Source organism: Dipodomys merriami, unplaced genomic scaffold (assembly GCF_024711535.1).
Source record: "Dipodomys merriami isolate MVZ:Mamm:240054 unplaced genomic scaffold, mDipMer1.0.p SCAF_242, whole genome shotgun sequence".
NCBI classification, from domain to species: Eukaryota; Metazoa; Chordata; class Mammalia; order Rodentia; family Heteromyidae; genus Dipodomys; species Dipodomys merriami.
In genome coordinates this window covers 1078804-1150892 of record NW_027203849.1, presented here as the reverse complement: position 1 = coordinate 1150892, position 72089 = coordinate 1078804, and the positions used below count along the sequence as shown (strand labels likewise).

The following is a 72089-nucleotide window of genomic DNA, read 5'->3' as shown; positions in this document are numbered from 1 at the left end:
TGCTGTTGATAATACAGTCTCACAGCCTTTCCTGCTTGAGCTGGCTTTGAACTATGATCCTCATATTTCATTCTTTTTAGAAGCTAGAATTGCAAGCATGAGCTACCAGCACCCAGCAAGCATATTTTAACTTCCTATTTGTTTTTTCTTGTCAGCCACGAGGTTGAACTCTGGATCTGGGTGTCATCCTAGAACTTTTTTGCTCAAAGCTAGTGCTCTATCATTTGAGCCACAGCTCCACTTCAGCTTTTTTGATAAGTTAGTTGGAGATAAGAATCTCACAACCTTTCCTATACTTTCTGGCTTTGAATGTAGGTCCTCAGATCTCAGCCTCCTGAGAAACTAGGATTACAAGGTATAGTCTACTGGAACCTAGCCTGATTTTTTTTTTCTGGTCCTGGGGCTTGACCTCAGGGCCTGTGTACTATCCTGAAGCTGTCCCTGCCCTGGCTGGCTTTGACCCATGATTTTCAGATCTCAGCTTCCTGAGTAGCTAGGAAGGATGAAAACCAGACACTGGTAGCTCAAGCCTATTACAGGCTTGAGCTACCAGTGTCTGGTTTCCATCCTTCATTGCTTGCTTCCTTCCCTCCTTCAGTCCTTTCCTCCCTCCCTCCTTTCTTCTACCCTCTGTCTCACTCTATCTCTGTCTGTCTCTTTCTCTCTTTTTTTAAGTCAGTCATGAGGCTTGGACTCAAGGCCTGGACAGTCTCCTTGAACTTTTTCACAAGGCTAGAGCTCTGCCACTTTGAGCCACAGTACCACTTCCAGTTTTCTGTTGGTTAATTGGAGATAAGAGTCTCTTGGGGAAATGGCTCAAGTGGTAGAGCACTAGCCTTGAGCTGAAGAACTGAGGGACAGCGGCCCAGGCCCAGAGTTCAAGCCCCACAACTGGGGGAAAAAAGAGAGAGAGCGCTTAGGCACAGTGCCCAGGCCCTGAGTTCAAGGCCCAGTACCAACCAAAAAGAAAAAAAATAGTAAAATAAGCCATTTAGCCAGGCGCCAGTGGCTCACGCCTGTAATCCTAGCTACTCAGGAGGCTGAGATCTGAGGATCACAGTTCAAAGCTAGACAGGGCAGGAAAGTCCACGTGAGACTCTTATCTCATAAACCACTAGAAAACCGGAAGTGGTGCTGTGGCCCAAGAGGTAGAGCACTGGCCTTGAGCTGAAGAGCTGAGGGACAGTGTCTAGGCCCAGAGTTCAAGCCCCATAACCAACCAAAAAGAAGTCTCTTGGACTTTTCTGCTCCAGCTGGCTTTGAACCATGATCCTCAGATCTCAGCCTTCTCAGTAGCTATGATTATCAGCATGAGCCACTAGTGCCCAATTCTGTCTTTTTCTTTTGAGATGGTATCTAGGCACCATTGGTCCATGCCTATAATCCTACCCACTCAGGAGGCTAAATTCTGAGGATTGCAGTTCAAAGACAGACTTGGCAGGAATTATCTCCAGTTAACTACCAAAAAAGCCAGAAGTGGACCTGTGACTCTAGCCTTGCACACAAAAGCCCAGCCTTCACAGTAAACTCTTAAGTAAAAATGGTAGAATTTCACACTTCAAAAACTGGGGCTGGGAAGGTGGCTCAGTGGTAGAGCACTTGCCTTGCATGCATGAGGCCCTGGGTTCGATTCCTCAGCACCACATAAGCAAAAAGAAAAAAGCCGGAAGTGGTGCTGTGGCTCAAGTGGTAGAGCATTAACCTTGAGCTGAAGAGCTGAGGGACAGCGCCCAGCCCCAGAGTTCAGGCCCCACGACCGGACCCAAAAAAAAAAAAATTGTAAAATAGGGCTGGGAAGGTGGCTCAGTGGTAGAGTGCTTGCCTTGCATGCATGAGGCCCTGGGTTCGATTCCTTGGCACCACATAAGCAAAAAGAAAAAGCCGGAAGTGGCGCTGTGGCTCAAGCGGTAGAGCGCTAGCCTTGAGCTGAAGAGCTGAGGGACATTGCCCAGGTCCAGATTCAGACCCCAAGACCGGATCCCCCCCCCCCAAAAAAAATTGTAAAATAGTGGCTGGGAAGGTGACTCAATGGTAGAGCTCTTACCTTGCATGCATGAGGCCCTGGGTTCGATTCCTCAGCACCACATAAAAAGAAAAAAGCCGGAAGTGGCCCTGTGGCTCAAGTGGTAGAGCGCTAGCCTTGAGCTGAAGAGCTAAGGGACAGCGCCCAGGCCCAGAGTTCAGGCCCCATGACTGACCCCCCCCCCCCAAAAAAAAAAAAAACAACTTGTAAAATAGCCAGGCCCCGGTGGCTCATGCCTGTAATCCTAGCTACTCGGGAGGCTGAGATCTGAGGATCACGGTTCAAAGCCACCCCAGGCAGGAAAGTTCATGATACTCTTATCTCCAATAAACCAGCTAGAAAACTGGAAGTGGTACTTTGGTTCAAGCGGTAGAGCGCTCGCCTTGAGCTGAAGAGCACAGGGACAGCGCCCAAGCTCCATGACCAACAAAGAAAAGAAAAAAAAAAAGAGTTACCAAAGTTCAATGCTAGTCTAGTCAGAATAGTCCGTGAACCTTTATCTCCAAAATAGCAAGAAGCAGAGTTGGAAAATCTGACAACCATGGCTCAAACCTGTAGTCCTAGCTATTCAGGAGGCTGGTAGCTGCTAGTTCAGGTTAAGAGCCAGACCAAACAGAAAATCCAAGAGACTTTAACTTTTTTTTAAACTTTTTTTGCCAGTTAACTGGCAAAAAAAAAAAAAAAAAAAAGGCTAGATCTGGATATGTAGTCCAAGTATTGAAGGGGTAACAGTGAGCAAAAAAGTCAACCTAGCGCATAAAGCCCTGAGTTTAAGTACATACATCCACTTACAAAAAGACCCTATTTCAAAATTAACCAATACAAACTAGGACTTGTGGCATGACTCACTGATAAAGTCCTTATACACAATTCAAACCCCAGTACGACACACACACACACACGACTTGTCACCAGGAATGCTGAGGTAGACCTTCAGTTCCAACACTCAAGAAACCAAGGCAGCAGAGCTTATGAGTTTTCCCTTCCTCCTTCCCTCCTCTCTCGCCTCTCAAAAATAAAAGTGGTTCACACCTGTTTTCCTAGTTACTTGAGATGTGATTTTCTGAACTGACATCAGATTCTCACCTTATTAACTAGAAAAGAACTGGAAATAGAGGTGTGGCTCAAGTGGTATAGCACCAGCTCAGTAGAGAATACACAATACCATGCGTTTAAACTCCAGCATGTAAAAAAAAGCAGGGGAGGAGGGGCAGCTAGGAAGGTGACACAGTGGTGGAGCACTTGCCTTGCATCCATGAGACCCTGGGTTCCATTCCTCAGCACCACCTAAGCAGAAAAAGCCAGAAGTGGCACTGTGGCTCAGGTGGTAAAGCACTAGCCTTAAGCTGAAGAGCTGAGGGACAGCGCCCAGGCCCAGAGTTCAGGCCCCACAACTCACCAAAAACAAAAAGCAAAGAAAAGGAAAAAGAACAACAACAATGGCTTAAACTCAACGGTTTAAACTCAAACACACACACAAAAAAAACCAACAACAACAACAAAAAACCCACCTCAGTAGCTTAAAAACTCATGCTAATCATGTGGACCACAGGCTTAGTTAAGCAGGATATAAGGCACTGGAGACTAATTAGATACCTGGTTCCTGTTATCCTAGCAACTCAGGAGGCTGAGAACTGAGGATTGCTGTACAAAGCCAGCCCAGGCAAAGAAGTCTGAGACTATTTCCAGTTAAATGACAAAATGCCAGACTAAGTTGTAGAGCATCGGCCCATGAGCTAAAAGGCTGAGCAAGAGCTCAAGGCCCTTGCTGAGCTCAAGCCCCTGTAGGAACACACATATACACAAAAAGTGGTAGGCTGCTTAAGACTAGTGGTGTATGGTGGCTCCATATAGGTACCTCCAATATGAGGAAAGAGGATAATTGCCTGACATGGTTTGTGTTTCCCACTCCCCTCCATAGCAAGATTCTGAGACAAGGATACAAGAAGAAAGTAGTTTGTCTTGATGTCATCCCAAGAAAGACTGCTAGGATAATAGAGAAGTTAGTCAGAAAATATGGAACATGAGAAATACAAGTGTTCATTATCCAGCCCTTTACCCTTGAGTATAACTGCAGCCTGGGAAACTGCATACTAATATGAAACAAAATTTGCTTCAAGTTTGAAGAATACACTTGACAGTGGAGGCAAGGCTGGAAATGTGGCTTAGTGGTAGAGTGCCTAGCATGAAGGAAGCCCTGCATAACCAGAAAACACTGGAAGTGGTACTATGTCTCAAGTGGAAGAATGATAGCAAATGAAGCTCAGAGACAAAGCCTAGGTCCTCAGTTCAAGCCCCAAAACTAACAAAAAAAAAAAAAAAGGATTTTAGGTTTGGGGGAGCCTAGATATCTAGGGACAAGACCCTATTTTTTATTCTTTGCAAGAGCAAATACATAATTAGCAAACCCTAAACATTTATGGAATTGAATTCACATTTACCCAACCAACATTTTCCTGAACCTGCCCATCTTCGGAATTCCAGGGATTCATGCTACTCTAGTGGTCAGTCTATAACTACCAACTCAGTTTTGAATTTCATGGAATATTAGCAGCCTGCAGTCCATTAGAAAAGTTTGGAAGACAGCTAAGCAGTGGTAGCTCACAGCTGTAATCCCTAGCTACTCAGGAGGTTGAGATCTGAGGATCAAGATTCAAAGCCAGCCTGGACAGAAAAGTCCATGAGACTTATCTCCAATTAACCACAAGAAAACCAGAAGTGGTGCTGTGGCTCAATGTGGTAGAGCTCTAACCCTGAGTGAAAAAACTCAGAGACAGCACCCAGTTCCTGAGTTCAAGCCCCATGTCCAGTAGAAAACAAAAGTTTGGAAGATACCATGACATTAGGGGTTCACTTTTTATAATGAAGTTTGAACTCTACCACTTCAGCAACATACCAAATGGTTTCACCTTCTGTATATTTTTTGTTTTCAAACAGGGTTTCGCTATGTAGCCCAGGTAGAGAACTTGCTATGTAACCCAACCTGGCCTCAAACTCCCAGTCTTCCTTCCTCAGGCTCTCAAGTGTTGGGATTATCACATGCCTAGCTGAATAAATTCACTATTTTTACTTAGTGTGTGTGTATGTGTGCACACGTGTGCACGCTGATACTAAGGCTTGACCTCAGCACCTGGGAACTCCCCTTAGCTAGCTTTATTGCTGAAGGCTGGCATTCTACCACTTGAGTTCTGCTTCTGGCTTTTTGCTGGTTATTTAGAGGAAAGAGTCTCAGACTTTCCTGCTAAGGCTGGCTTCAAACTATGATCCTTAGCTGTCGGTCTTCCTAAGCACCTAGAATTATAGCCATGCACTGGCATCTCGCTTAAAATCTCTTTCTTTTGTTCTTTCATTTTTTCTTTCTTTGTACCAGCACTGGGGCTTTAACTTTTCTGCCCAGGCTGGCTTCGAATGGCGATTCTCAGATCTCTACTTGCTGCCTAATTAGGAAGAGCCACTAGAACCTGGCCTAAATTCACTTTTGCTATTTATATTCTTTTTTTCTGGACCTCAGTAACGGATGAGGATAAATTGAGTTTTCACTCACTTTGTTCAAATTTTTCATGAGTATACACTAAAATGTTCAACTGATTAGAAAGATCCTAGCAAACACACCAAAGATAAAAATGTAGAATATGAAAAAAATAAAATGTCTTTGTAGCAGCCATTCATGAAACACTAAATAAATGTTGTCCTCTATCAAACTCCAGTTTCTGTACTTTGTGCCTTCGAAATTTTCTCCAATGTTAAGTCAACAAAATGCTTTTTAAAATGAGAAATGAGCTGTTCAGTGGTAAAGTTGTGGTCTAGGACATAAAGACTCTAGATTCAATCTCTAGCAATGAAAAAAATACAATCAGATTAAAGGAAGATACTCTTTGAGGAGGAACCCAAAGGCATAACTCCTCTGAACATCTAAAATACTATTTATCATTTTTAGGAGTTTACAGTGGTGTAATATACTTTGTAACCAAAATAATCACTGATTTTTATTTCATTTGTGCTATTGTATCTTGTTCTTTTATTCCTTTTTTTCCCCCAAAAGAGTGTCCTTCATCCGTCCATTTTGTTATTGGAACCTTTAATGACAATAAAATTACCCAAAATGATAAAACTTTAAAATATATGTACCAACTCTCTATCAGAAAAATTTTTTCCCCCAGGGCTGAGGACTGAACCCAGGCCTTGCGCATGCCGGGCGGGCACCCTTCTGCTGGGCTAAACCCCCAGCCCCTCTATCAGAAATTTTAATTTTTGTTCTTCAACTCTTACCTGTATTCCACTGTTCCAACAAAATTATATCCAAAGCCAGGCACCAGTGGCTCATGTCTGTAATCCTAGCTGCACAGAAGGACAAGATCTGAGGATCAAAGTTTGAAACCAGGCCAGGCAGGAAAGCCTGTAAGACTCTTACCTCCACTAAACTACCATATAAAACTAGAAGTGGCATGTGTGCCCTTGTGCGTGCATGAACACTCTCTCTCTCTATATATATATAGTTAGGTACAGATAGATATCTATGTGTATCTATATAGATAGATATCTATCTACGTACATAGATATAATATGCACTGGTGATGCTAAAACATTTTATTGATCACTTACCATACCTCTTTGGAATAAAATAGAAAAAACTGAAATACTATTTATTTTGTATAAATAGTTTTGTTTTTGGTTGTTTTTTTTTTTTTTTTTTTTTGCCAGTCCTGGGGGTTTGAACTCAAGGGTCTGACACTGTCCCTGAGCTTCTTTGGCTCAAGACTAGTACTCTACCACTTGAGCCACATTGCCACTTCCACATTTTCTGTTTATGTGGTACTACAGAAACAAACCAAGGGGGCTGGGAAGGTGGCTCAGTGGTAGAGCGCTTGCCTTGCATGCCTGAGGCCCTGGGTTCAATTCCCCAGCACCACGTAAGCAAGAAAAAGAGAAAAAAGCCGGAAGTGGTGCTGTGGCTCAAGTGGTAGAGTGCTAGCCTTGAGCTGAAGAGCTGAAGGACAGCGCCCAGGCCCAGAGTTCAGGCCCCACAACCGGACCCAAAAAAAAAAAAAAGAAAAGAAACAAACCAAGGGCTTCATGCATTCTACCACTAAGCCACATTCCCAGCCCCATATTTCTATCAATTCCAGGAAATGGAAACTTTTTTGGTCGTTAGTGATGGTAGTGTTTGTTCTTGCTTTTGGGGTTGTTTCTGTCTTTTGAGGGGGTCTGCAAAAATTGAAAAAAGGTGAACAAATGTAGATACAGCACTTAGTAGACAATATATAGAAAATGAACTATGCAACTTATAGGCAGAGAAAGGGGAGAAGTGAAAGGGTGTCACTGAACAATAAGAAATGTATTCACGCTGAGCACCAGTGGCTCATACCTGTAATCCTAGTTACTCAGGAGGTGGAGATCTGAGGATCGAGGTTCAAAGCCAGCCCGGGCAGGAAAGTCCGTGAGACTCTTATCTCCAATAAACCACTAGAAAACCGGAAGTGGTGCTGTGGCTTAAGTGGTAGAGTGCTCACCTTGAGCTGAAGAGCACAGGGACAGCGCCCAAGCCCAGAGTTTCAGCCCCATGACAAAGAAAAAGAAAAAGAACGAGAAAAAAAATTGTACTCACTACCTGACTTATGAAATGGTACTCCATCTGTATAACACATTAATTAAAATTACACTGAAAAAAATTCCAGGAAATCGAAACATGTTTTGTTGTTACTGATGGTGGTCGTTTTTTGTTGTTTTGTCTTCTTTTTTGAAGTGGAGGGGGCAAAGGGGAACAGAAATGGGGTAGTGTGGTATTCAGTATACACTATGTAAAAAAATGAACTCTTCAACTTGTGGGCAGGGATGTGAGGGCAAAACTGTAGGAAAATGAAGGAAGGAGTGACATTGTCCAAGAATTGTACTCACACCTGGGAGCAAGTGGCTCACACATGTGGAGATACCAAATGAGGACTGAGGTTCGAAGCCAACCCAGGCAGAAAAATCCCCATGAGACTTGTATCTCCAGCTAACAACTCCAAAAGTGGAGTGGTGGCTCACTGACAAAGTGCTATCCTTGAGCAAAAGGGCTCAAGGACAGCACTTAGGCCCTGAGTTCAAACCCCACAACCAACCAAAAAGAAAAAAAATGTATTTTTTATGTGACTTATGGAATTGTAACCCCTCTGTACAATCTTTTTTTTTTTTTTTGTGAAAATACTGTACAGAGGAGTCACAATTACATGGGCAAGATAATGAGTACATTTCTTATCAAGCATTGTAGCCTCCTCCTTTGTTTCCCCTTCCCTTCCCTTCCCATCCTCCCCTTCTGTACAATCTTAATAATAGAGTCATTTAAAAACTAACCACTGTCTAATAATAGTAAAATAATTTTTAAAAATTAAAAGAAAAAGGTATCATAAATTGCTGAGGGAAAAATAACCTGTAGGAAAGAGAATAGTTATTTAACATTCCTTTTTTGTTTTGGCAGTACTGGCGTTTGAATTCAGAACTTCACACTTACTAGGCAGGTACTCTATCACTGAGGCATATATCCAGCCCTTTTGAGATGGAGTCTTTGTTTTGTCTGGGCCATGATCTTCCTATTTTTTGCTCCCCACCATAGCTTGGATGGCAGGATTGTATCCTCCTGACTAGCTATTTGAACTTTGCCCAGCTGTAACATGGAATCTTTTTTTTTGAGAGTCTCACTATGTAACTATGTAACTAGCCCACATTGGCCTAGAACTACTCTATTCTTCAGCTTCCTGAATGCTTACAGTAGTATGCTACTTGGTTTATTGTTTATTCTAATTTTTTAATTACAAATTTTACTGTGTTACAATTTTCCTGTGGTGTTGGAGATGGAACCCGGACCTTGTATATTTGAGCATACTAGGCAGGTGTTCCACCAGTGGATTACATCTCCAAATTGTTTTCTTCTTCTGGGGTGGGAGTATATAGTAGTGTTGAAACTCAGGATTTTATGCTTGCTAGGCATGAATATTTTTGTTTTTAAATTAATGCCAATATAGTCAGGAGTAGGTGGCTCAAACCTATTATCCTATGTACTCAGGAGGCTTGAGATATGAGGATCTAGGTTCAAAGCCAGACCAACTCAGCACCCATGCCAAATCAAGCCCCAGGCCAAGCTAGGGAGTGTACACATGCATATGCACACATGCACACACACACACAGAGCCAATATATGGCTAAGTATTTTGTGTTTGGGAAGGAGGGAGCTGCCCATAGATTTTAAGTCAGGGCCTAGGCTCTCTGCCTTTTGTCCTCAAGGATAGTGCTCTACCACTTGAACCACACAGCTCTACCTCAGTAGTTTATTGTAAAGGCTCACTTTCTTGCCCAGGCGTCTTTAAACCATGAACTTCTGATCTCAGCCTTCTGAGTAGCTAAGTTACAGGCATGAATCACCCAGCTGTATTAAAGCTATGATATAGAACGAGCTGTGGCTCAAGTGCTGGGGCACTCGACTTGAAAGAAAAAGCTAAGGGACAGAGCTAGACCAAATTCAAGCCCCAGTACCAGAAAAATTGTTTTAAGAAACTGGAGCCTCATTGTGGTCAAGTTCCACTGCCAGAATTTCTGCACCAAAAGTACACCTGTGGCACTGGTTAATCCACAGCTGTCATACATTTCTATTTCAAAATAAGCTAACCTAAGTTACAAAAATGTTCATTTACAGGCATTGGGCTGAAGATTTAGTGCAGTTGGCAGAGCATTGTCACAGCATATATGAGGTTTTCGGTTTGACTCCTAGTTCCAAAGAAAAGCCACTGTAGTTCAGAGGCTATTGAATAGAGAAGTCAAGGCACCAAGAACCTTGCTGGCAGTGAGCCTTTTTAGTTTGATTCAATAGAGAATCTTCTCCTGCTTCCTTCTCCCACCTTTACTCTAAGGTACAAGGGTGTGCTTAAGGATTATTGTATTTTTAAGGGGTAACTGAACTTTTGGCTAATAGTACACCACTTGAGACTCCAGCCCTGTTTTGTGTCAGTGCTGAGATTTGAACTCAGGATATGGACAGTCTCCAGAGCTTTTGTGCTCTAGTACATTGCTCTACCATTTTGAGCCATAAAGCCACTTCTGGCTTTTGGGGTAATTGGTTAAGTCTTAGGGGATTTCTGCAATCATCCTCAGACCTGAGTCTCCCCAGTAGCTAGGATTACAGGCCTGAGCCCCAGTCCTGCTTTTGGCTAGTTACTTAAGACTTTTCCCTTTGTGTTGGCTTAGAACTGCACAATCCTCCAGGTCATCAAGCTTGTTGAATACTATACCTAAGAGTTTTGTGAATTAGGAACATATGTAAGAGTTCCATATACCTGTCATTGTTCTAAACCTATTGTGTAGTTTGTTACACTATCTGTAACCAGAATTAAACCAGAGGATAAGATATGGTTATTGGCAATCTACAGAGATGAAAAGCCTTTCACCTCCAAGGACTATTTGGCCTGTGATAGTATATACTGTTAATGTTTGTGTTGCTTTAAAACAAACAAACAAAAAAGTCCTAAATTGAATTCTGAATCCTACCTGAAGCTGCTTGGCAAAGCTAGGCCAAATAGAGGGATTTATTTGTCCTATAGGTAGGACCCTATAGGTACAACCCACCTACCCCAAGAATTAGAATATTCTGAGGAACATGTTCACTTTATACAACCATTAGCTCTTTAGAAACATTACTTGAAGTCAGGTGCTGGTGGCTCACACCTGTAATCCTAGCTACTCAGGAGACCAAGATCTGAAGATTGTGGTTGGAAGCCAGTCCCATCAGGACAGTCCATGTGACTCTACCTCTAACAAACTGCTCAGAAAAAGCTGAAAGTGAAGCTGTGGCTCACATGATAAGAGCACTAGCCTTGAGCAAAAGCTCAGGGACAGCACCAAAAAAAAACAAAAAGGGCAAGGAATGTGGCTCTGTGGTAGAGTGCTTGCCTCGCTCGCATGCATAAGGCCCTGGGTTCGATTCCTCGGCACCACATAAGCAGAAAAAGGCTGGAAGTGGTGCTGTGGCTCAAGTGCTAAGAGTGTTAGCCTTGAGCTGAAGAGCTGAGTAACAGCGCCCAGGCCCATGACCAAGGATCAAACTTCATTTAAAAATGTATCCATGGAGCGGCCGCAGTGGCTCACACCTATAATCCTCACTATTCAGGAGGCTGAGATCTAAGGATGGAGGTTCAAAGTCAGCCCAGGCAGGACAATCTGCAAGACTCCAATTAATTGATCTCCAATTAATAACCAGAAAACTGGAAGTGGTGCTGTGGCTCAAGTAGTAGAGCACTTGCCTTGAGCTGAAGAGCTGAGGGACAGTGAGTAGGCCCAGAGTTCAAGTCCCATGACCGACAAAAAAAATTTTTTTCCATAGTTAAACACAATCTCTCATTAATACAAAATAATTCTGAGCCAATAAAGGGAAAATAAATGTAAACCAAGTTTATTTTGCTTTTTAAGTAGTGTTCTTAAAGCACTACAGCTTGGTAAACAATGTAAATTAGTATAAGTCATCTCAAAAGCCAGAGTTTTATTTTGTTTTTTTTTAATGAGTTGTTAAAAAGATGCAGCCTATTCTAACAGGATAAATATTTTTAACCATTTCACTTTGAGTTAATGAAGGCTCACAAATGAGCAACACTCCTCATTGAGGAAAACAAAAAGCTGTTGTCGACAAGCGACAGCACACACACACAAAAACAAAAAGAACTCTGTAAAAATAACTAACCATGTTCCCATATTTTTGAAGTCGCTTTACAATGGGATGATATGCACATGATCTTGCTGCAAATTTGCCGTACAGACTTGTAATACATGTACTCTAGACAGACAATCCAGTCCAAGAGGTGCTAACTTCAGACAATGCAGCACTGTAATCCTTTTATTTGTTTTACTCATTGCTTTTTCTTCTAGACTGAAAATCAGGCTAGAGAAAATACTCCCTAATTAAAACTGGTATTGTTTCCAAGAAAAATTGTGTAATTCTGCTTTAGAATTTACAAGAATATGTTCAAATTGAATTTGCTTCTTCCCCCTAGCCCTGCCACAAAATGGGCATGAAGTAAAAGTTTAAAAAATGCCTTAATTTTTTTCAACTTCATGCAAACTAAAGATGACCAAAACAAAAGCTTAAACAATGGAAGGATATTTCACAGAAAATCTTATACAAAAAACACATAAGAAAAAGGGCCACTAGGTGACATTTTAATTTACAAATTGGCATCATTTTGGTCGACAAATATCCAGATGCTATTTTCTTCTGCAAACAAGTGCTGCAGAGAAAAAATACCCAGCATGACTTCATATTTTAATCACACATTTCTTCTGGAATTTCATGTGGATTAAGTATGCCAGGGACAGACATTTGAAGTTTATGTTTCTCTTCTTGAGCCTGTCGAAGAGCTGTTTCTCTTTCTTCCAAAAACAGATCAGATGTGTCTTCACCTGCGAACTCCTATGAAAATAGACAGTTCAAATGTTAATATAAAAGCTTTCATTAAGCCTTTGTGGGTGAAAAAAACTAGTAATAAACATTTAGTCATTTACAAATTTACAAAGAAACAAATTATTCATAAGCCAGCCTTTAAATTACTGCACCAAACTTGAGGTGGGGAACTAAGTTACCAAAGAGGCATGGTGTGATCACATATATGCCTGCACACACATATAAAAAGTTATTGAGGCCTCATTTCAACCAATAAAATGTGGGCATTGTTTATGTGCCTCTCATACCAGTTATATGTAAGGTCTAAGTAGGATTGTCATTAGGCTGATTCAGACAAAACCAGACTAAACAACTAAAGCCAACAGGGGCTGGAAACTTGGCTCAGATGGCAGAACCTACACAACAGAGGTCAACCAATTGCTCCTCTGTTCTAAATCCTTGGGTTGGGGATGTTGCCTAATGGTAAAGTGCTTACTACTTACTACATACAAGGCCCTCAACTTACTCACCAGCAACACAAAAAGCCAGCAAAAAGTGTTACTTGAATTATATAATAGAAAGAAGAGTGCGGCATAACTTTGAAAGTAAGAGGCAAGTAAGCTGCTTAAACCGGGGAGTTTGATCCCAGAAAGGGCAACATGACCCTGTCAAACAAATGTCAGTCAGGTATAGTCATGTGACCTGTAGTTCAAGGCCAGTCTGGGTTACAAAACACCAATACTTAGGGAGCTAATTCTATAGCTGAGTGCTTACATAGCATGTACAAGGCCATGGGTTCAAAACAATACCTGAAAATCTAAGCCTAGCAATTTCAATCACAGCACTGCAATGTACACTTAAATAATCTACAATTATATTAACAAGATTCCAAGGGCTGGTGGTGTGGCTGAAATGTCAAAGCACATGCCTGACATGTGCAAAGCCCTTATTTAAAACCCAGCAATAACCAAAAAAAAACACAGCAAGCAAATAAAAACAAACACAAACTGCCTAAGTCTTCAAAACAGCACCCTCTTCATGGCCTCATCCTATCTTCTTTCTTGTCTTAATTCAATGTTTAATTCAATGTCTTAATCCAATATTAACTCTTCATTAATGGGTCTCATACTTTGATCTCTAACACTATACATTATTTTGAAATGAACTGATTTATACTGCAAATCAAATGACTAAGTTTATTCCCTTTTCCTGCCTCCATTGGATTCCAACTGTGATTCTCAAATCTTATCCCCTGCCCCCCCCTTCCCCCCAGTAAACTAGGATTACCAGTGTGAGATGCCAGCCACCCAGCTCAAATGACTAGTACTGATAAAATTAAATGTTTACACTTAGACTTATTATTTTTACTCCTGCAAAAAATAGATACCTTTATTTGTACTAAGAAATCCCTCAGATGTTCCTTGAAAGCAGGAATATCTTGATTTAAGCTGAAAAGCCCAGTCACAAAGAGTTTTACTTGAGCACTGCAAATCAAAACACAAAGATTAATCATCCTTAAAAACTGAACATTTAGTTGTTTTAAAAGTTTTGATCCCAGAACACCGAAGTAGCAATTTTTAAATTTAAATAATGTGTTTAAAAATTATTTACTCTTGTAGATGAGGGAATGCAGACTTAAGAAGATTAGCCACATATTCCTGAATAAACATTTGGTTGTTAACTGGATTTCCAGGATTTAATGGTGTACTTATTTTTCCTTCTTCAACCAAATTAAACATATATGCAAGAATCGACGCATGCATTGTTAAACCTGTTGGTGAGAAGAAAATTAATAATCCTAATATGAAATTTAACAATTTAGGATACTTGATATTTCAATTGTTTTAAATCCTTACCAGCAGTATGTGAGGTGTCTGTTACAACAGAAAAGATATGCTGAAGAATATCACAAAAATAAGTCTGATAGAAACTCTGAGCTGCAGCTTCTTCTTGTGCAACATTTTGTAAGAGTGTATAAAGTATCTGTAAGCCTAAAAAAGTTACAAAGATAATTAGACTGATAAACATTCACTAAAGTATTCTCATAATCTGACTCAAAACTTTTATATGAGCCTTTAATTCGGTGTCCTCACTCCACTTTCTTCTATTAGGCTGATGTTCAACCATCTGAACCAGTCCTCCAGTCCAACCTTTTGCTGATCTATAGGAGACTGGAGTCTTGAAGACTTCTGCCGGGGCAGGCTTCAATCCCCCATCCTCCAGATCTAAGAATCTAGTTAGGATTACAAGTTGTATCCTATTGGCCTTTTTTGATTAGGACCAATTAATAACCTAAATCTTGAATAAGTTATGGAATACACCTACAATCAATGCCAGTTTAAAAGCTAAGTAATTTATAGCCATTACACTACCCTCCTATTACTATTTCTGAAACTTTAGGCTAAACATATATGTATGCTCCCAAACATGCTTTTGTATTGCATTATTATTAACACGTTTTCATTGTTACTACAATTGTACTGGAATGTTCCTTTATATCTATCCCTTGTTGATTCAGTGCTATAAAGGAAAGTATATAGGGGACAAAGGAACAATCATTTGAGGATATGGAACTTTAGTAATGTCTGCCCATCTTGAATTAATAAGATTTTTCTTTTTTTTTAAAAAAAATATATTTTATTTGTAAATGGTGATCTCCACAAATCAATTCTGCTTTTTTGCTTATGTGGTGCTGAGGAATCGAACCCAGGGCCTTGAGCATGCAAGGCAAGTGCTCTACCACTGAGCCACCTTCCCAGCCCCAATAAGACTTTTCTTAGGGTTGGACATACATCTCAGTAGAGTGCTGGCCAGTGAGTGAAAGAGTTAGGTACTGAGTTTGAGTCCTGATCTTGGACCATTAAAAAATATATATATATATATATATATATATATATATATATATATATATATATATATATAATAGAGAGAGAGAGAGAGAGATTGATTCTATTTTGCCTAGGGACCTGCTCTAGAACACTTGACTTTTAGACATCCACATATAATTCATTTATTCAAAACCATTATAAAAGAAATTATATCAACCAATTTATAAGTGTACAACTACTAATGTGTATATATATAGTAGTTCCCCCCCTTCCTATTAGAGAAGGATACGTTCCAAAGCCCCTTGTAAGATCCTAAAATGGAGGACAATATTGAACCAACACATATCTATAAGTTTATAAAGTAGTCACAGGAAAAAAATGATTAACAATAATTGACACAACCAATACTGAAATGCTGGAGCCATAGTTGATTTCATAGAGATATCTAACAAGAAAATAAGTGAGAAGAGGGGTTGAGTTGGGAGGAATGGGAGAATGATGAACGAGCCAATATTGACTAAGAAGAATTATATTTAAACTGATTTGTTGAATGGTAATCCCTTTGTATAACTATGTAAAGATAACAAAGACAAATACAGCATACAAGTCCAGAATAAATAGACTAGGCAAAAGGGATACATTATGTCTGAGATTTAAGCATGCTACTCAGAATGGTGAAGAATTTTTTTTTGGGGGGGGGAGGGGGGGTCCGGTTGTGGGGCCTGAACTCTGGGCCTGGGCACTGTCCCTTGGCTCTTCAGCTCAAGGCTAGCGCTCTACCACTTGAGCTACAGTGCCACTTCCAGCTTTTTTCTTTTTGCTTATGTGGTGCTGAGGAATCGAACCCAGGGCCTCATGCATGCAAGGCAAGCGCTCTACCACTGAGCTACCTTCCCAGCCCAAGAATTTTTTAATTCTGAGTTTTCCATTAATATATTAGGACCCTGGTTGACTCCAAATAACTAAAACCTCAGAATGAATGAATAGATGAGAAAGGGACCTATTACATAGTTTTTGAGTAGGCTAACAAAAAAAAGTATACCTATTCTATATACTTACTATTCTATATACTTACCTGTATCAGCAACATTCCTCATAGTATGTTTGAAAGCCCAGATAATAGAATCCAAAACAAGTTTAAACTGTGCAGGTGGAATAGCTAAGAAGGCTGGGAAACAATGAGAATTGACAGCCTGAAGTAGTAAAAAAAAGTTCGTTCTGTGTTCAGGATATTCTTCAAAATCCTAAAAAATGGTAAGAACAAATATCTAAATGGCTTACTCATGCTAAATGGGAGGAAAGAGGCAAATTTTAATTTAGTACAAACAAGAATCCCACAAGACAATCATTTCAAAGGTAAGCTCAAACTTTTCAAGATGAAAGTACAATGTATTACACATGAATGACCAAATGGAAAAAATGCAAAAAACAAAAAGCTAGCTGTCAATGGCTCACACCTTTAATCTTTTGTTGGTTTTTTTTTGGGGGGGGGTCCAGTAGTGGGGCCTGAACTCTGGGCCTGGGCACTGTCCCTCAGCTCTTAAGCTCAAGGCTAGTGCTCTACCACTTGAACCACCGCACCACTTCCGGCTTTTTTCTTTTTGCTTATGTGGTGCTGAGGAATCGAACCCAGGGCCTCATGCATGCAAGCACTCTACCACTGAGCCACCTTGCCAGCCCCACATCTTTAATCTTAATCAGCCAGGAAGCTGAGACCTGAGGATCCCAGTTCCAAGCCAGATGGGGCAGACAAATCCAGTTCAACCCCATTAAAAGTGGAAGTATGATTTAAGTGGTAGAGTGCCAGCTTTGATTAAAAAGTCAAGACTCAGTAGTCACACACACACACACACCAATCCAAAACCAAAAATAACACAAAACTGAAGATTACTTCTCTATCTAGTATTTAATAACTGATAGCTAATATTAATCTTAAGTTCAGTAATATATAGTAATAAATTCAGATCATTTATACTTTAAAAGAATAGAGGCTATACCATAGAATTTACCACTATACAAATCACATGTAAATCACTTACCTTATTTATCATATTCAATGTGCACTCAAAAACAGCATCAAATATTTGAGGTATTTCAGCTGTTATATGTCCCCCTAACTTGTTGACAATAATGGCCATAGTACTAAGTACTTCTGGTTCTCTAGCAGCTGGGACATTTCTCTGGTAATCAATGAGAACTGCATCCAACAGAGGAGGAACAAAATTTTCAGCTACCTGTTTAAAAATAAAATTGTCAAAGGTCTAAATTTCATAATATAAACAACTAGGGGATTCTGTGTTTCTAAGATTTAGGTGGATAATCCTTAGTAAATGGGAAAAATACACTTTTATAAGGTTGAAGCTTTTAAAAAAAAATTTTGTTATTATAAAGGTGATGGAGGGGCTGGGAAGGTGGCTCAGTAGTAGAGCACTTGCCTTGCATGTATGAGGCAAAAAAAGCTGGAAGTAATGCTATGGCTCAAGTGGTAGAGCATTGGCTTTGAGCTGAGGGACAGCACCCAGGCCCCACAACCAAAAACAACAAAAAAAGGAGATGGGAAGAGGGATTACAGTTACATATATTAGGTAAAAGAGTACATTTCGTAGCCAGGTGCTGGTGACTCACACCTGTAATCCAAGTTATTCAGGAGGCTAAGAACTGAAGATTGTGATTCAAAGCAGTCTGTAACGTTTTGTGTTTGTTTCCTAGTAATGGGACTTGAACACGGTCAGCTCTTCAGCTCAAGGCGAGAACTCTACCATTTGAGCCACAGCACCACTTTTGGCTTTCTGGTGGTCAACTGGAGTTAAGAGTCTCACAGACGGACTTTCCTGCTCCAGCTGGCTTTGAACCTTGATCCTCAGATCTTAGCCTCATGAGTAGCTAAGATTACAGGCATGAGTCACCAGCACCCAGCTCATAAGACTCTTAACTCTAACTTACAACCAGAACCTGAAGTAGAGCTGTGGCTAGTGGTAGAGAGCTAGCCTTGAGCAAAATAGCTCAGGAATAGTGCCCTGGCCTTGAGTTCAACAGGAACAAAAAAAGGAAAAAAAAAATACATTTTTTAAAAAAAACAGGTCACCTTTTCCCTCACTTTCTCCCCGTTTTCCCCCCATCCACAAATTGTTCATTTTCAAGTGTCTAGTGAGTACCACTGCTGCATTCATTCACTTTGTCCCTCTATTTCTATGCCCCCCCTTATCCTGCCCAAAGACAGATAAACAAGACAAAAAGAAAAAAAACCTTTTGTTTCCATTTCCTGAAGTTCATTTCAATAACTATTATCTCTGAGTTGAAGCAGGAAAATACACACTATAATTGAGAAAGGTCACACACACAGCATAGTTCAAATACATTCTCACCTAAAATTGAGTGGCTCCAAGAAAAAGCAATTCCATACCAAGTAATAATATGTTAAATTATGACCCAAAGAAAAAAACAAAAGAGGATTGTTGGCATGCTGTTCAGTTGTAAGAATAACTGTCAATTTCTTAAATGGATATTGTAAAGAACCAAGAATCCACCTAACCAGTGGACAAAATCTTCATGATTTTTAATATAATGAATACTACTGGTAAAGTTTTAAAATTAATAGTTGTTGTCAGTCATGGGGCTTTAACTCAAGAACTAGGTGCTGCCCTTGAGCTGTTTTTACGCAAGGCTAGTGGTCTACTACTTTGAGCCACATTGCCACTTCTGGGTTTCTGGTAGTTAAGTGGACATAGAGTCTCCGAACTTTCTGCCAAGGCTGGCTTTGAACCAGTCCTTCAGATCTTTTGAGCAGCTAGGCTTACAGGCATGAGCAAATTGGTAAAATGTTTATCAAACAAAAATAATGTCAAGCTAGGTGCCTCAGTAGCTCATGCCTATAATCCTAGCTCCTCAGAACACTGAGATCTAAGGATTTTGATTCAAAGCCAGCCAAGACAAGGAAAGTCCATGAGACTCTGAAGCCCCAGTTAACCACAAGAAAACTGGAAGTGACATTTTGGCTCAAGTGGTAGAGTGCTTGCCTTGACCTGAAGAGCACATGGACAGCACCCAGGCCCAGAGTTCAAGCTCCATGACCAACAAAAAGAAAAAAAATAACAATGTCAATCCTAGACCTTCTACAAAGAAAAATTTAAAATTATACAAGTTTGAGCTGAGGATGTAATTCCAATCATAGATCATGTGCCTAGAACTTTTTTTGTTTTTTTGCCAGTCTTGGGACCTGAACTCTAGGTCTGGGTGCTGTCCCTCAGCTCTTCAACTTAAGGCTAGAGCTCTACCATTTGAGCCCAGTACCACTTCCAGGTTTTTCTGCTTATGTGGTGCTAAGGAATGGAACCCAGGTCTCATGCATGCAAGGCAAGCACTCTAACCACTGAGCTACTTTCAATGCTGCTGTGCCTAGAACTTTCAAGAGGTCATGGGTTTGGTTCTGGCACGCTGTGGGACAAAACAGAAGTAAAATTCTTTTTTTTTAATTTAATTTTAATTTTTATTTTTTGTGAACATACTGTACAGAGGGGTTACAATTACATGGGCAAGATAATGAGTACATTTCTTTTTTTTTTTGTCGGTCGTGGGGCTTGAACTCTGGGCCTGGGCGCTGTCCCTCAGCTCTTCAGCTCAAGGCGAGCGCTCTACCACTTGAGCTACAGCGCCACTTCCCGTTTTCTGGTGGTTTATTGGAGATCGGAGTCTCACGGTCTCTCCTGCCCGGGCTGGCTTTGAACCGCGATCCTCAGATCTCAGCCTCCTGAGTAGCTAGGATTACAGGCGTGAGCCACCAGCGCCCGGCTATGAGTACATTTCTTATCAAGCATTGCAGCCTCCTCCTCGAAGTAAAAATCTTATTTCCCAACAGCAATGACAATAGGATTAGATTTTTATTCTTTGTAATTTCCCAAGGCTCAAGTTATGGCAAAGACATGAAAATAATACTTAATATTATTTAAATAATACTTAAATGTATGGACTGGGAAGGTGGCTCACTGGTAGAGTGATTGCCTTGCATGCATGAAGCTCTGGGTTCAATTCCTCAGCACCACATAAGCAGAAAAGGCTGGAAGTGGAGCTGTGGCTCAAGTGGTAGACCGCTAGACTTGAGTAGAAGAGCTGAGGGACAGCGCTCAGGCCTAATTCAGGCTCTACGACCAACCAAAAAAAAGTAATTTATACCTTTCCCAAGTTGAAATGGTTTTAGTTTATGAAAACTATGTCCCTTTCTGGAATCAGAACAAAAGACTTAGAAAAAAACTTATTTTTTTGGTCAGTCAATCTGAGGCTTTACAGGATTCTGGGTGCTGTCCCTGAGCTATTTTTTAGCTCAAAGGTAGTACATTAACACTTGGTCTACCACTCCACTTCTAACAATCTTCAGATCTGAGTAGCTAGGATTACAGGTGTGAATCGGCAAAATCCAAGACTTATCTCGGATTTGGCAAAAAGCTAAAAGTGGAGGTGTGGATCAAGTGGTAGAGTGCCAGTCAGAAGTATGAGCTCAAGATCCCAGTTCAAGCCCAAGTAGTGTCATCAGCCAAAAAAAGTGCCATATCACTACCCACAATAGTGTGTAACAAAGTTTTGGAAAATGGAATATAAGTATTTCAGCATGAAAGTAATCCAACAGTGCTGAAATTTGCAAAATCAGTATAGATACTTCATATTCTATAGAATGACTATTATCAAAGAACAAGAATACAAAACATTATTTCACTTACCATCTGTGGATCATTGGATCGACTCACCCAACCAGATATTAACTTTAATGTTTCCCTTTTTACTGTTCGCATACTCCTAATCAATGGTTGCTTTGTAACCATTTCACCTAAAACAATTGAGTAGATCTAATTTAATCATTAACATACAACTGTTACTAGGTATATTGCAGTCACAACTAGATTTTTATAGAATTTATCAGAAAAAATAAGTTTTAGACTAATGGGGGAGAGACAAAGAATAGAGGTTCTGGGTTTTTTTAAGGGTCCAGTCATGGGGCCTGGGCACTGTCCCTCAGCTCTTCAGCCCAAGGCTAGCGCTCTACCACTTGAGCCACAGCGCCACTTCTGGCTTTTTTCTTTTTGCTTATGTGGTGCTGAGGAATCAAACCCAGGGCCTCAGGCATGAAGGCAAACGCTCTACCACTGAGCCACCTTCCCAGCCTAGAGGTTCTGTTTCTGATAAGCAATCACTCTACAATGAGTTCAGTTATACTTCATCCTTCTTGTCCCAAGACTAATTTTTTTTTAAAGTCAGTCCTGGGGCTTGAACTTTGGACCCAGGAGCTGTCCCTGTCTTCAGCTCAAGGCAAGTGCTCTACCACTTGAACCATAGTGCCACTTCTAGTTTTCAGGTGGTTTATTGGAGATAAGAGGCTCAGGGACTTAACTTGCCCTAGCTGTTTTCGAATCACAATCTTCAGATCTCAGCCTCTGAGAAGCTAAGATTGCACGAATGAGCCACTGTCACCCAGTCTAAGACTAACCTTTAAAGAAAAAAAGTTATTACAGTTGTTTAGAGGCTGCCTTAGATACCTGACACTTGGGAATTCCAGTTTTAAATGTTTAAGAATCACTGAAATTATGAGCTACATCAATGAAGACAGAACTGATGGTATATAGAATTCTATCATTTTCAGAATCACCTACCGTTAGCTTGGATAGCTGCAGAAATATTTTCACTGAGGCACTTATATACATTAAGCATATCTAAATAAATTCTTCCAAGCTGAATTACAAAGGGATGTCCAACAGCTTTGCAAGCTCTCACATTTGTTTTTAAGATGCTACCGAGCTGCTTGACTGTTTCTGGATCTTTCAGTATGTCCACATTCTGCAGGAGAAAAAAAATACAATTTATACCATGAGAATTATCCATGTAATTATTAAGACAGAAACAATGAGCAGGGCCCTTGGTGGCTCACGCCTGTAATCCTAGCTACTCAGGAGACTGAGATCTGAGGATCACGGTTCAAAGCAAGCCTGGGCAGGAAAGTCCGTGAGACTCTTATCTCCAATAAACCACTAGAAAACCGGAAGTGGCACTGTGGTTCCAAGCAGTAGAGCGCTGGCCTTGAGCTGAAGAGCACAGAGACAGTGCCCAGGCCCAAAGTTCAAGCCCCACAACCGACCAAAACGAATGCCATTTTTATCCCAAACTACTGTCCTACTTCCAGTACTAAATGATAAAAACAAATACCAAATCCACCTTTAAGGTTGGGTTGTAACTCAGTAGGAGAGCATGAGCTTTGCATGTAAATCCTAGCCATCAATCCTCAGTACCATAAACAAAGGAATGATACGTTCTAAGAACAAAATGATATATTATCATTTTAAGATCAAAATATGAAAAAAGAATCAACAAAACCTTCAATGTTTTAATTGTGCAAGATCACACATAAAAAGCACATATAAGCCGGGCGCTGGTGGCTCACGCCTGTAATCCTAGCTACTCAGGAGGCTGAGATCTGAGGATCACAGTTCAAAGCCATCATCCCTGGCAGAAAAGTCTGCGTGAGACTCTTATCTCCAATAAACCCCTAGAAAACCGGAAGTAGTGCTGTGGCTGAAGTGGTAGAGCACTGGCCTTGAGCTGAAGAGCTGAGACAGCGCCCAAGTTCAGAGTTCAAGCCCCACGACCAAAAAAAAAAAAAAAAAAAAGCACGTATGAATGAGGGCATAATTTCACAAGTATTAAGATCATTCAGGCACTGGTAGTGGCTTATACATGCAATCCTAGCTAGTAAAGAGGTAGACAGTGTAAGGCTCTTCACAAAATGTGAGATCATATCTCAAAAATTATGAGAAGCTGGGAATGTGGCTTAGTGGTAGAGTGCTTGCCTAACATACATGAGGCCCTGAGTTCAATTCCTCATTACCACATACACATAAAAAGTCGGAAAGTGGCACTGTGGCTAAAGTGGTAGAGGGCTAGCCTTGAGCAATATTTGCTCAGGGACAGTGCTCAGGCACTGAGTTCAAGCCCCAGGACTGAGGGGGAAAAAATTATTAAAATAAAAAGGGCTGAAGAAACATGCTGTTAAGCATAGTTCATAGATAGCAAGAACAAAACTGACAGCCGGCGTTGGTGGCTCACACCTGTAATCTTAGATACTCAGGAGGCTGAGATTTGAGGATCACAGCTCAAAGCCAGCCTGGACAGTTAAGTCTGTGAGACACTTATCTCCAACAAACCACTAAAAAACGAGAAGTGGCACTGTGGCTAAGTGATAGAGCACTCGCCTTGAGCGGAAGAGCACAGGGATAGTACCCAAGCCACATGACCAACCACCACAACCACAACAACAAACTGAGCTCAAAACTCAATACCATTGGGAAAGGATGGAAAGGGAAACAAAGAGGAGGCAACAATGCTTGATAAGAAATGTACTCATGGGGCTGGGAAGATGGCTCAGTGGTAAAGCGCTTGCCTTGCATACCTGAGGCCCTGGGTTCGATTCCTCAGTACCACATAAAACAAAATGAAAAAAGCCGGAAGTGGTGCTGTGGCTCAAGTGGTAGTGTTAGCCTTGAGCTGAAAAGCTGAGGGACAGCGCTCAGGCCCAGAGTTCAGACCCCACGACCAGACCCCGCCCCCCCCCAAAAATGTACTCATGGCTGGGAAGGTAGCTCAGTGGTAGAGCGCTTGCCTTGCATGCATGAAGCCCTGGGTTCGATTCCTCAGCACCACATAAGCAGAAAAATAAAAAGCCGGAAGTAGCGCTGTGGCTCAAGTGGTAGAGTGCCTGCCTTGAGCTGAAGAGCTGAGGGACAGCACCCAGGACTAGCCTTCAGGCCCCATGACCAGACGCCCCCTCCCCCAAAAAAAGAAATGTACTCATTACCTTGCCCATGTAATTGTAACCCTTCTGTATAGTATTTTCACAATTTAAAAAAAAATTCAATACCATAAAAAAATTCTTTTGAGCTCCAACAGCCCCACCAAACACATACAAACTCAAAATACTGAAATCATAACTACTATTCAACTTCTTTAGAACTTAATAAAAAAAATAACTTACTTTGGTTGCCTGCTGGATTATACTATCCCACACTTGATTAGGGAGTAGCATGTATTTTTCTATCAAATGTTCTTGGACTGTTTGGTCTGTCTGTGCACCAATCATGTATCCCACAGCTTCATAAAATGTATGAACCTATTTTTAAAAGACATATTTTAACTTTCACACACACACACACATATATATATATTTATAAATCTTAAAATACTATAATTGATGTAGGCTAAAAGCCTAATTAATAAACTTATATAAGTTGTTGGCTTATTATTAAAATTTCTCCCAGAAACACTTGAATGGTACAACAATATGGCACTCTATTGCCATTAGTATATCTACCTTAATGCTGGCTTTATGTATCACATACCTGCTGAGGCTGAAGATCACAAATTATAGTGTTAATGTTGTTTAAAATCTCATCAATAAACGGCATCACTTCTCCAACCTGAACCTGAACGAAATGCCTGCGGCATTTTTGAGCTATTTTGATGAAAGTATCACAAGCCATGTCCTGCACTCCATCATGGGTCTCTAACAAAACAAAAATGTATGTATTTTTTTTTACAGAATTTAACACAATTTAAAAAACAAAAATTGAAAGAAGAAATTTACCATGCATGAATTCAAACAGCTTGTTAACTACTGTCTTCAAAAACTTCCAGTGAGCTCTTAAAAATCTTGGATATTGACCTACTATGTACATGATATTTGATGCAATAATTGCTTTATTATCTTTGCCTCTTTTCTGTTCACATAATCCTAATAGATCCTGCAAAAGGAAACAAATTTAGGCTTTACATCATAAAAAATTTCTACCTAATGCTATTTCTTACATATTTGTCACATACCTTTATAACAGTAACAAGAAACCGTTTTTCATCCTCTTCATGCATTGCTCCACTAATGGAGCCTATTGCCCAACATAACGTATTCAAATTCTTCCAAGACCACTCTGTACCATTCACTTGATTGTGAAGTTTCTCAGTCATTATTCTTTCTGTATCTACATAATCCAGATGAGTAAGGTAAACTACAAAAAAGGAAAGATGCCAAATATTACCAAGCATAACAATGTGTCACAAAAACTTTTTTACTGAAGGTTAACAGTGTATTATTAATAAACATTGCTACTACAAGATTTAGACAAATATCACTAAGCCTAAGAAGTATTTCCACTTATGAATATGTGCAGAAAGGTACAGGTTAAATTAACAGTATTTTCTAACTTACCTAATGTCTCTCTCATATTCTTATACAAATTTATGGAATCTGTATCTTTCATGAATTCTCTCACTACTTCTCCCTGATCGTTTTCTACAACCAGTACTTCCTCTGGTTTAGCCATTCGACTAACCATCAATAAACGAACCTATTCATAAATAAAACAATCAAGAAAAATCTGTTAGACATTTGCAACTGCAGGATTCAGAGAAGATACTTATGGTATACACTTAAATTTTTACCATACTAAACCAAAATCATTCTCACAAAAATAAACTATTAAAAAACTTTTTGTCTGTATGTGTGCCAGTACTGATGTCTGAACTCCCAGACTCATGCTCTTGACTTTTATTTTTCACTCAAGACCAGTATTCTACCCCATGTAGTAGACCTCTACTTTCTGATTGTTTTTGGTGCCCTTACTGAGGCCTAGATCCTGTTCCTTAGCCTTTTCCTTCATGGCTGGTACTCTACCACTAGGGTCACTGCTTCACTTCTGGATCTTTGTTAATTGGAGTTAAGAGTCAAATGGACTTTCTTGCTTGTGCTGGGTCTGAATGCAATTCTCAGCCTTCAGCTTCTACGTGAGCTAGAATTAGAAGTACTATCCAGTGGTGCCTGGCTAACTTCTCTATTTTGCTGGTTAATTGCAGAATTGCTACCCAGGTTGACTTTAATCCTCAGATCTCAACATTATCCTAAGTATTTAAAGAGTATAAGGCACTGCCACCCTGCTAAACTATCAAGGAAACATTTTTTTTTTTGGGGGGGGGGGGGGGGGGTCCGGTCGTGGGGCCTGAACTCTGGGCCTGGGCGCTGTCCCTCAGCTCTTCAGCTCAAGGCGAGTGCTCTACCACTTGAGCTACAGAGCCACTTCCGGTTTTCTGGTGGTTTATTGGAGATAGGAGTCTCACGGTCTCTCCTGCCCGGGCTGGCTTTGAACCGTGATCCTCAGATCTCAGCCTCCTGAGTAGCTAGGATTACAGGCGTGAGCCACCAGCGCCTGGCAAGGAAAATTTTAATGTAACTTTGCAACGCTTTTTTTTTAAACCGTATTTTACAGCAGTTTCCTATGTCTCATTCTCAGATTGATTCAGTTGGTTGGCTGAGGTCATTGTGATAATGATGCTGGCACAGGGACCATACCTTGAGATCTACAGCTCTTAAACTAGTGTACATATTCATCACTTGTTGAGAAGTTGCCTGGTACCTTTTACAGTTTATTAGTCGAAAGAACATTAGTGAAAGCATTTTTACTTAGCTCAAAATTAAAGCAATAGAAAAATTAAACCACTTTTCTATTGTCACCTTTGATAACACGGGTAAATACAGCTGCCTCCTGGGAGGAACATCAAAATGCTGACTTCCAGAGAGCAATGGAGAAGCAGATGTAGAAAATGGGCTCTCTCTATAGAGTTCAGCTGCCAGATGATTCCAGTATTCAAGACAAATCTTAAAGATTTCAGTTTCTTCCACTTCAGATACCAACAACATATAATGAAGGGCCTACATATAAAATCAATGACATTAAGTAGTTGTTAACACACTGTAACCAATTCCAAACTCCCTCTTACCATTCTATTCTCGCTTGAGATAGCACGTTAATATGTAGCTCAAAATGACTTCAAATTAGCTATTTTCCTGCTATTCTACTAGGAGTACAGATGTGTACTACTATCCTGACCTTGCTTTTTGAGATATGGCAGGCAGGAACGACTCAATACATTGTTTTTTTTAAAGTAAAGATAACTTTATAAACCTATTTATTATTTTTTTTGTCAGTCATGGGCTTGAACTCTGGACCTTGGCACTGTCCCTCAGCTCTTCAGCTCAAGGTAAGTACTCTACCACTTGTACCACAGTACCACTTCTGTTTTTCTGGTGTCAACTGGAGATAAAAATCTCATGTCCTGCCGGGCGCGGGTGGCTCAAAGCCAGCCCGGGCAGGAATTCCATGCGACTTTTATCTGCAATAAACCACCAGAAAACTGGAAGTGGTACTGTGGCTCAAGCGGTAGAGCGCTTGCCTTGAGCTGAAGAGTTGAGGGATAGCGCCCAAGCCCAGAGTTCAAGCACCAAAACCGACAAAAAAAAAACAAAAAACAAAAAACAATTCATGTCCTTTCCTGCTGGGACTGACTTCGAACTGGAGGCTGACCTCAGCCTCCTCAGTAGCCAGGATTACAGGTGTCAACACCTGGCATTGAATCTAATTTTAAGACAGTGTCTCACACTCTGTGGCCCACAGTGGCTTTAAAATTTCTACCTTTCTGGGGGGGGGGGGGGGGGGGGGGAGGCTGGGAAGGGATGTGAAGGGTAAACAAAGGAGGAGGCTGCAATGCTTGGTAAGAAATGTACGCATTATCCTGCCCATGTAATTGTAACTCCTCTGTACAGTATCTTCACAAATAAAATTAAATTAAATTTTAAAAAAATTTCTATCTTTCTTCACACACTTACTGTTCACAGGAGTTTGTCACCAAGTCGTTAAAAATCTAAGTTTGATTGTAAATGTTTAGTCTTAGCTTTACAGAAAACACAAAAGCAAGTAATGGCTTATAATGCACAAGAAAAAGTAAGAAATCTCAAAGCTTTATACATTTTTGAAGGCACATGTTTAGAGCTGCTTTTTTATAATGTATCAATTTTCAGGTACCAAGAATGCACAAAGTTTACCTCCATGAGTGTTTCCCTGAGATTGAGTCTTTTCTCTATAAGTTGACCGTGTTCTTTCAGAAAGGTGCAGAGAAATAAACTGAGATTTTGAATGAAGTTCTGTTCATCATCTTTTCCATTTGAGTATGCAAGTCGAATATTAGTATTTAAGGGAAGCATCTGTGAAGTTAAAATTCACTATTAGTTTCTATCATATAAACCTAACAAAAGAAATTATTTTAAGCTTTTAAGATTCCAAAATCAATATTTTTTTTTGGAGGGGGGGGTGAGTCCTGGGACTTGAACTCAGGGCCTGGGCATTGTCTCTGAGCATCTTTTCCTCAAGGATAGCACACTACCACTTCAGCTACTGCACCACTGCCAGCCTTTTCTGTTTATGTGGTTCTGAGGAAGCGAACCCAGGGCTTCAAGCACTACCAATAAGCCATTTCCAGCCCCCACCAAGTCTCTTATACCGGTTTGTTTTATTATAACCTGGACTGATTCTTTCTCTCTTTTTTTCACATCACATAGGTAATGTGCCCACAAGGTCCCAGGGAGGCACATGTCACACAGGCATGTGAGGACCCAATCATCACACTCACATTTATAAACCTTTCAACTCCCTGATAAGTGACACTGAAAATGCAAAGTCAATCCACTGATTAAAAAACAGTAATATAGCATTAGAATTTTTTCCTAATCACTTCTGATAACTAGTCATGCTGGTGCGGAATTTTTCAGACAAAATATCACCAATCTGAGGCTTCACTAGCAATCCAAAAAAGCACACTGAGGGGCAGTTTTCACAGTAGTTCCCACATTTCTAATATATTTCAAAAAATTTTTGGAATTTCTTAATAATTACAAATTTCCTAAAATAATCAGATTATGGCCAATCTGTGCTAAAACAATGCAACCTGACCCCAACATTTTCAAAGGCACTAAAATTTTCAGAATACTGGTATATTACCTGTTTTAGCTGCATCATTGTCAGTGTAAATAGTGTTACAAATTGTTCTTCATATTGGCTTACACTCACACCAGCAATCTCAGTGAGGCACTTTAGAGAAACATTTCGAAACATTGGAACATTCAGGAACTGTTTGCAAAAAAGGGGAAAAAACATAACATTAAATGACACAAAATATTTGAAGTTAACATAGGGGAAGTTGGTGCTATCAGAACACAAGGATACATAACACAGATAAGTGATACATTACTTTTTGCACATGAACTCAGACACATACTTTGTTTGACTTTATAATCTACCAATGTATACTAAATGCCTTTGGGGAATTGTTATTGTTATTATAAAGGAGATGTACAAAGTGTTACAGCTATATTAGTCAGGTCGAGGACATTTCTTTTTGTACAAGATCATGCTTTCCTTTGTTCTCGTCCCAGTTTTTCCCTCCCATCCCCAACCACAGCTGTATAGTTCATTTTCAACATAGTGTCTCATGAGTATCACTGCCGTATTAAATGTTCACCCTTTCTCACTCCATTTCTGTGCCCTCCTTACTCTCCCAAAGACAGGCAGTAACAGCAACACAGAGAAAATTCCATTTCCTGGAATTCACTTCAATACTGATTTATATGATCAGATGCACATGGGTACTCTGCCTTTGTATTCTACAGCTCAGAGTATCCTCCTTTATCTCACTGTGTGAAAATGAATTAGCTTTACTCTTTGTAGTAATGGGCATTGAATTCAAGACTTTAAGTGCTCTATTACTTGAACCATACCCCAACTCCTTTTGTTTCTATCCTTTTTTTTTTTTTTTGCCAGTCCTTCATCTAGAAAGTAAGAGCCTACATGCTGTTTTATGTTTAAGACTAGCACTCTACTACTTGAGCCATAGTTCTACTTCTAGATTTTTTCCCCATAATTGGAAATCAGTCTTATGAACTTTCCTACTAAGGTTAGAGTCAAACTGTGATCCTCAATCTCAGCTTCCTGGGTAGCTAGGATTACAGTATGAACCAACTGTGCCTAGCTTGTACTTTCTGTTGTTGTTTGTCAATCCTGGGGTTTGAACTCAAGGGCCTGGAGCACTGTCCCTGAACCTCTTTTTACTCTAGCACTCTACCACTCTGAGCAACAATGCCACTTTAAGTTTTCTGGTAGACTGGCTTAGAACCATGATCCTCAGATCTCAGCCTCCTGAGTAGCGAGGATTATAAGCATGAGCTACCAGGACCCAGCTGTACTTTTTATAAAATGGTATCTCATTTAACTTTACCCAGGCTCATCATAGATCTAGCGATCCTCCTTGCCCCTACACCTATCAAAGACCACCATCCAGCTACAATATGCTTTCTTCTGATGGTGTCCAATCATCTGAAAAGCAAAGTTACTTACTACAAACTTCTGCCTGACCTACTATATGACTTTCAAGAACATCATGAACTAGATCTAATACCTTGACTGCTTAAGATTTTTAAAGTGTGTGGGGGTGGGGGGGGGTAAGGGGAGGATGGGAAGGGATGGGGAAACATAGGGGGAGGCTACAATGCTTGATGTACTTATTATCTTGCCCAGGTAATTGTAACCCCTCTGTACAGCATTTTCACAATTAAAAAAAAAAAAAAGACTTTAAAGCAGGATTGGTAAGCAGGCACTAAGTTATGAATGGCACTTGTGTGTGGCAATTTGGTAAGTATTAAAAACCTTAAGTGGAGACTGTATTCTTTGCCTCATATATAATATACATCTGAGGGAAGGTGGAGGGAAGCACACAGAATCAGTGCAAAACAGGTGAAAATGTGCAGCAGTGGGGACCATTGACTGCACTGGACATTGATGAAAGCTAACCAAGTAACTCATGGGAGGAGATAGGAGGGAGAGAATAAGAGAGAATGAGGGAACAGATGATACCAAGCAAAAAGAAAGAAGTGTACTTATCACCTGATATGTCAAGATAACCCCCACTGCATATCACCTCTAAAACAACAAATTAAAAAAAAAATGAGAAGTAGAACATGAGGCCTGGCTAAAGTAGAACACCAGCTGTGATAACCAAGTAAGAGGATAAGGTCTAAGTTCATGTTCCAGTAAGAGCATGATGAATGAGAGATGGGGCGGGGAAGGAGAGGAGGAAGTGATGTCACCTGTTATCTCAAACAAGGAGGCTGAGATAGGATCAACCTAGAATATCAAGGATCTCAAAAAACAACAAAACCCAGAACAACAAAATGACTTTATAGGTAAGTGAACATACCTTGAACCACAAAGTATTAAAAAGTTATAAAACTCACTTTTTATGTTGTTCAATAAGTACCTTATTCATTACATCTTTCAAGATAATACAACTGATAGTACTATTTATTCAATGAGAAACAGTAACCCAATTCCATAATGGAATAATAGGTTTTTTGTTTGTTTTCTGCTTTTCTTTTTGCTTTGCCTAGGCTGAGCAAGTGCTTTGGCATTCCTACTCTGAATTTTGACACAGGGTGCTACTGAGTAGCTCAAGCTGGCACTGGACTAACTATACAGCTCAGACTGGGCTCAAAAATCACAACTTCTCTGCTTCCTCAGTTGTGGTGTTACAGGTAGGTGCTACTACGCCTCAGGATTTTGAGGCTCAGGACTAACCATTACTAGCTGCAACGGTGGAAGTCTTTTTGAGCAGTTCCTTCAAACTACCATTCTGAATGAAAGCAAACAGTTTCTAAGACAAAAGGATATTATTATACTCTAGTGACAAAAACAACTTTAATAAATCCATTTTACCTTATAAATTAATGTGCTGATTAACTTGGTCTCAAAAATATATCCCAGTGGAATCCAGTTCAGAAATCTCAACAGTGTTTCCAAGGTTGCATGTACAAGTGGAGCATTTTGAGAATTTTCCTGGTAACAAAAATATGTTAATAATTACTTTCCATTAATTTCTCCTTGAGTGTGTGGGAGGGGTGTGTGTGGGGGGGGTGCGCCAGTCCTGAGTCTTTAAGTCAGGGCCTGGGTGCATCTGCTAAGAAGCATTTTATGCTTAAGGGCAGTGCTCCACAGTTTGAGTCACACCTCTTATTCCAGCATTTTGGTGGTTAATTGGCAGTAGAATCTAACTGTATTTAAGTTTCGTGGACTTTCCTACTTGGGCTACCTTTGAGCCATTACCCTCAGCTCTCAGTTTCATCAGAACCTAAGATTGCAGGCATGAGCCACCAAAGCCTGGCCAATAATTAATAATCATAAAAGTGAAATTTAAAGTACTTACCATTACAAACTGACAAAGTTGAAATATTTGTGAGAATTCATTGCACATGCTAAAAAAACAACAAAAACACGTCAGGATGAGAAGACAGAAAAACACCCTAATTATGTACAATTCAATAAAAATAATAAATGCTGAGCTCAATGGTACATACATATATAATCCTAGCACTTGAGGTGGAGTTCAAGGATAGCTTGGACTACATGGTAAGATTTTCTCAAAATCAAAACAAATGACACCCCTCCCCACAATACCAAACAACAAAAAGCCCAGTAAAAAACCTTGGCAATCTGGTCAATGAGAACACATATAAGGCATCAATAAAAGTCTACAAGCCATTAAAAATTACAATTAAGCATCAGGTGTGGTAGTATATGCATGTGGTAGTATATGCACTGAGGAGGCTGAGGAAAGAGGATCCTGAGTTTGAGGCCAACCTGAATTACTAAGAAAGATCTAGGTTAGCATGGTATACAGCAACAAGGTCTCAAAAATAGAAAACTCCAAAATCAAATTATGAACACTTTCTATTACCATTTCTTGAGATTAGAATTATATAGGTATAGTCAACAACCATGAGCTACATTTGCTGTTTAAAGGTTTACCTATCAAAACCGTACATTTCATATCTTAAAAGATATGTGAAGAAAATGTTTCCTAACAGTGCTATTGTTTCAATAATTTAAATCAAGGTTGTCCCTTTAAGACATCAAAAAAAAAGCCTTCCCCCCAAAACTGTATTAAATTATTAAATGGTATTTAAAGTTACATGTGTACCCTCCCTTATCTGCGGAGAATAAAACCCCAGACATTAGTAAAAGCATAAAACCATGAATATTCTGACCCCTGTAAATTTTTATCACACACACCACATACACATGCACTTTCTCATTCTAGTTATAGCAACTTACACACAGTAAGATTAACAACAAATAATAAGACAGACAATTGTGTTATCTCTTTCAAAATGTCTTATTGTATTCCCACCTTAAAAAAAAAGCTGGCAGGGGTGGGGAAGGGAGAAGGGGGAGATGGGGAGGTGGAGAGGGAAGGGATGATAGGTGAAAAACAGAGGTAACAATGCTCGATAGGTATTCATTACCTTACTCATGGAACTGTAACCCCTCTGTACACTATTTTTACAATAAAAAAGCATTAAGAAAAAAAAAAAAAAGGTAGGCAAGCACTCTACCACTAAGCCATATTCCCAGCCTTAAATAAAAGGTTGTGGTGTTCTTAATGACTGCAACAAGTAATATACTTACAATGCATGTAGCTTACTTACTACTTAAGATAAAGTCTGGCACACTCCATACTATATACTGGAACTAACAAGATTCAGGGAATTACAAACAGATGACTATTACACATAAATCATTTTATGAGATCTTAACATTACACATACTTTTATATCTGTCATTTACATTTGGACTTCTTTAGAACTATTTTTCAACTTGTAATTGAAAACATTGCTGAATACAGTTCACTAAATATAATTCACTTCCAAATTACTTGAAATAACCTGAAAGTTTATGTTTTGAAATTCTAAAACACAATTATTACTTGCCTGTCTTTTAAATGCTTTGCTTTCACTTGAGTTATCTGTCCACTAGAAAAATCAAATACTTCTTCGCTCAAGAGTTTGAGAATCACCATATTATTTTGACAAAGACTTTCGCTGGTCCTACTTGCTCCAACAATGTCACTGATAAAAGTTGGCCAATGCTTAGGCCATTCTTGTTTAAGTATCTAAAATAAGACATGAAGTATTAATTTCCCTTCTCAAAGCAGTTAAAAAAAGAAGCTTCAAAGAAATTGCACGATACTGATACATAGGACTAAACATTAACTACTTTCTATTTTTGTTTATTAAATGTCTATCTATATCATATACTAGGTAGAAAACAGAATAAAAATAGTCATATATATTTTTTGTGTGCCTGAATTATGCTTCTGTCTCACAGTGGGTATTCTACAGTTTGATCCATACCTGTTTTTTTCTTTTCGTGTGTGTGTGTGTGTGTGTGTGTGTGTGTGTGTGTGTGTGTGTGTGTGTGTGTGTGTGTGTGTGTGTGTGTGTGTGTGTGTGTGTGTGTGTGTGTGTGTGTGTGTGTGTGTGTGTGTGTGTGTGTGTGTGTGTGTGTGTGTGTGTGTGTGTGTGTGTGTGTGTGTGTGTGTGTGTGTGTGCGCAAGAGCACACTGGTCCTGGAGCTTGAATTCAGGGCCTGACACTGTCTTTGAGCTTTTTAAATCAAGACGAGCACCACTTGAACCACAGCTCTACTTCTGGCTTTTTGGTGGTTAATTGGAGCGTGAGACTCGGCCTTTCCTGCCTACACTGACGTCAAACTGAGATCTTCAGTTCTCAGCCTCTTCAGTAGGTAATATTATGGGCATGAACCACTGGTGGCCAGCAACTGCCCTTTTTAAATGTTTAATTAATTATTGCTAGTTCTGGGGCTTGACCTGGACTTTGTCCCTGTCTTGAGTAAAAGTAGGATTGAAAAACCATCTGCTTACTAAAAACACAATGGACCACACTAAATTTGTAAATTGTACTCTATTTGCAGCTATATTCTTTGGGGAAAACAAAAACTTGTGTCACAATACTACAGGGAACTAATCAATATAAAAATTTAAATTTTAGACTGCACAGAATGTTAAAAGACAGTTTGGAGATCAATTAGAATGATACAAAGTCAAGGCAAATATATAAATTAAGATTGATAGCCGTACCAAGGAAAAATGCCTATGAGGAAAAGAGTCAAGAAGAATCCAAAGCCTCACAAAAACTTGACAATTCACATTAATACCATATTGATAGGTTTATAATACTTGACGATTCCTACCCAATACTAATACTAGATGATCACTACCACAGTTGTTATTAGACTAACTACTCTTACTACTTCTACAACTTAATAGTCTACTTTATTTGATAAAGTAGGTTTAAAGACTGTGTTCAAATATTAAACATTATAGAAACATTTAATAATTCTTATGAGGAAGTTAAAAGGCTTACCTGGACAAGAATCATATTTAATTTCCCGATATACACCTTTTCTTTCTAAGGAGAAAAAAAATTGGATTAAATGATAGCCTAAAGTAGAGTTGCCTGAGAAACAGTGAGTGAAATACCACTATAAAAGTACATTTAAAGTGAAGAAGCCAGTTGTATAATGCCAATATGACTGGATCTTTTCTTTTTTTGGCCAGTCCTGGAGCTTGAACTCAGGACTTGGGCTCTGTCCCTGAGCCTCTCTATGCTTAAGGCTAGAGCTCTACCACTTTATCCATAGCTCCACTTCTAGCCTTTTCTCTATGCTTAAGGCTAGAGCTCTACCACTTTATCCATAGCTCCACTTCTAGCCTTTTCTGTGTATATGGTATGGAGGAATTGAGCCCATGCATGCTGGGCAAGCACTCTACCACTGAGCCACATTTGTAGTCCATGACTGTATCTTAAAAACTTAGATGGAAAGGGAAAATTGTAGAAGAAATTCTAAATACTTTATTTGGTGATACTAAGCATTAGACGAAACTTTCATGCATGATAGGCAATTTTTCTGTCATTTAAGCCATAGCTCTGGATCTCTATATGCTAGTAATGTAGAATATTCAACTGTACTTTATGGAAGTCATGCATGTGGGATGAAAATATGGACAACAAAAAAATAAAATTCATGGGCTGGGAAGGTGGCTCAGTGGTAGAGCGCTTGCCTTGCATGCCTGAGGCCCTGGGTTCGATTCCTCAGCACCACATAAGAAAAAAGCTGGAAGTGGTGCTGTGGCTCAAGCGGTAGAGCTAGCCTTGAGCTGAAGAGCTGAGGGACAGCACCCAGGCCCAGAGTTCAGGCCCCATGACCGACAAAAATAAATAAATAAATAATAAATAAATAAAAGTACATCTTTGAGCCAGGTGCCAGTGGCTCCCACATGTAATCCTAGCTACTCAAGAGACTGAGATCTGAGGATCATAGTTTGAAGCTGGTCAGGGCAAAAAAGTCCATGTGAAACTCTTTATCTCTAACCACTCAAAAACCAACCACTCAAAAACCAGAAGTGGCACTGTGGCTCAAAGTAGAGTACTACCATTGTGCAAAAGCACTCAGGGACAGTGGCTAGGCCCTGACTTCAAATCTCATTATTTATCTTTATGATTGATCTAAGTACTTACAAAACCTAAATGACCAGGCAATCTAAAAAGAAAAAAAAAATCATTAATTCTTACCTCTACACAAGTTGGGTCAGAAGATGTCTTGATAATGAGGCCAACAACATATTTTTTTATTCCTATTAAAAAAATTATACATAATGTCATAACAAATATCAAAATAACTTATTCACGATAACCAAAGCTATGCTATACAAATTACCAGATAATTTATTTCCTTTACAGAAGTACATGAACTTGCCTGTGGAGAGAACTCAACTATGTATGTTGAGTAAAATTTTGTAACCAGTATTTTAGCTGTTTCATCTTAAAGAAAAAAATTTTTTACTGCTAACTATGCAGTATTGGCATTATTTTTCCACTATAGAAGAATTTTGTATAGCCTTATTTTCCAACTTCATTATGATTTTTCAGAAATACTTTGGAATAAAAACCAAGAGTGTATTTTTTTTTCTTCCAGTCCTGGGGCTTGAACTCTGGGCCTGGGCGCTGTCTCTCAGCTCTTCAGCTCAAGGCTAGTGCCCTACCACTTGAGACACAGCGCCATTTCCAGCTTTTTTCTGCTTATGTAGTGCTGAGGAATACAACCCAAGGCTTCATGCATGCAAGGCAAGCACTCTACCACTGAGCCACCTTCTCAGCCCAAAAGTGTATTTTTTTAAATGTACATAATGCATTAAAAGAAAACCCTAAAATCATTTTGAAACATGCTAATAGGTCTTCAGGACCTAGGAAAAAGCATATTTTTTACTAAAATAATTAGGGCCAGCCATGCTATTTAGTAATAGATTGTTTGGCTTAGCATGTGCAAAAACATACATTTCATTACAAACCTTGCCCAAAAGGCAAATTAATTTAGTATTTTTACTTTAAAGCTTTCTTTGGTTCATTATTTGAATGATCTTAGTATGTAGTTGAGGACAGCCCTCAAACTAGAATTAAGTTTCCCAATGCTAAAATTATAAACATTGGCAAACAGTTCTGGATTCCATTAACTTCTCTGTCCCTGTTTTTTGTTTTTTTTCCCCTCATCTTATTTTGGTGCTGATTCTGGGGCTTAACCTCAGTGTGCCTCATGCTATTGCTTGGCTTTTCCATTCAAGGCTATCACCTGAGTCTCACCTCCACTTCTGTGAATTTACTTGACAGAGGTAAGGGTCTCACAGACTTTCCTGCTCTGGAAAGCTTCGAACCTCATCTTCAGATCTCAGCCACCTACTGAGTAGCTAGATTACAAAGCCTGGAGCCACTAGTGCCAGCTAACCCAGCTTTATAAATTACTATCATTAAAGCTCTTTTTATCTTGTTTGTTTCTATGTCTTTGGGAGTGTAAGGGAGGGACAAAGTGTAAACAGAAGCAGCAATGTTACTGGATAATATGTTGAAAATGAACTGTACAACTTGTGGGTAGGATGGGAGGGAAAAACTGGGAAGAGAGTGAGGGATGGGATGGCAGTGTCCAAAAGGAAATGAACTCTGCCTGATTTATGTAACTGTAACTCCAGTTTTCAACATTTTCAAATAATTTTTAAAAGCTTTTCATAAAAGATGGGTCTAAAAAGGAGGAAATGTTCCTCTGAAATTTCTTTTTTTATGATGCCACCCTAGCGCTTGAACTCTGGACCTAGGTACTGTCCTTGAGCTTTTTCTTGCTCAAGGCCAGTACTTGACCACTTGAGCTACACTTCTGACTTTTTTGAGTGGTTAACTAGAGATTAAAAAAAAAAAAAAAAACCTCATAGAGAACTAGAAAGCAGAAGTGGAGCTGTGGTTCAAAGTGGCAGAGTACTAGCCTTGACCAAAAAGAGCTTAAAGACAGCATCCAGAAGCTGGGCATTAGTGGCTCACACCTGTAATCCTAGATACTCATGAGGCTGAGATCTGAGGATCAAGGTTCAAAGCCAGCCCTGGCAAGAGACTCTTATCTCTAACCACCAGAAAACCGGAAGTGGCACTGTGGCTCAAGTGGTAGAGGGCTAGCCTTGAGCTGAAGACCTGAGGGGTAGTATCCAGGCCCAGAGTTCAAGCCCCATGACTGACCAAAAAAAAAAAAGTTGAATTATATATACTATATATGTATCTTCAACTCTTAGCCAGGCAAAGCAATCAAAGCTTATGCAAATACACACAAAATTTACACATTACAAAGCAATTAATATCATCCCTCAGGGCCGGATGCGGATGGCTCACGCCTATAATCCTAGCTACTCAGGAGGCTGAGATCTGAGGATCGAGGTTCAAAGCCAGCCTGGGCAGGAAAGGGCAGGAAAGTCTGTGAGACTCTTATCTCCAATAAACCACTAGAAAACCAGAAGTGGCACGTACTATGGCTCAAGCTGTACAGTGCTAGCTTTGAGCTGAAGAGCTGAGGGATAGATGTAAGAAGACAGGATAAAAACGCACATATACACACTATTGAAACTTGTTATTTATAAAAAGGATTCATTAAATAATTAAAAGTATATTCATTAAATAATTAAAAGTATATTCGGTTCCAAATTTCTTTGAAAGGAAAACGGCCAACTCAAGGCATCAGGTTACATTATCAGCATCTTAACAATTCAATGATATACACTGTGATTAAGTTTTCAACTAAACTGAGGACTGCTTCAGAAAAAAAAATTATTCTTGGACAAATTATTAACAATGAAGTTGTGAGTTCCAATTCTACCTTGACAGTATCTAATCTCATCTACCACAGAAAACAGCCTTAAAACATTCTTTTTTTTTTTTTTTTTTGGGGGGGGGGGAGGGTCCGGTCATGGGGCCTGAACTCTGGGCCTGGGCGCTGTCCCTCAGCTCTTCAGCTCAAGGCTAGCGCTCTACCACTTGAGCCACAGCACCACTTCTGGCTTTTTTCTTTTTGCATATGTGGTGCTGATGAATCTAACCCAGGGCCTCAGGCATGCAAGGCAAGCGCTCTACCATTGAGCCACTTTCCCAGCCCAACTAAGACAGTTTTATCTGCTTGCTTTCCTTACACATCCAAGGAAAATCAAAATATCATTTCAACTCTTCACTAAATGGAATAGTTGTTGTAACCGCCAAATGGGACAGATAATTCTAAACTCCTGTTAGGGACTACTCTTCATAAAGCTCAACACACCTGGCTCAAGCATACCTATGATCCTAGCTACTCCGGAGGTTGAGGTCTGAGGATCAAGGTTTGAAGTTAGCATGTCTGTGGGATTCTTTTTTTTTTTTTTTTTGGTCGGTCGTGGGTCTTGAACTCAGCTAGGGTGCTGTCCCTGAGCTCTTCAGCTCTTCAGCTCAGCTCAAGGTGAGCGCTCTACCACTTGAGCCTTGAGCCACAGCGCCACTTCCGGTTTTCTAGTGGTTTATTGGAGAGTCTCAGGGACTTTCCTGCCCTGGCTGGCTTTGAACCGCGATCTTCAGATCTCAGCCTCTTGAGTAGTTAGGATTACAGGCGTGAGCCACCAGCGCCCCGGCTGTGGGATTCTTATCTCCAATTAACCACTACCAAAAAGACTAAAATGGCAAAGCAAGTCTTGAGCAAAAAATCTCCAGTACACACTCACTCACACACTCTCTCTCTCTCTCACTCACTCTCAGCCAGAAGTGGGAGTTGTGGCTCAAGTGGTACATGCCAGCTTTAAGCTAAGGGAAAGCACCAGTACCCACATTATACCAGCTATAAAAGTGCAATATATTTGAACAGTACTCTGAAGGAAAAAATAAAACACCACATTCCTCTATAGGGTTGATGTGAAAGGATGTTCAACACTCATCATTAAGGAAGAGGAGGGAGGAAGGAAGGAGGGAGGGAGGGAAGGAGGAAAAAAGGGAGGGAGAGATTTCTTGATTTTTAATTTTATGAAATTTCTGGTTTTGAGTATGAGAAAAAAAGTGTGAAGGGGCTGGGAAGGTGGCTCAGTGGTAGAGTGCTTGCCTTGCATGCATGAGGGCCTGGGTTCGATTCCTCAGCACCACATAAGCAAAAAGAAAAAAGCCGGAAGTGGCGCTGTGGCTCAAGTGGTAGAGCACTAGCCTTGAGCTGAAGAGCTGAGGGACAGCGCCCAGGCCCAGAGTTCAGGCCCCACGACCGGACCCAAAAAAAAAAAAAAACAAAAAAAGGGAATGCAAAAACAAAAGGGAGGGGGGTTAGGAAGGGGCTCAGTGGTAGAATGCTTGCCTTGCATGCATGAGGCCCTGGGTTTGATTCCTCAGCACCACATAAGCAGAAAAGGCTGGAAGCAGTGCTGTGGCTCAAGTGGTAGAGCGCTCGCCTTGAGCTGAAGAGCTGAGGGAAGCACCCAGGCCCCACAACAAAAAAAAAAGAATACAACACATACACACAAATCAAGACCAGACATGGTGGCACACACCTTAATCCCAGCAGGGAGGATGACATAGGTCTGAGGCCTACCCCAGGAAAAAATACAAGACCCTATTTTAAAAATAAAGTTATGTGGAGAAGTGTAATGTATAGGATCATGATCCAGGCCAAGATTAGGGACCTTATTCAAAAAACAACAAAGGCTAAAAGAACTGGGAGCATGGCTCACATTGTAGAGCAGCTGCCTAACAAGCACAAAGATCTGAACTCAAAAGCAAGTACCTCTCAAGCTGTATTTGTTTTAGGCAGAACTGGGGCTTGGACTCAAGGCCTTGCACTCGCTTGTTCAGCAGACTCTCATCACTTAAGTCATGCCTCCAGCTCTGCTTTTTGGTTCTTTTGGAGATGGAACCTCTTGGACCATGCTGGTCTCAAATCTTGATTCTCTAGATTTTAACCTCCTGAGTTTCTAGAATTACAGGCATGTCCTGGCCATGTTTAAAACCTTTTCCTATGGGCTGGGAAGGTGGCTCAGTGGTAGAGAGCTTGCCTTGCATGCTTGAGGCCCTGGATTCGATTCCCCAGCACCACATAAGCAAAAAGAAAAAAGCTGGAAGTGGCGCTGTGGCTCAGGTGGTAGCGCACTAGCCTTGAGCTGAAGAGCTGAAGGACAGCACCCAGGCCCAGAGTTCAGGCTCACTACCGTAACAAAAAAAAAAAACAAAAAACCTTTTCCTAGTCAAAGCAGAATGAGAACCACAGCAATTAGTACATTTTATATAATATAAATTCTTTGTATTATCAGTCTATTTTTCTTTCTCTCCCTTTTTTTGTCTGTCGTGGGGCTTGAACTCTGGGCCTGGGCACTGTCCCTCAACTCTCCCTCCCGCTCAAGGCTTACACTCTACCATTTGAACCACAGTGTCACTTCCGGCTTCCAGGTGATTTATTGGAGATAAAAGTCTCACCGAGGGCTGGGAAGGTGGCTCAGTGGTAGAGCACTTGCCTTGCATGCATGAGGCCCTGAGTTCGATTCCTCAGCACCACATAAGCAAAAAGAAAAAAGCCAGAAGTGGCACTGTGGCTCAAGTGGTAGAGCGCTAGCCTTGAGCTGAAGAGCTGAGGGACAGCGCCCAGGCCCAGAGTTCAGGCCCCACGACTGGACCCAAAAAAAAAAAAAAAAAGTCTCACCGACTTCCCTGCTCTGGGTGGCTTTGAACCATGATCCTCAGATCTCAGCCTCCTGAGTAGCTAGGATTACAGGTGTGAGCCACCCAGCCTTTTCTTTCTCTTTTGTTATTATTAAACTATCTTATGAAGCTAGACACTCATTGGTCCAGGCTTGTATCTGCAATCCTAGCTACTCAGGAGGCTGAGACCTGAGGATTGTGGTTCAAAGCCTGCCCAGGTAGGAAAGTCTGATAAATTGTTTGATTAAGTAGCAAAATGCTGATGTGAAGTTATTCAAGTGGTAGACTGCCAGACTTGAGTGAAAAAAGCTAAGGGACAGTATATGCAGGCTCTGAGATCAAGCCCAGCATTGGCACAAAGTAAGTAAAATACCTTCTCAAACTTTTCTCCAATTAACAAGAGAAAAGACCAGAAGTAGAAATGTGTAAGTGGTGGAATATCAGCTATGAGCAAAAAAGCTGAGCAGGAACATGACGTCCTGAGTTCAAGCCCTCACAGACACAAAACAGCTGGCCGCTGGTGGCTCATAACTGTAATCATAGCTACTTAGGAGGCTGAGATCTGAGGATCACAGTTAAAGGCCAGACATGTCAGAAGAGTCCCTGTGAGATTCTTATCTCAAATAAACTACCCAGAAAAGTCTGGAAGTGGCACTGTGGCTCAAGTGGCAGAGAGATAGGTTTGAGCACAAAGAGGCTCAGGGACAGTACCCAGGCCCTGGGAAAGAAAAAAGGCAGAAAGGAAAGGAAGGAAAAGAAAAGGAAGGGAGGAAAAGAAGAAAGGAAGGAAGGGAGGGGAGGGAGGGAAATAGAGAGGGAGGGAGGGAGGAAGGCAGGAAGGGAGGCAGGGAGGCAGGCAGGCAGGCAGGCAGGCAGGCAGGCAGGCAGGCAGGCAGGCAGGAAGGCATTTTTTCTTTTGTTGTATTGGCCAGATTCTCAGAATCCCTCAGCCTCCTGAGGAGGAATATAAGCATGTACTGTCAGGATCAGCTTATTCAAATTTGTCTTCTAAAACTTTTTGGCCGAGAAATAGAGGTTAAGGAGCTATCTATACTATGGCTCCTACAAAGCAGATTAACCCTAACAAGACTAGTGATAAAAGAGAAACAAACCAATAATAAACCACAAAGGGAAACCACTGGCCACAAAAGAACATGCCCTCTACTGAAGACGTGAAAAGATTTCATTTCAAGCCTGTGGCACTCAGTGAAATTAGGTATTTTCCTAGAGACACTGATGGGCTAGGAATATAGCTAGATATAGAGGTCTAAGGCTTGGGTTCAACACCAATACTGCTCCCCCCCCCCAAAAAATCCCAGGGGCTGGGAAGGTGGCTCAGTGGTAGAGTACTTGCTTTGCATGCATGAGGCCCTGGGTTCGATTCCTCAGCACCACATAAGCAAAAAGACAAAAACTGGAAGCGTTGTGGCTCAAGTGGTAGCGTGCTAGCCTTGAGCTGAAGAGCTGAGGGACAGCGCCCAAGCCCAGAGTTCAGGCCCCAGGACCAGACACCCCCCCCCAAAAAAAATCCACCTAACATCTGATTTGCAAATTCTCCTAGCACTAAATACAAGAAATTGTTCAAGACTTCAAAAATACATGTTCTTTTGGGACACAATTAGTCTTTTATTTATTTTTATTTTATTTTTTGTCAGTCATAGGTACTGAACTCTGGGCCTGGGCACTGTCCCTCAGCAATTCAGCTCAAGGCTAGCGCCCTACTACTTGAGCTACAGCACAACTTACATCTTTTTCTGCTTATGTGATACTGAGGAATTGAACCCAGGGCCTCATGCATGGGAGGGAAGCACTCTACCACTGAGCCAACTTCCTAATCCTACAACTGGTCTTTTTAAACAAAACAGATGAGCTCCGCTTTGTTGTTCTTTTGGAAATATCAATCACCAAACAATATGCTTAAGAATTCTTTACACTGGGAAGGGATGGGAAGGGGAAACAAAGGAGGAGGCTACAATGCTTGATAAGAAATGTACTCATTATCTTGCCCATGTAATTGTAACCTCTCTATACAGTATTTTCACAATAAAAAATAATTTTTTTAAAAAAAGAATTCCTTACAAACTGGATATTAGAGGCTCACACCTGTGGTCTTAACTGCTGACAGCTTTTAAAAGGCTGAGATCCTGGAGATAACAGTGCAAAGGGCAGAAATCACCACAAGATGAACAAAAATGTCTAACAGGAGGGATGACTCAAGAGCACCAACTGAGCAAGGAAGCCAAGCAAATTCCAGTTAAAACCTTCAAAACATAGTAATACCAGAGAAAAAGAAACCCCCAAAACAGAAAGTATTTAATTCTTGATTTTTTATTTCTTCCTATTATTCAGAGTTCTGAATATAATTTTTTTTCCTTCAGTAGATCAAAAGGTAACTAAATTTATGACAGATATAGAAAAATGGGACAGAAAACAGGTACTAGAGGCTGGGAGCTGCTGGTGGCTCACGCCTGTAATCCTAGCTACTCAGGAGACTGAGATCCGAGGATAGAGGTCCAAAGCCAGCCTGGCCAGGACTTCCTTGAGTCTCGTATCTCTAATTACCCACCAGAAACCTAGAAGTGGTGATGTGGCTCAAAGTGGTAGAGCACTAGAGCTTTGAGCAAAAGACCTCAGGGACAGTGCCCAGGCCCTGAGTTCAAGTCCCAGGACTGACCCCCACACCCACACCCACCCCCCCCAAAAAAAGAAAATTCAAACCCAGGCATGGTAACATGACAGCTGTAATTCCAGAGAAAAAGCTGATATGGGAGGATCCTGAGCTTTCTATACCAGATTAGGTTACAAAAAAAGAGCCTGAGTGCTGGTGGCTCATACCTGTAATCTTAGCTGCTCAAGAAGCTGCTGCTTATCTCCAGTGAACTGCTAAAAAGGTGAAACTGACTCAAGTGGCAGAGCACCAGATTTGAACCAAAAAGGGAAGAAACAGTGTCTAATTCCTGAGCTTAAGCTCCAATACAAGGAGCTGAGGGAGACTTAGAGGCTTAGAAAATGTATATATTTAATCAAATGTAATCTTATGTGAAAAGTAGCAGATATTCATATATTTAAAAACAAATGACCTATTGGTCATAGACCTATTGATCTATCTGAATGGTAGAATCATGTGCTTTTTACCATAACCAAGTCCCTTGTTTCAATCACCTACATGAAAACTAAATACTTTGGTGTAGTGTTTCATGGCTGAAGGTTAAATCTAGGAAATAAAAAAATAGCATTAGGTGGGTGCTGGTGGCTCACGCCTGTAATCCTAGCTACTCAGGAGGCTGAGATCTGAGCATCGAGGTTCAAAGCCAGCCCGGGCTGGAAAGTCCGCTGGAAAGTCCGGGAGACTCTTATCTCCAATAAACTACTAGAAAACTGGAAGTGGCATTGTGACTCAAGCGGTAGCGCGCTCGCCTTGAGCTGAAGAGTGCAGGGACAGTGCCCAAGCCCTGAGTTCAAGCCCCACGACTGCAAAAAAAAAAAAAAAGCATTATAAAGCCAGGAGCTAGAGGCTCAAGCCTATAATCCTAGCTACTCAGGAGGCTAAGATCTGAGGATCATGGTTTGAAGCCAGCCTGGGCAGGAAAGTCTGTGAAGACTCTTAAACTCCAATAAACTACCAGAAAACGGGAAGTGGCTCTGTGGCTTAAGTGAGAGCACTCACCTTGAGCTGAATAACTGAGGAATAGTGCCCAGGCCCAGAGTTCAAGCCCCACTACCGACAAAAAAGAAAACAAAAACAAAAAACAGGAATGAGGGGATGGCTTAGTGGTAGAATGCTTGCCTAGCTTGCATGCAATCCTGAATTGATTCCTTAGTACCACATCAACAGAAAAAGCCAGAAGTGGCAGTGTGTCAAGTGGTAGAGTGCTAGCCTTTGAGCAAGAAAAAGAAGCTCAAGGACAGTGTTCAGGCCTTAAGTTCAAGCCCCAGGTCTGGCCAAAAAAAAAGAAAAGAAACAGGAATGACTATCTTCCAAAATTTAAAGAGCCAGATGATGGTGGCTCATGCCTGTAATCCTAACAATTTAGGAGGCTAAGATTTGAGGATCATGGTTCAAAGTGAGACCAGGCAGGAAAGTTCATGAGACTCTTATCCCCAAATAAGTAGAGCTGTGGGAAAGACATGAGCAAAGAAGTTCAGGGACAGTGCCCAGAACCCTACAGTCAAGTCACAGAACTGGCACCAAGTAAATAAATAAATAGGAATGAAGTACCAAAATGTGAACCCATACTAGTTCCTAATTTCTCAAGCCAGAAACATGTAAAATATTTTCATCTTGTTATAGTAGCACATACCTGAATACCCATTTGTGTATGAGCAAAGACAGAAGATCAATAATTCAAAACTAGCCCGAGCTATATAGTGAGAACGTCATCTCAAAAAACAGAATGAGAGTCGGGCGCTGGTGGCTCACGCCTGTAATCCTAGCTACTCAGGAGGCTGAGATCTGAGGATCGCGGTTCAAAGCCAGCCCGGGCAGGAGAGACCATGAGACTCCTATCTCCAATAAACCACCAGAAAACCAGAAGTGGCGCTGTAGCTCAAGTGGTAGAGCACTAGCCTTGAGCTGAAGAGCTGAGGGACAGCGCCCAGGCCCAGAGTTCAAGCCCCACGACTGACAAAAAAAAAAAAAAAAACAGAATGAAAGCTTGGCACTAGTGACTCACACTGGGAATCCTAGCTACGCAGGAGGTTGAGATGTGGGATTGCAAAGCCAGCCTGCCAGTAAACTTCATGATACTCTTATTCCCAATTATCCACCAGAAAAGCAGAAGTTGAGCTGTGGTTCAAAGTGGTAGAGCACTAGCCTTGAACAGAAAAGCTCAGGGACAGCGCCCAGACCCTGAGAGTTCAAGCCCCATAAGCTAAAAACAACAACAAATAAAGTTAAAGTGGAGCTGGGGGGGCTAAAGCACTAGCCTTGAGTGAAAAGAGCTCAGGGACACTGTCTAAGCCCAAAGTTCTAAGCCCCAGGACCAGCACCAATCAATCAATCAAGTGAACAAACTAAGAAAACAGACAACAGTCATTTCTTTGGAGGGGCACTATTTTTTCCTACACTAACATTTAAGTCAGTGGCTTACACTATACTGTATATTAATGACATGTTTCGTTAAATATTTTGTAATATTAACCTCTAGATGGCCAATACTACAAAGCAAGACTGTCTTGAAAATTCCAAAACAGTAAACAGTGGTCCAGAAAGCAGATGACAGTCAGCCCCAGAAGATCAATTAATAATTGAAGAAAGCTTATCTTAATATGAAAACGCCATGTTCCCCACTAGAAAGTTTAGACTTCTATATCTACTTTTCAGTGAAAATAAGTGACATAAGTAATTTGAAACTGCAAAGAATTCCAATAAACTTTATTTTTCCTAATGTAGCAGACAAAAGTTAAATATATATACAAGTTTAGCATAACTTCATTAAAACAAATAAAGTAGCATAAAGTCAACACATTCTCCTTTCTACATTCAACTGTAACAAGAATGTCAGGAATATAAGTTTAACTGTTATTCTTGAATATTCTCCTACCTTCACACTGGTTCCTTGGAAGAATCTTCCACCTTGTTTTTATCACATTTTCCAAAATTTGTAGTCCATAATACTGAAAATTGGAGAATAGAAGCATGTGAATATATTGTCACAGGACTGTCAATTCTCAGGCTTCACAAATGGACAGACATTCACACAGTTACATCTAACGTTTCAAAAAAATTATGCTATCAACTTTAATTACATATATAAACAAGAATCTATTCACCCATATACTCAGATTTCATGCATTTTCCTCATTTTACTGTTTACTATCCTATGTAACGTCCTGCTGTTTATACATGCTCACACCAGGAGGAAGAACCAAATAAAAAGCTCTTTAGCAGCCAAATAGGCTTATCTGCAGAAGGAAAAATAGCAGCCAGATATGAATTCACAGCATAAATGACTGCTTATAGGCTCACATACTTTAACAGGAACAGGCTCCCAAGAATTTAGCAGCTTGGATGCTATTAAGCTTCCTACCATCCTCTAAGAGCTGTAAGCTTTGGCCAAATATTAAAATACTGCCACAGACAGTTTCTACAATAAGTGTTTATAAGCATCACTGGTGTGTTACTTAAGGAGCAGCAAGACAACCCATGGATTCATTTTAAATTTAACCCACCCTTATATAGATGCTATTTCTACTAATTTAAAGATAAACTTTTGTGCACAGTCAAAATTATATACAAATGTATGTTGCAATCTGTGTCTACTTTTCAGGTATTCCTTCCTAAATAGAAAAGTTTAACTAAACGTAAAAAAGTAAAAAAGCAAAGATACCACTTTCAAGCCATTTTGTCCCTCCTGCTGATTATGCACTCTAAATAGTCAACCATGTTTATCAGTATGAGTTACTACCTAAAATTATAACTATGACCAATTAGTGTGGATAGGCAGGAGGAAAAAAAGGGACAAAAATTTCATGGTATATTTCATGGGAAGAACTAGGAAAGATTCAATTATAATACCTGAAAGGTAAACCCATTTGTATATAAATAACCACAGATTGCAAGTTTTGGCTGAGAATAAGAGTTCATCTTTAAAATGGTTAGTCATTATACACAATAAAATAGGAGCATTAGTATTTCAACCAAAGGGATCATGTGAATGCTCTTTTATCCAAAGCACAATATAGACTGTCCCAAACTACATTGTGCTCAGTCAATATTTTGCTGTTTTCATTTTTAATATTTCATACTTTACGGGAATTTTTTTGCCATCAACTCAAATCCTACATTTGCAGAACATTCCTTAAAGACTTCTAACAGAACAAGGCCAGAGCAAAATCCTGAAATTATAAATTTAATGCCATCAAAATGTTTCATAATCAGCAGTAAAGAGTGAAACTTTCATCCTCCTCATTTTTAAGAACAGAACTCTCCATAGACCAAGGTCTCAGAAAAATGTAAACAAGCAAAAACAGGACAAAAAGTTCCTGATTAATTAAAATTCTAAATTAGGTTTTAAAAACTTAACTACTCTAAACTTTTTCTGCAATTTTCATACACAAAATCAGACTGTCAAGATATTCTGTAAATCAAATGTGCTGCTTACCACGCAGAATGTGTCCTCTTGCTAAGAATTAATCAATTTAAAAGAACTATAAAACACAAGAAACAAAACTCTCCCTCTATAACTCATAGGTATGACCAATTTTTTCCTTTATATTTCCTAATTGAAAGTTTCCCCTTCCCTTAACTATATTCACTTATTTACTTCTTCCTTACTGGTTTAGTCAATACTTGGTTAAACAAAATATCTGTTTATTAATCTCTAGTCTTTTCTCCAACAGTAAAAAGGTAGAATAAACTTGCTGAACACACAATTTATATTTCATCTTTCTGCCAAGGACATTGAGGAAGAACACTTAACAAAATCTTTCTGGCCAAAGGAGTATGTATCACCATTAATAGCTTATGACCCAACCTATCTTTGACACAAAGAATCTGAACTTGAAACAGTTTTTATTCCTTTGGGGGAGGGGGGGTGGAACTCAAAAATCTGAAGGCCAATGATAAAATGCCTACATTAGAAATATCCACAAATCCATACATTCTATGAAACGAAACTGCTTTACATCTCAGAAACTGAGTAATCCACTTCTGAGTTATGAGGATGAGGGACAGATAACAGCAAAGACTGCATGAAAAAAAAAAAACAAATGCATGAAATGATCCCTATGGCAGAAATTTCTACTGAGCCCTTAGAAATATTTATTTTATGCATTGAATTCCCCTTTCCCCACCCACCTCCCATGAAACAAAAACAATTGATGAACAGAATTCAGTTAAAGGGAATCAAAAGGGTAGACCTTGTGGAGGCCTGCCGTCAAAGCCTAGCTGTGTCAGTTGCACAGGAAGACACCCCTTTTCTTCCTATTACAAGCAATCAACATAATGGAACATTATGATTAATATCAGGTAGTGTTAACATCTTTAAAGAAAAAAAAATGACTGCATAAAAGCCAAATGTCATAGTGCATAAATTTAGCACCAAATCATTTGTAATTTATGTAAATTGAAGAATTCTTTACCTGTTGCTTTCTTTCTGTTCCTCTAATCATCTCATTTTTCACAAGACAAATTTGAGTTTTTAAAAATACTGTTGATAAATCAACTTAAACATTAGTAATGTCTGTCAGTATAAAAAGCAAAATTTACCAGGCAAGCAAACAGGCAAACACTGCTATGTTACTCAAGGTTAGCACTTTGAGGAAGTTCTGGACTGTATTTTTGCCCTAAAATTTACAAGATGTCAAAACTAATTAATATTTTAAAATTAACACAGTCTGATTTCAGAAACAGATGTGAACATGGCTACTTTCTGTTTTAACACAATGTATATTAAATGGAAACCTTTTGTGTATTAAACAGAATGCCATGGTATTTTATTACTTAAAAGCAGTTTAAAGAGAAGTGTGAATCATCAAGCCTAAAACAGTCAAAACACATTTTGATCAACCCTTCTGTTCAAACTTAAGAAAAAAAGACCCGAATTATGACATTTAAAATTGCAAATAAAAACTGAGTGCTATCTCATTCAAATCATTGGTACCAGGGAGTAGGATTTTAAACTCTCCGTATGACTTGGGATTGGAGGGATCTAGCCTGTATTATATTGATTACTTGCCCAAAATAATTCTTGTTTTCATGTTTCATCTCTGAATATCATTCAGAATTTATACTACTTAGACCTGGATACATGTTCTAAAAAGAACAAAGCAAACAATCCCCCCCACCCAAAAAAAATGCCACCTTGCATACTCGGGACTATGTGCAAGAATTAACTATGTTTAAGACTAAATTTTGAAATAAGTAAACAGTATAAAATGATTTTATAACAGATGCTAATACTAAAAGTGAGATACCTTCCTCAAAGTTTAAGACTGGAAGAAAAGAAATAACAGATTTTAAAACCACCACTTGCTTACTTTTGTGTTCATATTCTGTGAGAATTCCAAAATTGTGTCAACTCTTGTCCACGCATCTGGATGTTCCTTTAAATGTGTCAGTACTTCTTGAGCCATTCTTTGCTAAAATATACAAAAAGAATTTTCAACTAACATATTATTTTAAATTCACTGAAATGTAATGCACTTAAAGCACAAATCCTGTAACAAAGATTCTAACAACTTTCAAGAACATTTGAGAAGTGACATTTACAAGAAATTACCTATTAAAAATTACAAAGCAGCTGGCACCAGTGGCTCACACCTTTAATTCTAGCTACTCAAGAGGCTGAGATCTAAGGATTGAGGATTACAGCAAAGGCAGTAAAGTCCATGAGACTATTATCTCCCTCCAAATAGCCACCAAAAGGACAGACTTGAAGCTGTGGCTCAAGTGGTAGAGCACTCGCCGTGAGCTGAAGAGTGCAGGGACAGCACCCAAGCCCAGAGTTCAAGCCCCACAACCAACAACAACAAAAAAAAGTGAGTGGTATGAAGTCAAGTCCAGATATAATGTCCAGGCCCCAGGATAGGCACAAAAAAGTACAAAGTATCATTACGTTAATTTAAAATGAAGCTATAATTAAAGCCTCACTTTAAATCAAGGTTATATGTTTGTGGTGCACACCTTTAATTCCAGATACTCTGAAAATACCGCTATAGAGATCTCAAGTTTAAGGCTGGGCCATACAAAGTAATAATCTATCTCAAAAATGAAATACAGGGCTGGGAAGGTGGCTCAGTGGTAGAGCGCTTGCCTTGCATGCCTGAGGCCCTGGGTTCGATTCCTCAGCACCACATAAGCAAAAAGAAAAAAGCCGGAAGTGGCGCTGTGGCTCAAGTGGTAGAGCTCTAGCCTTGAGCTGAAGAGCTGAGGGACAGTGCCCAGACCCAGAGTTCAGGCCCCACGACCAGACCAAAAATAAAAATAAAAATAAAAAAAAGAAATACATAAAGGTCTGATGCTTCATGCCTGTGTTCTTGTACCAGGATATATCAAGTTCAAGGCAAATCAAGTTATTATATAGCTGTCTTCAAAAGTGAGTGGTACAGGCTGGGTGCTGGCGGCTCACTCCTAGCTACTCAGAAGGCTGAGATCTGAGGATGGCTGTTCAAAGCAAGCCCAGGCAGGAAAGTCTGTGAGACTCTTATCTCCAATTAACCACCAGAAAACCAGAAGTGGTGCTATGCCTCAAGTGGTAGAGCACTAGCCTTGAGCTGAAGGGCTGAGGGACAGCACTCAGGCCCAGAGTTCAAGCCCCACAACCAACAACATCAACACAAAAAAGTGAGCGGTATGAAGTCAAGCACAGATATTAAAAAACCAAACAATAATATTTTAAGTAACATGTTCTAATGTCACCAATAAAAGATTTTGTCAGGAAAAATAAAAAATAAAAAAAATAATAAAAAACCAAACAACTGAGAGTGACACCAGTGACTCAAGCCTGTAATCCTAGCTACTTAGGAGGCTGAGATCTGAGGATCTGAGGGGATCATGCTTCGAAGCCAGCCCGGGCAGAAAAGTCCCTTGAGACTTTTATATCCAATTAACCACTCAAAAAAGCTGGAAGTGACTTAAGTGGTAGAACACTAACCTTAAGCACAGACTCAGGGACAGCTCCCAGGTTCTAAGTTCAAGACCCACAATGGATTAAAAAAAAAAATCTAAATACTAATAAAGATCTATTCTGAAGTAAACATATCCTCATCACTTACTCCTAACTTTAAATATATACATCAAGTCTCTTGTGGTTTTTAAAAAAGACCTTATTATCACACTATTTCCACTATGAAATCCCAAATATTATTTCACATACAAAAATTTCTGTATCAGACCTACAAGCCAGGGAGAAATGGTGGTTTACACCTGTAAGCCAGGTTGCTCAGGAGGCTGAGCTCTGAGGATTGTAGTTTGAAGCCTGAACAGGTAGGAAAGTCTGTGAGACTTCCTACCCAAAAGCTGCAAAGCTATGGCCCAAGTGGTAGAACCCTAGCCTTGGGCAGGAAAAAACAAACAAACTCAAGGACAGGCACATATTCTGAGTTTCAGCTCCTGGACAAGTACTAAATAAGCAATTAACGAAGACCTACAAGTATTACACCCATGCTCTCATCACCTCCAATTAAGTATTAACATTTTGTTGTACTTGTCAAGTGTGTGTTATGATTTAAACCCAGGGTTTAGAACACGCTATAAAGCACACTCTACCATAAAGTTACATATCCAACTCCTATCAGTTTTCATTCTCATTATTTTTGTTTGTTTACTTTGCAATGGTACTGAGACTTGAACTCAGGGTCTGGGAGCTATCCCTTTAGCCTTTTACTCACAGCTCTATAATTTAAGCCACAGCTCTACTATCCACTGGATTTTTGGCTAGTTAATTGAGATAAGTTTCATACTTTCCTGACTCAGCAAAGGATTACAGGTGTGAGCTGTCAGCGCCTGGCTGACTTTTATTTTATTTCTTATGTCAGTCATGGGGCTTGAACTCGATGCCTGGGCACTGTCCCTAGCTCTTTTGCTCAAGGCTAGACACTACTACTTTGAGCCACAATCCCATTTCCAGTTTTCTGGTAGTTAATTGTAGATTAGAGTCTCGACTTTACTGCCCAGGCTGGCTTCTGAACCCTGATCCTCAGATCTCAGCCTCCTGAGTACCTAGGATTACCCAGCCTGAGCCATCAGCATCCTGCTGATTTTTATTTTTGAGACAGGTTCTTACTATCTAGTTCCATCTAGCCTCAAACTCATTATGTGGCATTGAATGGCTACCAAGTGCTCTAATTATAAATACATACCACACTTTTTTTCCTCCAAAAACATAGAAAAACTAAAACATTCATGAGATTTATTGTACTTTTCCCTAATGACATCTCATCTCTTAGGTTATCATTTTCGCTGAACACAGTAGCTCACAGTTGTAATCCTACTCAGGAAGATAGAATTGGGAGAATCATGGCTCATTGAGGGAAAAAAGTTCTTAAAATCCCATCTCAATCAATAAAAGGCTGGGAGCAGTGGCCTGCCATCTCAGCTACTTCAAAAACATAAATAGGGCTGGGAAGTTGGCTCAGTGGTAGAGTGCTTGCCTTGCATGCATGAGGCCCTGGGTTCAATTCCTCAGCAGCACATAAGCAGAAAAAGCCAGAAGTGGTGCATTAGTTCAAGTGGTATAGCGCTAGCCTTGAGCTGAAGAGCTGAGGGACAGTGCCTAGGCCGAGTTCAAGCCCAGGACTTGCCAAAAAAAAAAAAAAAATAGAAGCATTGTCTGGAAGAAAAAAATGTCAAGAATCTACTAGAAAAATAGTTCAAAGGGCCAGGGACATGGCTCAAGTACTAAGCATGCCATCCTAGGACGAATAATGACTGAAGTTCAAAACCAGTACCACCACCAAAAAAAAAAGTAACCACTTCCACGAATTTTATTTATTTATTTTTTTTGGTCCGGTCGTGGGGCCTGAACTCTGGGCCTGGGCACTGTCCCTCAGCTCTTCAGCTCAAGGCTAGCGCTCTACCACTTGAGCCACAGCGCCACTTCCAGCTTTTTTCTTATGTGGTGCTGAGGAATCGAACCCAGGGCCTCAGGCATGCAAGGCAAGCGCTCTACCACTGAGCCACCTTCCCAGCCCATGAATTTTATTTTTTTGTTGTCCATATTTTCATCCCACATGCATGACTTCCATAAAGTACAGTTGAATATTCTACATTACTAGCATATAGAGATCCAGAGCTATGGCTTAAATGACAGAAAAATTGCCTATCATGCATGAAAGTTTCGTCTAATGCTTAGTATCACCAAATAAAGTATTTAGAATTTCTTCTACAATTTTCCCTTTCCATCTAAGTTTTTAAGATACAGTCATGGACTACAAATGTGGCTCAGTGGTAGAGTGCTTGCCCAGCATGCATGGGCTCAATTCCTCCATACCATATACACAGAAAAGGCTAGAAGTGGAGCTATGGATAAAGTGGTAGAGCTCTAGCCTTAAGCATAGAGAAAAGGCTAGAAGTGGAGCTATGGATAAAGTGGTAGAGCTCTAGCCTTAAGCATAGAGAGGCTCAGGGACAGAGCCCAAGTCCTGAGTTCAAGCTCCAGGACTGGCCAAAAAAAGAAAAGATCCAGTCATATTGGCATTATACAACTGGCTTCTTCACTTTAACTCAAGTTTTCTGGCTAATATAAATATATATTTACCAAAGAAGTTTTACTGGCACTTTTTTTCCTTTTTGCAACAAGTGCATCTTGAGCTGGGAGTGTTATATTTCAATCACTACAGCATTGCCCAGCATGCGCAAGGCCTTGCTTGGGTTTGATCCCTGGAATACCTCACCATTAAAAAAAAAAAAATTTACAGGTCAATCTTCTACCATTTTGTAGCCTAGCTGGATTCTTTTTTTTTTTTTTTCTCCAGTTAATTGTGTGGCTTGACCTCTGGGCCTGGGAGTTGTTCCTCCGGACCTGAGCACCCTCAGCTCTTCAGCTCAAGGCGAGCGCTCTACCACTGAGCCACAGCACCACTTCCAGTTTTCTGGTAGTTTATTGGAGATAAGAGTCTCACAGACTTTTCTGCTCACACTGGCTTTGAACCACGATCCTCAGATCTCAGCCTCCTGAGTAGCTAGGATTACAGGCATGAGCTACCGACGCCCAGCTCTAGCTGGGTTCTTCCTTGTTCTATTTAATCAAAACTTAAAAGCAAAATGTAGGGCACCAGTGGTCACAGCTGTAATCCTCACTATGATCTGAATATCATGGTTCAAAGCCAGCCTAAGCAGCCTCTAGAAGAGCTGTGGCAATGGGTAGAAGGCAAGCCTTGAGCAAGAGCTCAGAAACAGTGCCCAGACCCTAAGTTCAAGACTCAGTACCAGCATACACACATGTACATAAGCAAAAAGTTTGAAAAACTTTTAAAACTTAACAAGGTCCAGAATTCAGTGGATCTGTGGCCCGAGTGGTAGAACGCTAGACTTGAGCAAAAGAAGCTCAGGGACAGTGCCTAGGCCCTGAGTTCAAGCCTCAGGACTGGCAAAAAAAAAAAAAAAAAAAAAAAAGGATTGACCAAGCCCCAGTGCCTCATACTTATAATCCTACCTACTCAGGAAGCTGAAATCTGAGGATTATAATTTAAAGCCAGTTTAGACATTAAATTTTGTGACCATTTAAGCACCAAAAAAGCCAGAAATGGAGCTGTGGCTCAAAATGGTAGAGTGCTTACCATGAGCAAAAGAGCTCAGAGACAGCACCCAGGCAGTAAGTTCAAGCCCCAGGGCTGGCACAAAAAATAAATCAAAAAAGCATATGCTTATTTGGGCTTTCGTATTAACAAATTATTGGACACAATCTTATTTAAAATTATCTTATTCATCAAGAAGAAGAAATAATGCTGTTGTTTAAAACTTTAACTTAATTTATAGTAGTTCCATCTCCTGAAACTCAACAAAGCCATAATGGAATGTGAGAAGTAAGTTACCTAAATTCCACAATGAGGAAAAATCTTTTTTCCCAGTCCTGGGGCTTGGATTCAGGTCCTGCCTGAGGACTGTCCCTGAGCTTCTTTTGCTTAATATTAGCACTCTACCTCTTGAGCCACAGAGCCCCATCCAGCTTTTTCTATTTATGTGGTACTGAGGAATCAAACCTGGGATTTCATACATGGTAGGCAAGTACTCTATCACTAAACCACATTCCCAGCCCCACAATGAAGATCTGAGACTAAAGGTTAAGCATTACAATTTACATGTCTATTTACTCATTTTTTTGGGGGAGGGGGGGGGTCCGGTCGTGGGGCCTGAACTCTGGGCCGAGGATCTGTCCCTCAGCTCTTCAGCTCAAGGCTAGCGCTCTACCACTTGAGCCACAGCGCCACTTCCGGCTTTTTTCTTTTTGCTTATGTGGTGCTGAGCAATCGAACCCAGGGCCTCAGGCATGCAAGGCAAGCGCTCTACCACTGAGCCACCTTCCCAGCCCTATTCACTCATTTTCTTACCCACTTACTACTTGTTCACTACTCACTTAACTCATTTATACAGATCTGACATATAGCCCAGAGTGGCATCAAACTTGCAATCCTCCTGCCTCAGCTTACTAAATGTTGGGATCACACCTATGTACTACCATGCTTAACCATACACATTTTAAAATTTGATTTCATTAAAGAGATAGAGTTTCATGTAAGAAAATGATAAAAATGCAAAAACAAGTGATACCAAGTTTTTTTAGGACCAGAATTTTAACTCTCTATCTGAGTAAATCCACTAAGTAATTTGAATCTAACCAGTGATCTATGATTTTATGTGTAGATTTACATAATAAGATCCATATCTAGTAAAACCTAGTAACATTGCTAGTGCTTATTATTATTATTTTTTTTTTTTTTGGCCAGTCCTGGAGCTTGAATTCTGGGCTCTGTCCTTGAGCTCCTTTTGCACACTTGAGCCACAGTGCTACTTCTGGATTTTTCTGTGATTAATTGGAAATAAAGAGTCTCAGAGTCTCAGGCTTTACTGTGCAGGCTGGTTGGAACCAAAATCCTCATATCTCAGCCTCCTGAGTAGCTAGGATTACAGGTATGCTTTAAATCTTTTAAAGTGATGAACATTCTACAAAAACACTTCCCACACTACCACAATGCATTCCAATCACTACATACACATTTTCTTTCATATTATTTTAACTTCTGAAGTTACCTCTAAGCATATATATTCTATTATCTTTATTATTTTGTTCTGATATCTTTACATAACATTCTTTTAGTATCTTAAAGCCTCAGGAAAGAATTAAACAGAAAAAAAAAACAAAAAAAGAAATTCAAGTGTAAGAAAAAAACATATCATCTGCCTGTGCTTCTAACTAAATAGTGAAAGCATTTTAGTTGCTAAGCAATAGAGTTCAAGACATTTTTCAGACCTCACTACTGGAGAAAACACCAACTCTTCTTCCCTATCTCTCCATTCCCCACTTGCCTAAAAATAAACTTAAGGTAGTCCTAATTTTTTTTTTTTTGGTCAGTTACAGGGTTTGAATTCAGGACTTGGGCACTCTCCCTGAGCCTCTTTATGCTCAAAGCTAATGCTGCTTTACCACTTTGAGCCACAGCTTCACTTTCAGTTTTTGAACAGTTAATTGGAGGTAAGAGTCTCACAACAACTTTTCTTCCCCAGGCTTGGTTCATACAACGATCCTCACATCTTAGCCACCTGAGCAGCTAGGATTACATGTGTGAGCCACTAGCACCCAGCCCAGTCCTAACATCGTTATATGTCTAAATGATCGACTATACTACCCCACCTAGGAAAAATTTTTATAAATCTACAGATTAAAAGGAAAGACAGCCAGGTGTTGGTGGCTCACGCTTATAATCCTAGCTACTCAGGAGGCTGAGATTTGAGGATTGCCAGCCTGAGCAGTAAAGTCAGTGAAACTTTTATCTCCAATTAACCTCCGGAAAACCGGAAGTGGTCCAAGCCCAGAGTTCAAAATTCACAACCAACCAACGGTGGGGGGGGGGGAGGGGGCTGAGAAGGTAGCTCAGTGGTAAAGCGCTTGCCTTGCCTTCATGCGGCCCTGGGTTTAATTCCTCAGCACCACATAAGCAGAAAAAGCCAGAAGTGGCACTATGGCTCAAGTGGTAGTCTTAGCCTTGAGCTGAAGGACAGCGCCCAGGCCAGAGTTCATGGTCCACGACCAACGACAACAAACTACCTTTCTCTAAAACTGCAAAACATTACTTATACAGCATTACAATATATCCCAGATAAAAATCACCACTAATTCTATTATAAGTTTACAACATTGGCTTGTTCATCTTACCTTTTAAAAGTTATCAACTAGATTAAAAAGAACAGAGATTAAATAGATTCAACAGGTGAATCAATATAAGCAAACTAAATGGACTTCTTCCTAACTGCTAGGAGCTGAGACTTGAAAAATCACTTTGAAACCAGCCCAGGCAGAAAAGTCTTCAGGACTCCAATTCCAATTAAACAGCAAGATACCAGATTATAGGTGTGGCTTAAGAAGTGAACTACAGTGAACAAGCAAACAGAAAGAGCTCAGGTCTGTTTTTTGGGTTTTTTTTGGTCCGTTGTGGAGTCTGGAGTCTTAAGTCTGGGCCCGAGCGCCCTCAGCTCTTCAGTTCAAGGCTAGCACTCTACCACTTGAGCCACAACACCAATTCCGGCTTTTTCTGCTTATGTGGTGCTGAGGAATTGAACCCAGGGCCTCATGCATGCAAGGCAAGCACTCTACCACTGAGCCATCTTCCCAGCCCAGATCTTGATACCTGAATGTAGTGTAGCTTAGTGGTACAGTACTTGCCTACCACGCATGAAGCCTTAGGTTGGATTCCTCAGTACCGCATAAACAGAAAAAGCCAGAAAGGGGCACTGTGGCTCAAGTGGTAGAGTAATAGCCTAGAGCAAAAGAACCTCAGGAGCCCCGGGACTGGCAAAAAAAAAAAAAAGTTTCGTTGAAAGCAACCAACTTTCATGCTTTTCAACCTCTCACGTTTAAGTAGAAAGCAGCCCGAGTGGCCTAACATGCTTATACACAGCATGAACGTTTTCTTTTCTTTTTTTTTGTTGGTCATGGGGCCTGAACTCTGGGCCTGGGCACTGTCCCTCAGCTCTTCAGCGCAAAGCTAACACTCTAAGACTTGAGCGTCAGCCCCACTTCCGGCTTTTTCTGCTTATGTGGTGCTGAGGAATCGAACCCAGGGCCTCATGCATGCAAGGCAAGCACTACCACTGAGCCACCTTCCCAGCCCCAGCATAAACCTTTTCTCCTCAGAATGTCCATGGCCATCTTTCCTTTTATCATAGTAAAACAGTACTGTAGGATTTCACAAGGGAATGAAAATACCATACATACTTAGTACCTACACATCATTCTTGACTAAATATTTATATTATACATACTTAATACCTATACATCATTCTTGACTAAATATTTACATTAAAAAAGTATATTCATCTTACAGATTCTAAGAAGTACAATAATACCTAGCAAAAACAAATTTCTGACAATTTAAAACTTCCTATCTAGCTCAGTGCTGGCGACACGTGCCTACAATCCTAGCTACTCTGGAGGCTAAGATCAAGGATAAAGATTCAAAGCCAGCCCTGGCTTTGAAAAGACACTGAGACTCTTATCTCCAATTAACCTCCAGAAAACGGGAAGTAGTGGTGTGGCTCAAAGTGGTAGAGTCCTTTGAATAAAAGGGCTCAGGGAAAGACGGGCTCAGGTGGTTCTTGCCTGTAATCCTAGCTACTCAGGAGACTGAGATCTGAGGATCGCGGTTCCAAGCCAGACCGGGCAGGAAACTCTGTGAAATTCTTATCTCCAATAAACCACCTGAAAACCGGAAGTGGCGCTGTAACTCAAGTGGTAGAGCACTAGCCTTGAGCTGAGGGACAGCGCTCAGGCCCAGAGTTCAAGGCCCACGACCGACAAAAAAAAAAAAAAAAAGAGCTCCAGAATACACAGAGGCCTGGAGTTCAAGCCCAGTAACAGACAAAAACCAGAGCTGGGAAGTTGGCTCAGTGGTAGAGTGCTTGCCTTGCATGCATGAGGCCCTGGGTTTGATTCCTCAACACCATATAAGCAAAAAAAAAAAAAAAAAAAGCTGGAAGTGGCGCCGTGGCTTAAGTGGTAGAGTGCTAGCCTTGAGCTGAAGATTTGAGGGACAGCGCCCAAGCCCAGAGTTCAGGCTCCACAACCAGACCCAAAAAAAAAAAAAAAAAAAAACAGACAAAAACCAATCAGGTGGGCACTGGTGGCTCATGCCTATAACCTAGCTACTCAGGAGGCTGATATCTGAGAATCTGTTCAAAGCCACCCCAGGCAGGAAAGTTTGTGAGACTCTTACCTCCAATTAACCACCAGAAAATCAGAAGTGGTGCTACGGCTCAAGTGGCAGAGCATTCCCCTTGAGCTGAATCCAGAGTTCAAGCCCCACAACTGGGATGGGGGGGGGGAGCCCCTGCAGAGGAGGGAGGGAGGGCTGCGCTGGAAGGGAAGACACTAAAAAACTTCCTTTCTACTTAAAGAACTTCGTCCAACCAAGAACCTAATGTTTTGACAACAAAACATATACTATCAGGCTGGGAATGTGGCTTAGTGGTAGAGTGCTTGCCTAGCATGCATGAAGTCCTGACTTCAATTCCTCAGTTCCATATAACAGAAAAAGCCAGAAGTGGCACTTGTGGCTCAAGTGGTAGAGTGCTAGCCTTAAGCAAAAGAAGCTCAGGGAACATTGCCCAGCAGCGCCCAGGCCAAGTTCAAGCCCAAGACTGGCAAAAAAAAAAAAAAAAAAAATCAGTTATTTGTCTCATCACATTAAAAGATTTTTGAGGGCTGGGCACTGGTGGCAAATGCTGTAATCCTAGCTGATATTCAGGAGGCTGAGATCTGAAGGTCATTGTTCAAAGCCAGCCTGGGAAGGAAAGGCCAAGAGTCTCATATCTCCAATTAACCACCAGAAATTCAGCCAGTAGAAATTCAGAAGTGGTGCTGTGGCTCAAAGTGGTACAATGCTAGCCTTCAGCAAAAAAAGAGATCAGGGACAGGGCCCAGGCCCAGAGTTCAAGCACCACAACCAACAACAACAACAAAAAAAAAAAAGATTATGAATTCAAGTTGGGTGCCAATGGCTCACACCTGTGATCCTAGTTACTCAGGTTGCACTCCGAGGATCACCATTTGAAGCCAGGCTGGGCAGCAAAGTTCATGAGACTTTATCTCCAATTAATATCAAAAAGCCAGAACTGGAGCTTCAAATGGTTTAGCACCAGCACCCGCCTTAAGCAAAAATTTAAAGAACAGCTCCCAGATCCTGAATTCAAGACGCAATACTAGCACTAAAAAGAAAAAAAAAAGATTTTGAATCCAATTTCAAAAATTTTTACACACCTTTTTTTGTCCGTTGTAGGGCTTGAACTCAGGACTTGGGTGCTGTCCCTCATCCTCTTTGTGCTCAATGCTAGCATTCTACCACTTGAACCACAGTGCCATTTCCAGTTTGTGAGAGGTTAATTGGAGATAAGATTCTTACAGGGACTTTTCTGCCTGGGCAGGCTTCTAAGCATGATCCTCAAACCTAAGCATCCTGAGCAGCTAGGATTACAGGTGTTAAGCCACTGGTGCTCACCAACACCCAACTATTTTAGCAGTCTGGGGATGTAGCTCAGTGAAAATGCACTTTCCTAGCATGTGCAAGGGCTTGGGTTCAATCACTAGTACCACCAAAACAAAGCAAAACAAAAACCCCACAAAAACAAACCAAAAACTGTTTCATTCCACACGTGTTGCCTTATATCACATACCATTTAAGATTTTATACACATTTTTGCCTCACCTATTTTTCTTTTGTACAGATATGAACCTGAACTACAGCCCCAGCCCTTACCTTTTAGTTAGGTGTATAAAAATAAATAACACAAAACCTTAAACTGATCAAAACATGGTTCATATTTATCCCATTTATTTATATATATATATGCATATGTATTACATTTTCTATACTAATAGTACCACTTTTACAAGTACACCGAACTCAAATAATGCCGAAGTATTCATAGATTTTTTTTTCATTTGAAAAACGTTTTTTATTGTTATTATAAAGGTGATGGACAGAGCGGCTCCTTCATAGTAGATTTTTAAACAACTATCTTAATTCTGTAGTTTAAGGGTTTAAGTGCCTTAGAACAGTGGTATTAACTGCAAGCATGTTAAGGTACATATGACCCTTAATATCTAACAAAAAATGTACTTTTGACTGTCTTATGAAAGAGAATAGAGGGTTCTGAAGTTAAGAACAGAATAAAGCCAGGCACTGGTGGCTCACGCCTGTAATCCTAGCAACTCAGGAGGCTGAGATCTGTGGATCGAGGTTCAAAGCCAGCCCAAGCAGGGAAGTAACCGGAAGTGGTGCTGTGGCTCAAGCAGTGGAGCGATCAACGAACTGAAGAGTGAATAGCGTTCAAGCACTCAAACCAACATTCACTGTACTTTACAATTCCAAATTAATGTAAACTATAAAATACCTTCTGAAAAAAAGTAGTTAATTTACTCAACAACTTTCTTAGCATTCTGATAATGTTATAAAGTTTTGGTCAGCCACCTTACCTGGGCTCCTTCTCCATGGTATAAGCAATTCACAACATTGTCTAAAAGGTTGATATCCAGTTTTTGGCTGAAATCAAGCAGCTGACGAGCTGCATGGTCTGCTAACATTGTCATAATTGCTGGCATAGATTACTGAAAGAAAAAAAATGAAGTTGCCAATAAATATAGTTTTGAAATGAACAGTCAAAAACTTTCTTCTCAAGTTATTTTGCTTCAACCACATTCTTACATATATTTTAATTAAAGGATGTATGAGAGACTAAACTTATTACAAAACAATAAACACAAGTAACAAAAGCTACATAACTTATCAACCCCTTAACTTCATTAGTTTCTAAGGTCCATTCTTCCTAATGTTTTTAAAGACCAGAAAAAGTTCACAAGTCTAACATTAAAAAGTCTACTAGCCTATTTTTAAGTGACTTCACTTTCTTACTCTAGAAGATTTTAGGGCCCTAAAAACAGATAGTTACTAATCTGGATTACAAAATTTTCAAGGATGGGCTAATGAATACTCCTTGGCTCAACAAGCAGAATCTTCTGAATGGTTTAGTATAAGCAGTTCCCTTCACATATTTTTAAGATACGCTGAAAACAGTACAATTGATTTTAAACCTTAAATGTGTGTAAAGAACAGTGATTAGGAAGAACAAATGTTTCATAAATCTTGATACTAATTCTGTTAACCTCTACAGAGTTCAACCCATTCAAATTTGCATTCAAAGATTAATAGTACTTACATCTACATGTACACAGCATGTACATTCCTCAACTGTATAGTCTAGAGAAAAAATACTCGATGGTAATAGGCCGAAGGTATTTTTAAATGTTCAGGTATTTACTCACAAGGTTTAAGCTTCCAAATAAAAGAAATCTTTGCCTTAAATGTAGTAAAACACTGGTTTTCATGTGCATTGTTTATCCTCCTAAGATGCTTCAGGCATATACCTACACTTTTAGTTGCCTAGAATTACAAAAATCTTTCCTATTTTTTCTTCAAAGACAATGCCAAAAATCTGACTGGCTCAATCTATAACTCTTGACCTTTTTTGTTGCTGTCAACATGCAACAGAATTGAGAACACCCTAACTGTATCCCAGTTTTATATGATTAAAGAGGACTCTGGACACTTTGAAATGCTTCTATGAAACCGTTGGTGTACAGTATCCAGGATAAGGAAATGAATGGTTAAGTTGATTACATTGTGTTTGGACCAACTAGCCTACAGGAAAAAGTTATTTTTTGGCTATTTCACAGCATTTTAAAACGTCTTCATAACTGCAGCAATTTAAATGCAAATGTTTTTTACTTAAAGATGTCAAAACAAATGTTAATCACAATAAATCATTAGACCAAATGATGAGTCACTCAGGTTAGCTATAATGTAAAATAAGTCAAAATATTGAGACAATACAAATATTTTTATTCCTCTAGAGCCTTTCTGTCCATTACTGAGAAAAAAAATGAAACTTCAAAAGCTGAAGGAAAATTAAACATTTTAATAGCACTAGTACCTGCAATACAAAAGAAACCATAACTAAAGCGATACAGAAAGATAAATTCTAGAACTACACGCATATGTATACCTTCTTCCCTTACCTTCAAAGGCTATAAAACTTTAAATAGAGTAAAAAAAAAATCTTAAAAATTAAAGCAAAAAGCAATGTCCAATAAGCATCAAGATGGATATAAAAGTTTTGATTTTTTTGGGGGGGTGGTTAAAAATTAAATGAGCTTTCCTGCGCCTGCCTTGTCATAACTTACAGCTAAAAAAAACAAAAGATCAATAGTGACCTGTAAAAAGTTTGACTTTCAAGTATTGTCCGTAGGAGTTCTCCATGTTAGGTTTAAGTGAAAAATCAGTTTTAGAAGAGAAACATTTAAAATGCAGTAGTTTGCCATCCTGAGAACTAGCGGTTATCTTCGAAATGACCTACCTATTCTTGAAGTGTACGTAATACAGAAATGGCGGCTTTTGTGGTCAATGCCAAGCACATTTAGTCCCCCAAATCGAACAGCTTCCAAAACATTCCTTCCACAACAGTGTCCCACATGCATAAGACACACAACCAGAGAGGCAGTAAACATTCCTAACAGCGAGAGAGGCAGAACCATAGCGCTTCCTTTTTCCTACTTGGGGGCCTTCAATCTTCAAGTCTACTCACTGAATTGCATATCCTAAGGATTATTTAGCAATGGTGTGACTCTACAAGTGATTACCAAAATACCTTCACTCCCTACCACGGCTGCACCCTGCCAGCTTGCATCTAACCCCCAAAAAGTCTTAACCGCTACTTCATGGTAACTTCACGCTAAGGTGAAAAACAGACTGCTTTTACAAAGCCAAAAGACAGCCACTTAGGTGTGTGGGGCAACCGCCGGCTTCATTCAGTAGAAACACACCTCACTAGGGCCCGCCCTCCCCAGGCTTCCCACCCGAAGCGAGCTGCCGCACTTCTAACTATAGCTCCCCAGAGCACGCACTCACCCCGCCCCTACTCGCGGGAGGCTCGGAGACCAGCCGCCCGAAGTTCACCGCCCCAATCTCCATGCAGCATGGCCTCAGCCCGATCAAAAGAGGCCTGGGCTTCCTCTACTACACCACTTCCTCCCCTCCGCCCCAAACTACGAAGACTCTAGAATGAAGGAGACTCTGGGCATCCCCCACTACACGCTGCCCCGAGTGAATGATTCGACCAACTTCACGTATATACACGCGAGCCCCAGGAAAGAAAACTACCACACTGAACCCCACGCGCAGATCTCTCAAAAGCTTAACTTATTTCTCCTACTTCTCGTCCTACTTTGCGAAAAACCCCAAATACAAAACCCTTCCCCCCGAAAAAAAACAACCCCCCCAAAACAAACCACAACAACAAAAAACCCGGAGAGCTTTCGAGTTTCCACGCCGGAGGAGCAGGGACTTAGGGAGCCCCTCCCTCCCCCATCCCAAGCTCTCCACCGAGGGCCACGTGATGCAGGCGGACGTTTCAATGCTGCTGCACTAAATATTTCTGGAAACTTCCACTCCTATTAATTTACAGAGATGTTCCTGAAATCACCCCAACTTCTTCCCAGCCTTTTAGGCTGGGGAAGCCCTTCTTCCACCCCTTCGCGGGGCTCGGCTTCCCCACCACACACCTCGCCTTCCTCCACCGCCACCCGCACACGCCAATGACCCAGCAAGCGCTCCCCTCCCGCGGCCGCCTCCATCTCCTCCCCCCCCCCAGCGACAGGAGCGGCTCCATTCATCGCAGCCTCCGCCGTGGGCCTGGCGCGCCCGCCGCCGCCTCCCGGGCTCGCCTCCCGCGGCCGCCGCGCCCCACGCCGGCCTCCTCCTCCCGCCCGCCCGCCCGCCCGCCCGTGCCGCCGCCGCCGCCGCCGCCCGACCCTCGGCCACTGAAGACAGAGTCGACTTACCCAGAGATCGAACCAACTGCTTCTTCCTTCCTTGTCGGGGCTTAGGGCGAGGGAAGGAGGGGAGGGGGAAGAGGGGAGGAAATCAAGGTGGGTTTCAGTTTTCCCACCTTAAAAAAAAAAAGGAAATTAAAAAAACGGAGAAGGGCAAACAAAAATGAAAAAAAAAAAGCTCACTATTTACTATTCCAGGGACGCCTCCCCCGAACACACACATAGACTGACACACACGCACTCGCCCCACCAAAAAACAGGGGAACGGGTCTGAGGGAGGAATGCTCCCGCCCGGCCGGGGACTGAGGAAAGGGGGAGGGGAACGGGGCCAAGTCCCGAAGCCTCAGCGCCGGGAGGACCCTCCGGCCACAGGCGGCGGCGGCGGGAGCGGCGGGAGTCGGGGTGGAGAGTCCACACGGCCCGGGAACGCTCCGCTGCCAGTTGCAGTCCGACTCCCCCAACCACAACACCGCTCCCACTCTCACGCGGCTACGGCGCTGGGCCCCCCCACCCGGGCTCGCCTAAACTTTCCCCCCTTCTCCCGCTCCTCAGCGACTGGTGGTTCCCCCCTCCCCCTCGGGGTGGTTGCACGGACTGCAGCAGCAAAGACTGGAACGGGCAACGCCGCCGGGGCTGTAGCTACTGTTGCTCTGGCTGATGCTGTAGCTCCCGCTGCTCCTGCCGCGGCCGCTGCAGCCGCTTCTCCCCCTCCTCCTAGTGCCTCAAACTCGGAACCGGTTGAAACCGGTTCAGACTGGGAGATTCCATCTCGGTTGAGTTTTCAGCCCATGGCGCCGCGGAGCGTTTGGAACCTGGGCCTCCGCCCCCAGCCCGCCCGCTCATTGGTCGGTTCTAGCCACAGCCGCGCCATCAGCACATCTTGTATTGGTCTGAATGCCCGTCAATCCCACCTCAAGGCTCCACACGAGCCCGCCGCTTCGGCCCCCGCCTCTTTCCAGCAGCGATTTGCCCGCAGAGTGGGGGAGGGGAGGAGGGGCGGGACGAAGAGGAGTGAAGAAGCGGGGTGGGGGTAGAGGAGGAGGCGGGTTGAAGAACTGAGCCCAGCAGAGAGAAGGGAGCGAAGAGAAGCTGCGGGGAGGATTGGCTTGAATGATCTGTCAATCAAACGTATCCCGCCTTCGACTTCCTTTCCCCCTCCCGCGACTCCCCCCTCCCAGTGTGTGGCTCGCAGGCCCAGCCTTTCTGGCTCGTTCATTGGCTGGACGCCTTTGGTGACGGAGAGGGTGGAGCGCAGCTCGTGAGCTGCTGGCGGCGCGAGTTTGAGCCTGGCGCGGTAGCGTTCTCCCGGCTTTCCCGAGCTTCGCGCCGGCTGGCTCCCGCCAACCTGCTGAGGGGGCCTTAGCCCCCCCTCGGACACGCCCCTCGGATGGGGGCTGCTCTTGGAAGGCGGAGGGAGCTTCCAGTTGTCTTTAAACCTGGGAGGGGTGGAAGGAAGGGAGTAAAGCACACTTCGGAGGTCGGTTGTAGGCCCCGGACCTCGGCAGTCCGCGATAGAGGCCTCAGAGCCCGGGAGTTGAAGATTCGAATAACCAGGCGGAGGATGGCGTGAGCTGCGAGGCGGGCTGCCTGTGGCGCCCAGTGATCATCCTCAAGTCCCAGGAAAGGTATCGGGACCGTAGGCCAGCCCACTAGCTTAACTCTTGTCTCCCTAGTCTGGAATTTGCCTCGACCACAAATCCTTCCTAAAAATGAAGACTGTAATTCCTGTGAGTGCTTAACCACCTCAGTTATTCACCGGGTAAACTTGTGCCCACCCGGGTACTCTAGTCCTGAGCCGGACGCTGCTGCCTTTCAGTTTAGCCGCCCTCTGCACTACTTCATCATCACCAAATAGTACTGTCCGAAAGCCACGCACATGGCCTTTCACATGGTTGCCTCTCCTGTTTGTCCCCTAGAGTCCTCCAAATCAGCTTTAACAGATTGTGCTTGCTTAAAAAAGGAGCAATCTGCCCTCCAACATGTACTAGGCCCATTGTGCCACCAAGAGGTGGATAACTGGTTTATTAAATCAACAAAATTTTCTTTAGCACATTTTCATTCACAACAGACAATGGTTTAACACCAATTTTCCTCTCCACTCAAAACCGGGCAGTAATGTAATATTTAAATGTACTAAAATGTAACTGGATTACTTCCAGACCTAAGGTTTTTACTTATTACCTAAGACTTAGTGCTGAGGAACATTTTTTTTTTCTGTCAAGGCCCATTGGATATTAAAAACATCATTTGAGGACCTAGAATTACTGTAGTTTGCTTTGAATAAAAAGCTGTTCTAAAAAAGTGAGAGAAGAGATGGGTTAAGAGAGAAGGGTGACAACGTCACTTTGTATTCATATGCTGTATTGTAGAATGGGAACTTCTTTGTACCACTACTTAAAGATAATAAATAAAGTAAAGTGAAATAGAAAGCTGCTTCTAGGTTTATTGAGTTTCAAGTCCCACCTGCAATTACCTTGGTAGGGCTACACTTACAGTTTCTCAGGTCTATGTTCCCCATAATAATATAATGTATATGATAAATTTTGGTCCTTTGGAATACTTGAATTCTATTATCAGAAATAGTGTTCTATTATTTTTTGTCTAAACAGTGCACTTGTGCATGCCTGTAATCCCAGCTCTCAGATGCTTTTCTTCATTGAGGTTATTATTGTTAATATTTTTCTAATTTGGTGGTGCTGTGGTCAAACATGCCTTGTACTTTCTAGACAGGCACTCCACCACTGAGCCACACTTCCACCCCTTCACCCCACAATTCTTGAATTAGAAGCACTATATTCTTTCTCCTAATTCATATTGTCTCACAAAATAAAAGCAAGAAGAACATAGCCCACAAATTCCCTTTCTCCACTTGTCACTTGTATACATTAAAATTTTATTTTATTTTTGTCCTCAAGTGTGAAAATAGAACAATGGACCTGTTGGAATTGTATAGAAAAGGGGGAGGAAGGTAAAGGAGAGTCAGTGGAGGTGGTAGAGTGGTTAAAATACATAGAAATGCCGGGCACTGGTGGCTCACGCCTGTAATCCTAGCTACTCAGGAGGCTGAGATCTGAGGATCACGGTTCAAAGCCAGCTCGGGTAGGAAAGACCATGAGACTCCTATCTGCAATAAACAACCAGAAAACCAGAAGTGCCTCTGGCTCAAGTGTTAGAGCACTCGCCTTGAGCTGAAGAGCTGAGGGACAGCGCTCAGGCCCAGAGTTCAGGCCCCACAACCGACAAAAAAAAAAAAACATAGAAATGTCACAGTGAATCCCCCTTTGTATTTGCTAATGTATGCAAATAAAAATAAAATAATTTTAGATAGGATCTTGATATGTAGCACAGCTGGAATCAAACTTACATTCCTCTTGCCTTATAAAGACAATTTTTCTCTTTCAGTAGTAGGGGATCAAACCTGGGCCCTTCTACCTATTAGGCAAGTATTCTACCAATGAGCCACACATCCAACCTTTGACCTTTGAAGACAGATTTCTCTATGTAGCCCCAGTCTGGCCTCAAACTCCTAGTCCACCTGCCTTTGATTCCTGAGTGTTAGGATTACTAGCTAAAAATTATTTCTAATTTAAAAAGTAATAAGTGATTACGATTAACAATTAAAACAATAAGAAAACATTTCAAACAATAGGGGGGAAAAGTCAGTAGAGATTAAAGTGAAAGTCCCTTTCATCTGTCCACAAACCTTTTACCTGTCCAGAAGCAATAGTCAAGAGAGCTATAAGTAGAGTTTGATTTTCTATGCATTTACGAACATTTGCCTTGTGATTTTTGTTGTTTTTTGTCAGTCATGGGGTTTAAACACCAGACGCTGGGCACTGTCCCTGAGCTCCTCAACTTAAGGTGAGCATTCTACCACTTGAGCCACAGTACCACTTCTGGTTTTCTGGTTTTCTGGTGGTTAATTGGAGGTAAGAGTCTCATGGACCTTCCTGCCCGGGCTGGCTTTGAACTGCGATCCTCAGATCTCAGCCTCCTGAGTAGCTAGGATTACAGGCGTGAGCCACCAGCACCTGGTTTGTCTTGTTTTGGTCAACGTATATGACAAGACACACACTGTATAGAAACGTGCTATTTACTTTGGTGTGTGACATGTACACACCTCCACTTTCAGCTAGCTGGAGATATGAGTCTTACAGGGGCTGGGAAGGTGGTTCAGTGGTAGATGCTTGCCTTGCATGCATGAGGCCCTGAGTTCAATTCCTCAGCACCACATAAGCAGAAAAAAGCTGGAAGTAGCACTGTGGCTTAAGTGGTAGAGCGCTAGCTTTGACCTGAAAAGCTGAGGGACAATGTCCAGACCCAGAGTTCAGGCCCCATGACTACCAAAAAAAAAAAAAAAAAGAATCTTACAGATTTGTCTCCCCAGGCTGCTGGCTTCAAATTGAAATCCTCAGATATCAGCCTCCTCAGTGGCTAGGATTTTAGGTATATGCCAATAGCACCTGTTGCTTTTTTTACTTATATATCAGAATGTATAAGGATGTCTGCCTTATCCTTGTTAGTAGCCCTATAGTCTTCCCTGTCTTTTCAGTTCCATAAAAGCTTCAACTATTTGTCCCATAGAGGATGGTTAGTCTAATTTTCTATTTTTCCTTTGGGCACAAATGCAGATATGTGTCTAGGTTAAAGTCCTAAAACAAGTTACGTGTCAAAGGTCATGTATGTTTGTTTTGATAAGTACTGTCAAACCTCTAAGAAGATTTATATTCCCACGTTAATACACGGACTGTGCCTTTTTATTCCTATGATAACTATTGATACATGCTATTTCCACTGATGATGCGATTTATGACTCGTAAGAAAATTCAGACCAGAGCCTTATTTCTTTTTTTTTCTTTTTTTGTCGGTTGTGGTACCTGAACTCTGGGCCTGGGTGCTGTCCCTCAGCTCTTCAGCTCAAGGCTAGCACTCTACCACTTGAGCCACAGCATCACTTCTGGCTTTTTCTGCTTATGTGGTGCTGAGGAATTGAACCCAGGACTTATGCATGCAAGGCAAGCACTCTACCACTAAGCCACCTTCCTAGCACCCAGAGTCTTATTTCAAATGAGCAATTATAGCATGTGTGTGTGTGTGTGTGTGTGTGTGTGTGTGTGTGTGTGTGTGTGTGTGTGTGTGTATGCGTGCGCACCCCCAGTATTGGGGTTTGAACTCAGGGCCTAGGTATTGTCCTTTAACATTTTTGTTCAAGGTTGGCACTCTACTACTTGAGCCACAGGCTCACTGCCAGTTTTTTTTTTTGGTGTTTAATTAAAGGTACGAGTCTTAGGAACTTCACTGCTTGAGCTGGCTTTAATGAGATCCTTAGATCTCAGCCTCCTGAGTAGCTAGGATTACAGGCAGTGGGTACCCAGCATCCATAACTTTTTTGTTCTTGCCAATCCTGTGGCTTGAGCCACTTGAGCCACAGCACCACTTCTGGCTTTTTTTTTTTAAAGTAGTTTCTTGGGGATAAGAGTCTCATAGACTATCCTGCTGAGCTGGCTTCAAACCGCAATCTTCAGATCTCAGT

The 72089-nt window shown here is 41.0% G+C and overlaps 1 protein-coding gene and 1 non-coding gene across 4 annotated transcripts; both read right to left on the bottom strand.

Annotated features, from left to right (window-relative positions):
• Positions 1 to 11416: 11416 nt before the first annotated feature.
• On the bottom strand, positions 11417 to 67364 carry LOC138835944 (exportin-1). Of its 3 annotated transcripts, XM_070034516.1 has the most exons (26): positions 67152 to 67363; positions 66566 to 66672; positions 63146 to 63277; positions 50997 to 51098; positions 47561 to 47633; positions 36588 to 36649; positions 35379 to 35423; positions 33924 to 34105; positions 32360 to 32408; positions 31873 to 31992; positions 29107 to 29235; positions 28155 to 28313; positions 26787 to 26984; positions 25488 to 25626; positions 25106 to 25287; positions 24870 to 25026; positions 24625 to 24788; positions 24261 to 24395; positions 21889 to 22072; positions 20962 to 21068; positions 17290 to 17484; positions 16326 to 16494; positions 14279 to 14413; positions 14034 to 14193; positions 13810 to 13906; positions 11417 to 12452 (listed from the first exon to the last, which is right to left on the bottom strand). In XM_070034516.1, exons 3-26 carry the CDS (start codon positions 63269 to 63271, stop codon positions 12306 to 12308), a joined length of 3216 nt encoding a protein of 1071 aa, XP_069890617.1. In that variant the 5' UTR covers positions 63272 to 63277; positions 66566 to 66672; positions 67152 to 67363; the 3' UTR covers positions 11417 to 12305. The 3 variants fall into 3 exon arrangements, with proteins under 3 accessions (XP_069890617.1, XP_069890616.1, XP_069890618.1); XM_070034515.1 differs by having other exon boundaries at positions 66566 to 67364; XM_070034517.1 differs by lacking the exons at positions 66566 to 66672; positions 67152 to 67363 and adding an exon at positions 65083 to 65589.
• Positions 28658 to 28764, bottom strand: LOC138835957 (small nucleolar RNA U13). Its single transcript, XR_011374817.1, has one exon. It is a non-coding gene; the product is annotated as a small nucleolar RNA U13 (small nucleolar RNA).
• Positions 67365 to 72089: the final 4725 nt, after the last annotated feature.

Coding starts and splice junctions, on each gene's coding strand:
- LOC138835944 (XM_070034515.1), bottom strand. CDS start 63,271: ATGCCAGCAATTATGACAATGTTAGCAGACCATGCAGCTCGTCAGCTG. Junction 28,314..29,106: donor CAATGATGCAGCTAAAACAG/GTAATATACCAG, acceptor TTAACTTCACAG/ATGCTTCCCTTAAATACTAA. Junction 14,194..14,278: donor AGACACCTCACATACTGCTG/GTAAGGATTTAA, acceptor TCTCACCAACAG/GTTTAACAATGCATGCGTCG.